General features: G+C 43.4%; 3 protein-coding genes across 3 annotated transcripts; 2 read left to right on the forward strand and 1 right to left on the reverse strand.

The window, feature by feature from the left end:
- Positions 1–1386: 1386 nt before the first annotated feature.
- skic3 (SKI3 subunit of superkiller complex) lies at positions 1387–32186 on the forward strand. Its single transcript, XM_045706640.2, has 41 exons — positions 1387–1497; positions 4034–4128; positions 4260–4403; positions 7763–7854; positions 7956–8031; positions 8122–8262; positions 9656–9754; positions 9875–9983; positions 10223–10363; positions 10441–10542; positions 10776–10900; positions 11048–11134; positions 11266–11369; positions 11655–11781; positions 12122–12301; positions 14217–14341; positions 14433–14683; positions 16601–16703; positions 17076–17258; positions 17439–17589; positions 17796–17874; positions 18096–18157; positions 18791–18847; positions 19054–19122; positions 19282–19356; positions 19559–19700; positions 19866–19959; positions 20135–20212; positions 20311–20435; positions 20515–20638; positions 20746–20970; positions 23985–24057; positions 24342–24395; positions 24556–24667; positions 24811–24939; positions 25108–25232; positions 27866–28030; positions 28144–28296; positions 29618–29748; positions 30195–30324; positions 30889–32186. The coding sequence occupies exons 2-41, from the start codon at positions 4039–4041 to the stop codon at positions 30961–30963; spliced, it is 4707 nt and encodes a 1568-aa protein (XP_045562596.1). The 5' UTR covers positions 1387–1497; positions 4034–4038; the 3' UTR covers positions 30964–32186.
- A 142-nt stretch (positions 32187–32328) lies between these two features.
- On the reverse strand, positions 32329–36052 carry gig2p (grass carp reovirus (GCRV)-induced gene 2p). Its single transcript, XM_014172332.3, has 2 exons — positions 35772–36052; positions 32329–34953 (listed from the first exon to the last, which is right to left on the reverse strand). Exon 2 carries the CDS (start codon positions 34950–34952, stop codon positions 34272–34274), a length of 681 nt encoding a protein of 226 aa, XP_014027807.1. The 5' UTR covers position 34953; positions 35772–36052; the 3' UTR covers positions 32329–34271.
- A 27278-nt stretch (positions 36053–63330) lies between these two features.
- LOC123730414 (uncharacterized) lies at positions 63331–63956 on the forward strand. Its single transcript, XM_045707018.2, has one exon. The coding sequence runs from the start codon at positions 63402–63404 to the stop codon at positions 63927–63929; it is 528 nt and encodes a 175-aa protein (XP_045562974.1). The 5' UTR covers positions 63331–63401; the 3' UTR covers positions 63930–63956.
- Positions 63957–72089: the final 8133 nt, after the last annotated feature.

Consider the following 72089-nt stretch of genomic DNA (forward strand, 5'->3'; position numbering starts at 1 on the left):
GTAACTGATTAGCCAGGATGGGTTTTTTTGCTTCTCCACCCTGACCCCTAAGGGGCTCTGTGCAATCATGTTTTATTCTGTCAAGATGTAAAAGTCTTTATCTCCTACCCTTTGAAAAGAGAAAAACACCTGATACTATACTGAAAAAATATATAAATGCAGCATGTAAAGTGTTGGTCCCATGTTTCATGAGCTGAAATAAAAGATCCCAGAAATGTTCCATACGCATGAAAAGCTTATTTCTCTCAGATTTTGTTCACATCCCTTTTAGTGAGCATTTCTCCTTTGCCAAGATAATCTATCCACTTGACAGGTGTGGCATACAGTATCAAGACGCTGATTAAATAGCATGATCATTACACAGGTGCACCTTGTGCTTGGGACAATAAAAGGCCACACTAAAATGTGCAGTTTTGTCACAACACAATGCCACAGATGTCTCAAGTTTTGAGGGAGTGTGCAATTGGCATGCTGGCTGCAGGAATGTCCACCAGAGCTGTGGCCAGATAATTTCATGTTCATTTCTCTACCATAAGCCGCCTTCAACGTCATTTTTGAGAATTTAGCAGTATGTCCAACCAGCTTCACAACCGCAGACCTGTGTAACCACGCCCGCCCAGGACCTACACATCCGGCTTCTTCACCTGTGGGATCATCTAGAGACCTACCACCCGGACAGCTGATGAAACTTAGAACTATTTATGTAATAAAGCCCTTTTGTGGGGGGAAAAAAATACAATAATTCTGATTGGGTGGGCCTGGCTCCCCAGTGGGTGGGCCTATGCCCTCCCAGTCCCACCATGGTTGCGTCCCTGCCCAGTCATATGAAAAAGATTAGGGCCAAATTATTTGGTTCAAATTGACTGATTTCCATATATGAACTGTAACTCAGTAAAATCGTTTAAATTGTTGCGTTTATATTTTATACTATTACACAACTCTAGTCTCTGAATTACCATAATTTAATCTGAATCACAATAAAATAGGAAGGAATGCGTCAGTTAATGTGGTAAAAGTAGTGAATTGTCAGGAGTTTCATTTACGCCTGTTAGGTTACTCCCAGTCCTAGCCAAACACTTGTTTGAGAAATATTTTGTTAAAAAGCTATTTTGCCCATTTTATTGGAAATATATTACAGTAAGGTACGTCATTGTTACGCAGAAGTTATAAAAACGGCTACATTGGACATTTAAATAGTTTCACAAGTGAAAGTAGACATTGTTGTACTTCCGAGTCAAATTTACCCGGAAAAAATATATATATTTTTTTTATGTCACTTTTTTTTAATATAAAGGCTTTATTTAATTGAGACAATCATGGCATTCGATTTAAAAATTAAAAATAATTAAAAATAAAAATCAACGCTTGAAATTGAATTCACTTCCGGGACAAACTCCTTGGTTAACACCTTTTAGTAAAGACCTGTGGTTGCTCGTTGCTGAATTAGCTATAACATACGTTTTAATTACTGAATACAAACATCTAGATAAGCTACAGGTAAAGTTAACGTTTATGTTTTATTGCTGGTCATCTTTACATGTTGTAACGAGCCAAGCAAGCTAAGGCTACCTAAAAACTAGTGTAAACAACCGTCTAACAGTACTGTTAGCTAACGTTACCAAAGCTATTTTGATTTAGTTAACTACAGTAGCTAGATGTAGTGCAAACTAGTTTTAATAAGGCTATTGCTAGCCAAGTCAGTTTGCTAGCTGGTAATCCAAACAACGAGATCTAAGCCAAAGAATATATAACTAAGGTTTCCCCTTTCATCTGTGTCTAAGCCATCTGGGCTAGCTGTAAGACTGGGCGGAATTCGTTTTCGGCGATTACCTTCGCCCACGACTGGCTCGTGTGAACTATAATACCGACGCTGTGTTCTAACGTTTAGAAACGTCAATAAAGCGCTTTCGTAACATATGGCCGTATCTTTCAGCGATAAATAATTCTTCAAATAAAACACACTTACTGTTGCAGTTTGGTACAGAACCATATCTATGGGTGCCTCCACCTGTGCTGACGAAACTACACTTCCCGAGTTATGCTTACACAGGTGTTTGGAGCACCCTAGAAAGCTAATTAGCATAGGTGGTCTTTTAACAAGCGATGTAACACTAACCCTGTAAAAAGTATAGTCATTTAACTTTATTTCTCGCAGATATGAAAGGTATCCAAAAAACGTATTGCAAACGATGCGTGTTAATGTTCTGCCCCTGAACAAGGTAGTTAACCCACTGTTCCTTGGCCGTCATTGTAAATACGAATTTGTTCTTAACTGACTTGCCTAGTTAAATAAATGTTTTGACTGTCATCGGAGCTTTTAAGTACCCCGATCAGAATATAGTCAATATGCATTAAAGCAGTTAGCGTCTATGAATGGGGTATGTACAGTCCCTTCTGAAAGTACTCAGTCCCCTTGACTTTTTCCACATTGTTACAGCCTTATTATAAAATTGATTAAATTGTTTTTACCTCCATCTACACACCCCATGACAAAGCAAAAACAGGTTTATACATTTATGCAAACAACTGAAATATCACATTTACATAAGTGTTCAAACCCTTTACTCAGTACTTTGAAGCACCTTTGGCAGCAATTACAGCATCAAGTCTTCTTGGGTATGACGCTACAAGCTTGGCACACCTGTATTTGGGGAGTTTCTTCCATTCTTCTCTGCAGATCCTCTCGAGCACTGGCAGGTTGGATGGGAACGTTGCTGCACAGCTATTTTTCAGGCCTCTCCAGAGATGTTCGATCGGGTTCAAGTCCGGGCTCTTGCTGGGCCACACAAGGACATTCGGAGACTTGTCCCAAAGCCACTCCTGCATTATCTTGGCTGTGTGTTTAGGGTTGTTGTCCTGTTGGAAGGTGAACCTTCGACCCAGTCTTAAGGCCCAGAGCAGGTTTTCAGGAACGATCTCTGTACTTTGCTCTGTTCATCTTTGCCTCAATCCTGACTAGTCTCCCATTCCCTACTGCTGAAAAACATCCCCACGGCATGATGCTGCCACCACGTGTCACCATAGGGATGGTGCTAGGTTTCCGCCAGACATGACGCTTGCCATTCAGGCCAAAGTGTTAAATCTTGGTTATCAGACCAGAGAATCTTGTTTCTCATGGTCAGTCTTTAGGTGCCTTTTGGTAAACTCCAAGCGGGCTGTCATGTGCCTTTTACTGAGGAGTGGTTTCAATCTGGCCATTCTACCATAAATGCCTGATTGGTGGAGTGCTGCAGAGATTGTTCTTCTCAAAGTTTCTCCTATCTCCAGAGGAACTCTAGAGCTCGGTCACTGACAATTGTTGCTTGACCAAGGCCCTTCTCGCCGATTGCTCAGTTTGGCCGGGCAGCCAGCTCTAGGAAGAGTCTTGGTGGTTCCAAACTTCTTCCATTTAAGAATGATGGAGGCTACTGTGTTCTTTGGGATATTCAATGCTGCAGAACCGTTTAGGTACCCTTCCCAAGATCTATGCCTCGACACAATCCTGTCTCGGCGATCTACGGCCAATTCCTTCAACCTCATGGTTTGGTTTTTCCTCTGACATGCCCTGTCAACTGTGAGACCTTATATAGATGGGTGTGTTCTTTTCCAACTCAAGTCCAATCAATTGAATTTACCACAGGTGGACTCCAATCAAGATGCAGAAACGTCTCAAGAATGATCAATGGAAACATGATGCACCTGAGCGCAATTTCAAGTCTCATAGCAAAGGGTCTGACTACTTATGTCAATAAGTTATTTCAGTTCTTTATTTTTAACACATTTGCAAAAAACTGTTTTCGCTTTGTCATTATGGGGTATTGTATGTTGATTGCTGAGGATTTGTATTTATTTAATCAATTTTAGAATAAGGCTGTAATGTAACAACATTTGGAAAAGTCAAGGAGTTTGAATACTTTCTGAAAGCACTGTATGTCTGGGCTAACTGGATAATTTTACTCCACTCCTGTTGCTATTCATTTTAGCCCAATTGCTTAATTTTGGTGACAACTTTGACTGGTATCTTAATTGACTTCTCACTGACTTGGATTTATAGAGACAATGTCAAACAAAGAAGTTAAATCAGCTCTAAAAAATGCCAGAGATGCCATAAAGAACAAGGAATTTAAAGAGGTGCTAAAACACTGCAAGGTAAGTCCTTGCCCATTTCTCAATGTTCTTTCTACACACACAAATAGTGTGAGGGGAAACTGGGTGATATGAAGGATTTTCTGTTTTGAAAAAGTTATTCTGTCTCAAATCAAACCAAATTCCCCCACCAGGCTGCCCTGAAGCTAGAGAAGAACAATTACAATGCCTGGGTGTTCATTGGTGTGGCCGCGAGCGAGCTGGAGCAACCAGACCAGGCCCAGACAGCCTACAGGAAGGCTCTGGAGCTGGAGCCAGAGCAGCTGCTGGCCTGGCAGGTACTGGAGATACATCACACCTAGATCAACTGAACTAATATAGGCCCTCGCTAGACATAGGCTTCTATATTGGACAATCAAGTGAAGAGTGTCCCAAAAGTAGAGCTGTGACAATAAACCATAAATTATCGACATTGACCATACACACAATCACTTATAGCCGGCGTTTCACTGGTATCGTTCATTATGATAAGTAACCTATACCAGAGAAATGTGACGTTTGAAGTGAAATACATTTGCTAATATGGGTGATTGTTAATGAAATTAATGGTAGTAGTTTAAAACCTGTTAAATGTGATCTACGTAATCCCCAAAAGTAATTATTTTTCATGAGAGGGTCAGTAACTAGTGAGAGGGTCAGTAACATAAACAGTAACTAGTAATGCTGCATACTCAGGTTGAAATCTCACCTTTCTGGTAAAAATAGTTCCTGAGGTGTAGTCACTTTTGAGATGACAAGCTCAAATACAATAATGTAGCACATTCAGAGATCGATTTATAGCCAATAATTTTAGATTACTGGCTATAAATCGATCTCTGACTGTGCTACAGCCACAGAAAACTATAGCTCCTGCTGCGCTACGATGTCCAGGCATATGAGTGGCACATTACGATGTAAGGATTCCAGGCATATGTGTGGCACATTACGATGTAAGGATTCCAGGCATATGAGTGGCACATTACGATGTAAGGATTCCAGGCATATGAGTGGCACATTACGATGTAAGGATTCCAGGCATATGAGTGGCACATTACGATGTAAGGATTCCAGGCATATGAGTGGCACATTACGATGTAAGGATTCCAGGCATATGAGTGGCACATTACGATGTAAGGATTCCAGGCATATGAGTGGCACATTACGATGTAAGGATTCCAGGCATATGAGTGGCACATTACGATGTAAGGATTCCAGGCATATGAGTGGCACATTACGATGTAAGGATTCCAGGCATATGAGTGGCACATTACGATGTAAGGATTCCAGGCATATGAGTGGCACATTACGATGTAAGGATTCCAGGCATATGAGTGGCACATTACGATGTAAGGATTCCTGGCATATGAGTGGCACATTACGATGTAAGGATTCCTGGGATATGAGTGGCACATTACGATGTAAGGATTCCTGGCATATGAGTGGCACATTACGATGTAAGGATTCCAGGCATATGAGTGGCACATTACGATGTAAGGATTCCAGGCATATGAGTGGCACATTACGATGTAAGGATTCCAGGCATATGAGTGGCACATTACGATGTAAGGATTCCAGGCATATGAGTGGCACATTACGATGTAAGGATTCCAGGCATATGAGTGGCACATTACGATGTAAGGATTCCAGGCATATGAGTGGCACATTACGATGTAAGGATTCCAGGCATATGAGTGGCACATTACGATGTAAGGATTCCAGGCATATGAGTGGCACATTACGATGTAAGGATTCCAGGCATATGAGTGGCACATTACGATGTAAGGATTCCAGGCATATGAGTGGCACATTACGATGTAAGGATTCCAGGCATATGAGTGGCACATTACGATGTAAGGATTCCAGGCATATGAGTGGCACATTACGATGTAAGGATTCCAGGCATATGAGTGGCACATTACGATGTAAGGATTCCAGGCATATGAGTGGCACATTACGATGTAAGGATTCCTGGCATATGAGTGGCACATTACGATGTAAGGATTCCTGGGATATGAGTGGCACATTACGATGTAAGGATTCCTGGCATATGAGTGGCACATTACGATGTAAGGATTCCAGGCATATGAGTGGCACATTACGATGTAAGGATTCCAGGCATATGAGTGGCACATTACGATGTAAGGATTCCAGGCATATGAGTGGCACATTACGATGTAAGGATTCCAGGCATATGAGTGGCACATTACGATGTAAGGATTCCAGGCATATGAGTGGCACATTACGATGTAAGGATTCCAGGCATATGAGTGGCACATTACGATGTAAGGATTCCAGGCATATGAGTGGCACATTACGATGTAAGGATTCCAGGCATATGAGTGGCACATTACGATGTAAGGATTCCAGGCATATGAGTGGCACATTACGATGTAAGGATTCCAGGCATATGAGTGGCACATTACGATGTAAGGATTCCAGGCATATGAGTGGCACATTACGATGTAAGGATTCCAGGCATATGAGTGGCACATTACGATGTAAGGATTCCAGGCATATGAGTGGCACATTACGATGTAAGGATTCCAGGCATATGAGTGGCACATTACGATGTAAGGATTCCAGGCATATGAGTGGCACATTACGATGTAAGGATTCCAGGCATATGAGTGGCACATTACGATGTAAGGATTCCAGGCATATGAGTGGCACATTACGATGTAAGGATTCCAGGCATATGAGTGGCACATTACGATGTAAGGATTCCAGGCATATGAGTGGCACATTACGATGTAAGGATTCCAGGCATATGAGTGGCACATTACGATGTAAGGATTCCAGGCATATGAGTGGCACATTACGATGTAAGGATTCCAGGCATATGAGTGGCACATTACGATGTAAGGATTCCAGGCATATGAGTGGCACATTACGATGTAAGGATTCCAGGCATATGAGTGGCACATTACGATGTAAGGATTCCAGGCATATGAGTGGCACATTACGATGTAAGGATTCCAGGCATATGAGTGGCACATTACGATGTAAGGATTCCAGGCATATGAGTGGCACATTACGATGTAAGGATTCCAGGCATATGAGTGGCACATTACGATGTAAGGATTCCAGGCATATGAGTGGCACATTACGATGTAAGGATTCCAGGCATATGTTAGTGGCTGTGCTGTAGGGTTCAGCTAGGAGTTGATGGAAAGTCGGAAGAGATAATGAAATGTTAAGAGGGACATCCCAGCTTCATGTGGTGTCAGATTTCACATCCTGCTTGACACAGGCAAAAGAGACATACTCCTGTGTCTGTGAGAATCAGGGCTACCGCTCAATACAAGCCATTTCCATCTATGGTGTCCTACAAGCAAAAATGTCGGTCGGAACTGGTACCAGAACCATGCAGGTCCCCTAAACAGGGGACTTTACATCGAAGAGGATTTATTCAAGGATAATAAAAAAGAAACTTTGGTGCACATTAATGTTAAATGTATCATTCTATTTATCATTATCGCATCAATTCAGGCAATCTCTCGTCACAGATTTTTATTCCATATCTCCCAGCTCTACCCAAAAGTCACATTATCTACACATTATCCATCTGTCTTACAGAGTATTTCAGAGCAGTGTTTTGGGGCATATCACTATGTCAACATGCTGACTAGAATGTGATCTGTGATTGTTGCTGTTTTAGGGATTAGCAAACCTGTATGAGAAAAGTGACCAGATGGATTTCAAAGCAGAACTACCCAAAGTCTACCTGAAACTCATTGAGCTTTATGAAAGGTAAGCCATGAAAATCTTCATACCTCTTCTACATCAATAATTTCCCCCCTGTGATTAGCTCTTGGAATATTGTGTTTAACTGTCTTGTTCTGCATACACAGTTCAGACAAAACAAAATGTTATGAGGTGATCAGAAAACTGGCAGACATCTTCCACATGGAGAAGGACTATTTACAGGTCTGTAAAGATAGTAGTTGCCCTTTCAATGAAAGAGTATATATGTTAATTGTTGTGGCACAGGGTGGACATATGCATGTGTGTGTTTAGGTGGCCAGGGTGTGGCGAAGGCTGATTCAGCTGAAGGAAGGAGAAGGTGCTGACAAGGCAGAGCTGCTGCAGCTATGGCAACAGATGACCTGCCTTCTCTCAGACAGCATGGAGGAACACGACAATGAGACTCAGCAGCACGTAAGAGCAAAGATAATATACTCAAATAATCCCCTTAATAAGCATTGTCTGGGACGTTCCACCTCTAAAAGCAAAAGGAAAGATTTCGACACCTACCATCTCAGATTGTTTCTGTAGTTATGGCCTATTTATTGCCTTACCTCCCTTATCCTACCTCATTTGCACACACTGTATATAGACTTTTTCTATTGTATTATTGACTGCATGTTTGTTTATTCCATGTATAACTCTGTGTTGTTGTTTGTGTCGCACTGCTTTGCTTTATCTTGGCCAGGTCAGTTGTAAATGAGAACTTGTTCTCAACTAGCCTATCTGGTTAAATAAAGGTGAAGTGAAATAAAAATAAAATAAAAGTTACAATCAGGTAAGATTGGCATTCCTGAAACAACATTGTTTGGTTGAATTGTAATTTTATCTGGAGAAATTAAGCTAATTGGTTGCACACAAATTGGCCATTTTAAATGTATAGGATTCAGATAATATTCAATAAATATAGTACCCTACTTCTGATTTGCACCAAACTTCTCCATCCAAATCGGTTTTTTAAAAAGCTACCCACAGAACCATCACAGCCCATGCCAATCCCAATCCAACAACTAGTAAACAGTATCAGTTCTCTATGTTTGACAAGTAGTATGAAGCTGCAGCTTGGAGTATTGCTTCTCCATACTATGTAATGTATTGCCTGTGAATTTTTTTCTCCTGTTCAGAGAAATTAGTAATTTAAGTTGCTTGCATTATTTACCTTTAAAGTAGTGTGAAAGTAACAGGGTTTGACCACTAGAAGCTGTTGGTCCTGCTATACGACCACACTCTTTTATATATTTTGCTGGTCTGTTTTCTTTTCAACTTTGAGTAGAAAACCAATATATTTGGCTGATGAACATTTATTGTGTGGTCATCCTCACAATTCAAGCCAGTCCGCCATGAAAGCAATTCAGTTTGTCCTAATAGCAACCTAAAGCTTCAACCCAACTCTCCTTGAACCCAATTCTCCTCTCTCTGAAAGGGCTATCCTTTCCCTATGCAATTCTCATATGAAGACTACAGGCCCAAAACTTTAATGGAGAAATGGGCTAAAATGTTGTGACAATGCTAATAAAATAATGAATTTCTTGGCGGTCAGTTTCTCAATATAATTATCAAGAAACCTCTATCTCTCTCTATATATATTGTGATTAGTGATTTACCATAAGACCCAACACCATTACAATACTCTATATATTGAATGTTTGGGACTTTTACCATTTGAAGAACGTTAGAGACCATTCCAGGGGGACCTACAGGGGGGTGTGGTATGTCGTCTCGGTGTTATTGCTAGTCATTACAAAAGGTTTTTCTCCCCTATGCTTTGTGCTCATTCCCACTGTTGATGTTATATTTATGTTGCCAGTTAATTGCAGCCTTTGAGAAGGCCATGGTTCTCTCCGACAATGTGCCTGGCGAGGACCATCGGAAGCTCTCAGCTGACTACCTCAAATGCCTTTCACAAGTAAGTTCGCCGTTTTTCACTCACTCACTCACACACAGTTATGAGTGCTGGGACTATGGTTTAAGACTAGGGCCAGAATCTTGCGCTGTCAACTGACCAGAAAAACGTTCCTCTCTCTAGCTTTCGCATGAAGAGTGTAAAATGAGAGAGGCCTGTGAGTCCATATTGGCCCTCTATCCCTCACAAACATTCCCTTTGGAGATCCTCGGTGCACATCATCTCAAGTCAGGTAAGAAATCACTGACTTAGCAAACTATAGGTAAAGAACTGGTGCAGTCATTGGCAGTGTATAGTTTCACTCTAGGTGAAATAAAAACAACAAAATATTGACCTTGCAGGACTGGGGAAGGTCAAGTGTACTGTGCAATGATTAGTATGTATTATTTGATTGAGCCTTTTGTTCTATGGACAAAGAAGTGACAGATTGCACCTTTTTAAGTAGTCAGCGTGTGTGTATTTGTCTCTTAGGGGTCTGCAGTGAGGACGCGGGCCGTTGTTTCTCCCGTCTCTTGGAGTTGGACCCAGACAGTGGCTTAGGCCATCTGGGTTTGGGCATCAGAGCTCTAGAGGAGGGAAAATGTGACGACTCCATTAAGTACCTGGCCCAAGGTGAGCAATTTGGGGGCTTTGGTTTGGCTGTTGGTCTGTGGTGTTCTCCACCACCTCACTGTCTGTTGTGCTCTCAGGACTGAAACGAATGCGCTCCAGCTTGGTAGGCTGGTGCAGCCTTGCTCAGGCCCAGCTGAAAATGCACCGATATTCCGACTGCGCAACATCCTGCTCCCAAGGTACATCTAACACATCTGGCCAGTGTTTATAATCCTAACCTAAACCTTTTCTCTGAAAACCCACCGTACTTTCCACATAATCAGGGCTTGGCTACGACCTTACTGTACGCCTATTCATCCTTGTTTGAAGGTTATAGTGACTTGATTAGTTGAAGACCTTATCACCCAAAGTCAAAGATGTGTATTGAGATGTGGCATTCAGTGCGTTGACAGGCCTTGCTGTGTTCTTTCAGGTCTGAAGCTGGGTGGGGCTGGAGAAGAAGCACTGCGACAAAAGCTCCTGAGGCTGAGACTAGAGGCCCTTGTGAGGACTGGGGATGAGCACACTGCAGACCAAGCCCTGGAGAGCCTCTCACAGGTACAGCATTCATACTCCATCTCACCGGCTGCTCCCCAACGGCTCACCACCAATATGCTCCAGTTCTCTACTACTACTACTACTACTACTATCTACTGATATGTATGGGGATTTGTTTGTTTGCTCATCAAAATATTTATTTTATAGCTTTTAGATGCTAACAATGACCCTGTCCTGGTAGCCTTAAAAGGAAGAGCGTATTTGCAAAAAGGCCAAGTTGACCAAGTGCTCCAGGTAACTTCACAATTATTGGTTCCGCTAACATATCTCTTTAGTAACCTCAGGTGAATGGGTATCAAATATATTTTGTGCCTATTTTGTTGATTTCCCGTGTGTCTGCTAATCTCTGGACTTGTACCCAACAGGTGTCCACGGAGCTGCTGAACTCTCACCCTGACCTGGCTGAGGGACTGGCGCTGAGGGGACTGGCACACATTGCACAGGGCCATCACCAACTAGCAGAACAGAGGTGTGTTCAGGGACTGCAGTTGAAAATCTGCCCGCTGGCTAAAACTGGCACTTTTACTATAATGTTGATTAACGTGCACTGTAGCTGTAAAACTAAATGTAATAAAGTAAAAGTGTGTGTGTGCGCACCCATCCCCCATTCAACACACTTCTTCTGTATTGATAACGGTCTCTATTATTACCGTTTTAATCAACAACTCATCACTGCTCCTAAGAGACAGCGTGACTGAAGTAGACCATGTAGTTAGATCAACCTTCGTCTTGTCGTCTCCTGTCCCTGTTGTAGCCTCCTGCAGGCTGCAGCCCAAAACCCAGCCTGTGGAGAGTACTACTTCCTGTTGGGGCGGCTGTACTGGGACATGGGGGAGGAGAGTCGCAGGGACAGGAGCAAGGCCCACACCCATCTACTGAAGGTCAGTGTTGCCCACGGGGCCTCTGTCTGGGGAACACTGTATAGATGGAGATTCATAGTATGGGGAGAATGCATGACTGTCACATCCACAACCAAGCAACTCCCTGCCATTTTGAAATGCACACTCATTGATGAGAGGTTCCTGTGCATTGTTACTCTTATGGCTTCTAAATGTCATAGGATGATCAAGAGGCTTTAACAGTGGGTGGGATGGGCTGTGGGCACATTTCTGGCTTTGGTACAGTTAAACTACAGTGCTTCTCACATCCAGCTGTACGGTATGACATTAGTTTGGTGATTGGCTCACTGCCATTACTGACAGCTGGTGTGTTTTGTGTCAGGCTGCCAAACTGGATCCATACCTGGGCTCTGTGTTCTGCTACCTGGGCCATTACTACCGGGAGGTGGCCAGGGACCAGGGTCGAGCCAGGGGCTGCTACAAGAGAGCCTTTGAGCTGGACAGCAACGACGCAGAGTCCGGGGCTGCCTCTGTGGATCTGAGCATGAAGGAGGGGGACATGGTGAGTTGTCTGTTGATTTGTTCTGGTCCTGGAGGGCTGCAGCCGATAACAGAAGACTTTCCCCCTGTGGAAGGATAAAACCTAAATGTCACTTAGGCCTACCTAACTGTTTGATATACAGTTGAAGTCGGAAGTTTACATACACCTTAGCCAAATACATTTAAACTCAGTTTTTCACAATTCCTGACATTTAATCCAAGTATAAATTCCCTATCTTAGGTCAGTTAGGATCACCACTTTATTTTAAGAATGTGAAATGTCAGAATAATACTAGAGTTATTTATTTCAGCTTTTATTTCTTTCATCACATTCCCAGTGGGTCAGAAGTTTACATACACTCAATTAGTATTTGGTAGCATTGCCTTTAAATTGTTTAATTTGGGTCAAACGTTTTGGGTAGCCTTCCACAAGCTTCCCACAATAAGTTGGGTGAATTTTGGCCCATTCCTCCTGACAGAGCTGGTGTAACTGAGTCAGGTTTGTAGGCCTCCTTGCTCGCACATGCTTTTTCAGTTCTGCCCACACATTTTCTATGGGATTGAGGTCAGGGCTTTGTGATGGCGACACCAATACCTTGACTTTGTTGTCCTTAAGCCATTTTGCCACAACTTTGGAAGTATGCTTTGGGTCATTGTCCATTTCGAAGATCCATTTGCGACCAAGATGTAACTTCCTGATTGACGTATTGAGATGTTGCTTCAATATATCCACATAATGTCCTTTCCTCATGATGCCATCTATTTTGTGAAGTGCACCAGTCCCAACTGCAGCAAAGCGCCCCCACAACATGATGCTGCCACCCCCGTGCTTCACGGTTGGGATGGTGTTCTTTGGCTTGCAAGCCTCCCCCTTTTTCTTCCAAACATAACGATGGTCATTATGGCCAAACAGTTCTATTTTTGTTTCATCAGACCAAAGGACATTTCTCCAAAAAGTACGATAATTTTCCCAATGTGCAGTTGCAAACCGTAGTCTGGCTTCTTTATGGCGGTTTTGGAGCAGTGGCTTCTTCCTTGCTGAGCAGCCTTTCAGGTTATGTCGATATAGGACTCGTTTTACTGTGGATATAGATACTTTTGTACTTGTTTCCTCCAACATCTTCACAAGGTCCTTTGCTGTTGTTCTGGAATTGATTTGCACTTTTCGCACCAAAGTACGTTCATCTCTAGGAGACAGAACGCATCTCCTTCCTGAGCAGTATGACGGCTGCGTGTTCCCATGGTGTTTATACTTGCGTACTATTGTTTGTACAGATGAACGTGGTACCTTCAGGCGTTTGGAATTTGCTCACAAGGATGAACCAGACTTGTGGAGGTCTACAATTTTTTTTCTGAGGTCTTGGCTGATTTCTTTTGATTTCCCATGATGTCAAGCAAAGAGCCACTGAGTTTGAAGGTAGGCCTTGAAATACATCCACAGGTACACCTCCAATTGACTCAAATGATGTCAATTAGCCTATCAGAAGCTTCTAAAGCCATGACATCATTTTCTGGAATTTTCCAAGCTGTTTAAAGGCACAGTCAACTTAGTGTATGTAAACTTCTGACCCACTGGAATTGTGATATAGTGAATTATAAGTTAAATAATATGTCTGTAAACAATTGTTGGAAAATTACTTGTGTCACGCACAAAGTAGATGTCCTACCCGACTTGCCAAAACTCTAGTTTGTTAATTAGAAATTTGTGGAGTGGTTGAAAAACTAGTTTTAATGACTCCAACCTAAGTCTATGTAGACTTCCGACTTCAACTGTAATATCAATATCACTTAGGCCTACCTAACGGTTTGATTCAGTTGATTTTGTGCCTGGATGAAATGTTTCTCTTGCTAGTGTAGACTACGGACATTGGATTGCACTATAATCTATGCTGCTGTGTCAAGCATCTGTCCCTGTTCCCTCGATCTGCCTTCCCCAGGACACTGCCCTGGCTGTGCTCCAGTCAGTGATCCAGAGAGCCACCCCTGGTTCAGCAAAGTGGGCCTGGATGAGACGAGGCCTCTACCACCTGAAGGTGGGCCAGCACCCCCAGGCCTGTGCAGAGTAAGACCCCTGACGCGACCACTCATTTGAACATAGTCTCTGACACCACATACGAACATACATACACACACTCATTGATGTGTTATGTCAGTCTGCAGGCTGCTCTGAGGGCTGACCCCCAGGACTGGGTGTGCTGGGAATGTCTGGGCGAGGCCTACCTGAACCGCCGGAGCTTCACGTCGGCCCTGAAGGCCTTTGCCAAGGCCCAGCTGCTCAACCCCTCCTCCATATACAGCCTCTACCAGACTGCTGCCATCAAACAGACCCTGGGCAAGTTCAAAGAGGCTGCTGCAGAGTACCTGCAGATCATAGCCCGGGAAGACTATGTGCCTGCACTCAAAGGTAGGGGTGTGTCTGAACGTGCACACGTGTGTGTGTGCCCCCTGTCCTTTTTTGGTGTCTATTCCAAGGTGAATAGGTCCCTGGCAAGACCTTATTTGGAGACCATTTTGTTCTCAGTTCTGTTGCAACTGTGACAGTCTGACAGCATACACTAATTACAGTATGTCCAGAAGCTCTGAATGGATCATGGTGGAGGATGACCTTTCCTTGAATCCCAGCCATCACATACAATTGAAGTCGGAAGTTTACATACACTTAGGTTGGAGTCATTAAATCAAATTTTTCACCCACTCCACAAATTTCTTGTTAACAAACTAGAGTTTTGGCAAGTCGGTTAGGACATCTACTTTGCATGACACAAGTCATTTTTCCAACAATTGTTTACAGACAGATTATTTCACTTATAATTCACTGTATCACAATTCCAGTGGGTCAGAAGTTTACATACACTAAGTTGACTGTGCCTTTAAACAGCTTGGAAAATTCCAGAAAATGATATCATGGCTTTAGAAGCTTCTGATAGGCTAATTGACATAATTTGAGTCAATTTGAGGTGTACCTCTGGATGTATTTCAAGGCCTACCTTCAAACTCAGTGCCTCTTTGCTTGACATCATGGGAAAATCAAAAGAAATCAGCCAAGACCTCAGAAAAAAATTGTAGACCTCCACAAGTCTGGTTCATCCTTGGGAGCAAATTCCAAATGCCTGAAGGTACCACGTTCATCTGTACAAACAATAGTACGCAAGTATAAACACCATGGGACCACGCAGCCGTCATACCGCTCAGGAAGGAGACGCGTTCTGTCTCCTAGAGATGAATGTACTTTGGGGCGAAAAGTGCAAATCAATTCCAGAACAACAGCAAAGGACCTTGTGAAGATGCTGGAGGAAACAGGTACAAAAGTATCTATATCCACAGTAAAACGAGTCCTATATCGACATAACCTGAAAGGCCGCTCAGCAAGGACGAAGCCACTGCTCCAAAACCACCATAGAAAAGCCAGACTGTTGTTTGCAACTGCACATGGGGACAAAGATCGTACTTTTTGGAGAAATGTTCTCTGGTCTGATGAAACAAAAATAGAACTGTTTGGCCATAATGACCATCGTTATGTTTGGAAGAAAAAGGGGGAGGCTTGCAAGCCAAAGATCACCATCCCACCCGTGAAGCACAGCGGTGGCAGCATCATGTTGTGGGGGTGCTTTGCTGCAGGAGGGACTGGTGCACTTCACAAAATAGATGGCATCATGAAGGAAGGGAAATTATGTGGATATATTGAAGCAACATCTCAAGACATCAGTCAGGAAGTTACATCTTGGTCGCAAATGAGTCTTCCAAATGGACACTGACCCCAAGCATACTTCCAAAGTTACGGCAAAATGGCTTAAGTACAACAAAGTCAAGGTATTAGAGTGGCCATCACAAAGCCCTGACCTCAATCCTATAGAAAATGTGTGGGCAGAACTGAAAAAGCGTGTGCGAGCAAGGAGGCCTAGCAACCTGACTCAGATACACCAGCTTTGTCAGGAGGAATGGGCCAAAATTCACCCTACTTATTGTGGGAAGCTTGTGGAAGGCTACCCAAAACGTTTGACCCACGTTAAACAATTTAAAGACAATGCTAACAAATTCTAATTGAGTGTATGTAAACTTCTGACCCACTGGAAATGTGATGAAAGAAATAAAAGCTGAAAGAAATCATTCTCTATTATTATTCTGACATTTCACATTCTTAAAATAAAGTGGTGATCCTAACTGACCTAAGACAGGGAATTTTTACTCGGATTAAATGTCAGGAATTGTGAAACTGAGTTTAAATGTATTTGGCTAAGGTGTTTGTAAACTTCCGACTTCAACTGTACCACCAGCCCCAAGCATTGCGATCATTTCCATGTGTGTGCGTGCTGCCCCTCAGGCCTTGGGGAGTGTCTGCTGTCCTTGGCCAGAGGCCTGATGGAGGACTATAGAGATGGAGGAGCCATAGACGTCATCCAGCAGGCCATCCAGTACCTCTTCAGGTTAGACACTTCACTCAGCATTCCCAGAGAGGCAGCTCATTGAATAGGATTACTTGAACTCACCATCGGCGATCAGAGAGAATTGGAATTAATTGGGTCCATAATAAAATTACACTATGGTATCAAAGGGCACTTTGCTCATGAGAATGACTTGGGCTACCAGTATTACATTTGATAAATGCCTTGTTGCTTTCATGTAATGTGAGGACTTTAAACGTACATCGTTTCTCAAGTTGCTCATGAAACAAAAGTCAAGGGCCTCAACACATGATTTGTTTTTCACTATTAAAAATGATTTTGCTGTGAAAATGTATACAAAAACACACTTGACTGTACTTAACAACCCCTTCGCCTGTGTCTGTCCACTCCCAGGGCTGTAGAGCTGCGTCCAGACCTGTCCTGTCTGTGGAAGTTACTGGGAGACGCCTGCACCTCAGTCAGCACTGTGGCCCCCAACAGGGCCCGCGTTGTGGTGCCAGGACCCCTGGCCGGGTTACAACCCCCAGACCAGGGCCACCTTCTCAACCAGGGACACACCCTCCGAGTGGGGGAGAGGTGAGGCGTCAACCCCGGCTAGTCGCTAGTGTTCTGATAGAAGCCACGTGATTTGAATACACAGGACAACGCTATCTCAAGGCTAATGGATACTGGGTAGGAGGAACCCAATCTGGTGTCATGATTTTTAGGTTTGGTCTACACTGTAAGATGAATCAGGAATAATGTCTTTGTGTACAGATGCTATGGGCGTGCTCTGAAGCTGATGCCTGAGAGCTCCAGCCTGTGGTATGACCTGGGTCTCAACTACTACCACCAGGCCTGTCTGCCCCCCTGCCTTCAGGAGATGGAGCACAACACCCTGCTACTGCTGCTGGAGAAGGCCCTGCAGGTACAAAACTCACCTGGCAGGATGGATGGCAGGATGGATGGCAGGATGGATGGCTGGATGGATGGCAGGATGGGGCAGAACACTCAATTGTCTGGGGAGGAAGAGTTGAAAGAGATGTATTTAGCCCAATTCTTGGAGTTAAACACCAACACCTTTCGTAGTTAACATACAATATCAATGTAACACACTCTTTCTCTTCTCCTCAGTGTGTGAAGAAGGCCATCATGTTGAACAGTAGTAACCATAGCTACTGGAACGCCCTGGGAGTGGTCGCCATGAGCAAAGGTAGAAAGATGTAGCCTGGGTACCAGTCTGTTTCTGCTATCATTACACTCCTTGGCACAATTTTTTTTTGACATTTCTGTAATTGGCTGAACCCAAGTTTTTTTTAAACTTTTGTCTGGTTGATGGGAGCCTATGGGATGTTGGTGGAGCTATGGGATGTTGTTGCCATGTCTTTAGGTCTGTTTATAACATAAGAATGGCTGTTTACTCTTCCTTTTCAGGACTTGAGAACTATGCCCTTGCCCAACACAGCTTCATTAAGTCAGTGCAAGTGGAACCCAATGTAAGTACAACACATCACACACTATTGGGTACTCACTTTTCATTGAATCATCTCTTATGTCTTAGTCTGGGTACCAGTCTGTTTAGCTGCTTTCATTCCACTCATTGCCACTCCTTGTCACACTGAACAGACTGGCTTTTCTGCCATCTTCAAATATGAACATTCTATCATTAATGAGCTTGAGTAGAACAGAGGAATTGATCCTGATTCGATAACCCTCAAAACTATCATCCAATCACAACGATTAGGCACATATTGGAACTCATCACTTTTTTCCTCCACAGAACATGTTGGTATAGTTTTTTGTTTCTCCAGACCAGTCTGTGAAAAGCTGCTAGCTCATGTCAAAATTCTCTAAGTAAATACATCCTGCAATTCCGACCACAAAACGTCTCGGCTCTGGTTTTAAGCCTCAAAATACAACAACTTTGTTAGAATTTTTAATTATATCTTCCAGAGTCCATACGTTGTCATGGAATTATTTGTTATGTTTAACAACCAATCAGCAACTCTGCCATAAATCGAGCTGCATATTGAACGTTGAGATTGCTGAAAGGCCAGTCTCTTTAAACATACTGGTCCCCAGTGTAGTTATGTGTGTGTCTATTAAAAATAAATGTCCTCCCAATCTAGAATGTTGTTGCCTGGACAAACCTGGGTGCTTTGTATCTGAAGAAAGACAGTGTTGAGGTATGTGTCCTCTAGACCGTGTAAATTCCTATGTCTTCATTACTGTCAGGTTCATTGTATTAGAAATGTCTAATTTCTGGTAAATTAACTTGATTGTGATTCTATCTACTGATGTTTATTGAAAGCATCAACTTCCATAGTGTGTGTTATTTATTATTCGCTTCATTCCCCTGTTAGTTAACAATCCTGCTCCATTGCTTTCCCAGCTCTCCCATGAAGCCTTTAAGATCGCCCAGTCTTTGGAACCACTGTATGTCAACTGCTGGATTGGACAGGTATCTTGTGACATGCCTACAAGGCACCAGGGACCATAACCATGCAAGCCAGTGTTGCTCAATGTTATACAGACATGTTCTAACCTCCTATCCCTTTCTTTTTCTCCTCTTGTCGATCACTTTGCTCCCCATATCCCGTTTTCTACTTCTTTGTACCAGGCCCTTATTGCAGAGATGGTGGGCAGTTATGATACCATGGACCTGTTCAGACACACCACAGAGCTCAGTACACACGTATGTCAATTCATTCCTCCATTTAGGCTACTGTTGGTGGTCCTCAGCTGAGACCTATTGGAATGATGTTATAGCATCTCATTGTCTGCTATTCTGTTATCCTGTCTTGTTTTATTCTCTCGCTCTTGGGCTCTCTACTCTTTCCTCGCTCTCTCTCCTTTCTCTCTCGACCCCCCCCCCCCCCCCCCACATACACACCTAGACGGAGGGGGTAAAGGGCTATGCTTACTGGGTTTGTGCCACTCTGCTGGATAAGAGTAACAGGGACTCTGAGCTCTATCGCTACAACATCGTCCAGATGAACGCGGTGTCTGCTGCTCAGGTGGCTTTGAGCAAGTACACAGGTGTGTGGTCATCAATCAAGCTTTCTTACAATGGCCTTCTTATGCCATAATTGGCTAAACTTGAGATTGTTGTACCTTGTGCATCTTCTGTCTTTGATTGTGAAAATTTAGAAATTAGCTGTAAGAGCCTAAAGGGAAATGGTTCATTTCTTTCTGTCTTGTCAGAGCGTATCCAGACAGACCCTGATGCCTTCGTCATGCTGGGTTTCCTCAACGAGCACCTGCAGCTAAAGAAGCAGGCAGTGCTGGCTTACCAGAGGTGTGTGTCTGGAAATGGATTGTGTGTGTCTGTGTGTTACAGTGCGCCTCTACTTGCTATTTAAATGAAAGGTTAAATAGAAAATGAATGTCTTAAATAGGAAATGAATCTCTTCTGTTTTTCATGAAGTAATTCACTAATGCCATATGTTTCGACTTCTTCCTCTTCTCCTCAGAGCTGTGGAGTTGCTGCAGGCGATGCCTTCTGTGGAGTTACTGGCCTTCTCCCTGGGAAGCTATGGCCGGGCCCTCTGGTACCACAACACTTTGTCCTCGTACAGACGTTCTGAAATGATTGAAAGATCTCAAAAAACTGGTTTTGTAGTGTAAGTGTGGTGTTTCTACCCCTCAGCAACACAGGCCAATGGGAGGAGGCGGTGCGCGTTTACTCTTCCACATCTCTAGAGGTGCTCCACGACTTGGCAGGCCTGGCGCTGGCCTACTGCAGAGCAGGACTCATCCCAGAGAGCATCAGTGGTGAGTGGCTCATTCAGTGTCGGGGGGGGGTTGTATTTTTATATGTTTGGATGCCTTTCAACATTGCCCTGTCTCCTAGCCTATGAGAAGGCTCTGATGGTGGCCACCACTGAGAAAGAGAAGGCCTACATTCTGACTTCTCTGGCTCTGCTGCAGCACAGACTGGGGAACATGGACTCCGCTAAAACACTGCTCTTCAAATGGTCAGTTCCCCCTGACGCACCACTGCTTCCACACTTCTCCCAAACACACTGAAGACCTAAATGACTAAACCTGTGTGTTTCTGTCTCTTTGTGTGTGGTGTCCGTAGCTCCATGCTGAAGGAACCTGTGCCAGAGTCTCTGCTGTGCCTGTGTGCTCTGGGGCTGGTCCATGGGGACAGCACGCTGGCCAGCGCGGCCCTCACTGAGCTGCTGAAGCAGGGCAGGGCCACTGGGGCTGCTGTGGAGCAACGCTGCCTGCTCACCTGCACCCTGCTGGCCCTGCAGGGCAACTTCAGCGCTGTGCAGCGAGAGGCCTCCAGGGCCGTCCACAGGTACACCTTAACACCACTGCCAAGGGTGTAGGAAAACGTTTTGCAATGAAAACTAGTTTCTTATTGGACCAAATACTAGGTAGGTCCAGGTAGTTACCTCCACGTTTCAGCCCACTTGGCTCCATTTGGTTCCTAGTGTATGCAACCCAAGTCTCAATGTTGACCCCTAATCCCGGCCTGTACTACAGAACTATTCCATCCCCCTTCCCTTGAGTAGCATCAAGGTCCCTTATCTTCTTACGGCTGAAATCCCGTTAACGGGATCGATATGACAACAGCCAGCGACAGTGCAGAGCGCCAAATTCAAAACAGCAGAAATCTCATAATTAAAATTCCTCAAACATACAAGTATTATACACCATTTTTAAAGATACGCTTCTCATTAATCCAACCACAGTGTCCGATTTCGAAAAGGCTTTACAATGAAAGCACACCAAACAATTATGTTAGGTCAGCGCCTAGTCACAAAAAAACATACAGCCATTTTCCAGCCAAATAGAGGAGTCACAAAAAGCAGAAATAGAGAAAATTAATCACTAACCTTTAATGATCTTCATCAGATGGCACTCATAGGACTTCATGTTACACAATACATGTATGTTTTGTTCGATAAAGTTCATATTTATATCCCAAAATCTCAGTTTACATTCGCGCGTTATGTTCAGTAATGTTTTGCCTCCAAAACCACTGGTGACTTTGCAGAGAGCCACATCAATTTACAGAAATACTTAACATAAACTTTGATAAAATATAAAAAAGTGTTATGCACAGAATTAAAGATACACCTCTCCTTAATGCAACCGTTATGTCATATTTCAAAAAAGCTTTACGGCGAAAGCAAACTTTTGTAATAATCTGAGTACAGCGCTCAGACATCAAAACAATCCATACAGATACCTGCCATTTTGGAGTCAACAGAAGTCACAAATACCATTATAAATATTCACTTACCTTTGATGATCTTCATCGGAATGCACTCCCAGGAATCCCAGTTCCACAATAAATGTTTGTTTTGTTCAATAAAGTCCATCCTTTATGTCCAAATACCAAATGCACTGTGCTCGCGCAGTAAATTCAGTAAGTTCAGACGAAAAGTCAACAAAGTTATATTACAGTTCGTAGAAACATGTCAAACGATGTATAGAATCAATCTTTAGGATGTTTTTTATCATAAATCTTCCATAATATTCCAACCGGACAATTCCATTGTCTTCAGAAATGAAAAGGAACACACCTAACTCTCAAAGGAGCGCGCGCGATTGAGCTCATGTCATTTTCTCAGTCATCTGATTCCAATGGCTCTTATTCTCTCCCCATTCACAGTAGAAGCATGAAACAACATTCTAAAGACTGTTGACATCTAGTGGAAGCCTTAGGAAGTGCAAAATGACCCCACAGACACTGTATACTGGATAGGCAATCACTTGAAAAACTACAAACCTCAGATTTCCACACTTCCTGGTTGGATTTTTTTTCTCAGGTTTTTGCCTGCCATATGAGTTCTGTTATACTCAGACATCATTCAAACAGTTTTAGAAACTTCAGAGTGTTTTCTATCCAAATCTACTAATAATATGCATATCTTAGCTTCTGGGACTGAGTAGTAGGCAGTTTACTCTGGGCACCTTCTTCATCCAAGCTACTCAATACTGCCACCCATCCATAAGAAGTTATACAGTAACAGTCAAGTTTGGAGACACCTACTCATTCAAGGGTTTTTCTTTATTTTGACTATTTTCTACATTGAAATAACACACATGGAATCATGTAGTCACCAAAAAAGTGTTAAACAAATCAAATCATATTTTAGATTCTTCAAAGTTGCCACCCTTTGCCTTGATGACAGCTTTGTACTCTTGGCATTCTCTCAACCAACTTCACCTGGAATGCTTTTCCAACAGTCTTGAAAGAGTTCCCACATATGCTGATCGCTTGTTGGCTGCTTTTCCTTAACTCTGCGGTCCAACTCTTCCCAAACAATCTCAATTGGGTTGAGGTCGGGTGATTGTGGAGGCCAGGTCATCTGATGCAGCACTCCATCACTCTCCTTCTTAGTCAAATAGGCTGAAGGCATGTTTTGGGTCATTGTCCTGTTAAAAAACAAATGATAGTCCCACTAAGTGCAAACTAGATGGGATGGCGTATCGCTGCAGAATGCTGTGGTAGCCATGCTGGTTAAGTGTGCCTTGAATTCTAAATAAAACAGACACTGTCACCAGCAAAGCGCCATCACATCACCTCCTTCATGCTTCACGATGGGAACCACACATGCGGAGATCATCCGTTCACCTACTCAGCGTTTGGAACCATAAATCTCAAATTTGGACTCATTAGACAAAAGGACAGATTTCCACCGGTCTAATACCCATTGCTCGTGTTTCTTGGCCCAAGCAAGTCTCTTCTTCTTATTGGTGTCCTTGAGTAGTGGTTTCTTTGCAGAAATTTGAAGGTCTGATTCACACAGTCTCCTCTGAACAGTTGATGTTGAGATGTCTGTTACTTGAACTCTGTAACAGACAGCCCTATTTGGCAAGGATGTATCTTCTGTATACCACCCCTACCTTGTCACAACACAACTGATTGACTCAAATGCATTAAGAAGGAAAGAAATTCCACAAATTAACTTTTAACAAGGCACACCTGTTAATTGAAATGCATTCCAGGTGACTACCTCATGAAGCTGGTTGAGAGAATGCCAAGAGTGTGCAAAGCTGTCATCAAGGCAAAGGGTGGCTACTTTGAAGAATCTCAAATATAAAATGTATTTTGATTTGTTTCACACTTTTATGGTTACTATGTGATTCCATATGTGAAATTTCATAGTTTTGATGTCTTCACTATTGTTCTGCAATGTAGAAAATAGTAAAAATAAAGAAAAACCCTTGAATGAGTAGCTGTCTCCAAACTTTTGACTGGTCCTGTAGTTTAGGATTAAAGGAAGCGCTAGAATCTCTAACATATGAGTAGGTATGTAGATACAGATAGTAACACGTTTTCTTGTCGTGTTGGTGCAGTAACCCTGGCAACCCTTCCCTGTGGGCCCTGCTTTCTAGACTGGTGCCACAGTATTACCCCAGGAAGGCCGAGGTATGTCACCTCAGCCATTATCTATATCTATATATATCTCTCTCTCTCTCTCTCTCTCTCTCTCTCTCTCTCTCTCTCTCTCTCTCTCTCTCTCTCTCTCTCTCTCTCTCTCCTCTCTCTCTCTCTCCTCTCTCTCTCTCCTCTCTCTCTCTCTCTCTCTCTCCTCTCTCTCTCTCTCTCTCTCTCTCTCTCTCTCTCTCTCTCTCTCTCTCTCTCTCTCTCTCTCTCTCTCTCTCTCTCTCTCTCTCAGCTGGTATTTGATCTGCTTGTGTTGTGTGTTCCAGGGAGGTGCAGTGGCAGGCCATGTGGCGTGTCTCTCCAGCATGACCCAAGGAAAGGTACGTGTGCACGCCTCAACACTACCATTCGTCTCTACTTGACACCCCCCAAATGTCACCACTGATCTTCTCGGTACGGTTTAATCCCCTCCCTCTCACTGTGTCTATTCTGTCCCTGTGTGTGGGTGTGCTGCCTGCCACTACCTGTGTGTGGCTGCAGAGGGCACTGCTGTACAGTGGAGTGAACCAGCTGGCTTGTGGCAGGCACTCTGGAGAAGACCACAGCAGGAACGCCCTGAAGACCATGCAGAGGGCTGTGCTGCTCTGCCCCGGTAAGGCCATGATGATCACACACAGCCTTTTCCAACATAAACATCTACACACAAAGCCTCAATCCCTTTAAGACTGTGTATGGACACTGTGTATGGATTCCCTGATGTAACATGCGCCTCTCTTCTCCCCGTCTGTCTGTCAGATGACCCGGCGATGTGGGCGGGGCTAATGGCTGCTTGTCACACAGAGAACACAGCTTGCTCCCTCTCTGGCTCCACGCCTGGCAGACGAGGCTTGGAGCAGGTGCTCATGGCCGTGGTGTCAGAGAAAGGTAGGTCAGCACTGGTCTGAGATGTGTGTGACTATGTGTACATGTGTAGCAAAGACGTGTAGCATTGTTTAAGTTTTAGACCGAAAGAAAGTATTTAAATGTGAGACTTTTTCTCTCACTCCGTGTGTTTACCTTTTCTTTAACCTTTTTCTCTCTGTGTGTGTGCAGTGCGGAATGTGGAGGAGGTGGAACAGCCTCTGGCCCAGGCTCTGGAGGGTTGGGTGCTGCAGCAGGCAGTGACAGGACTGACAAGTGGAGGCCAGCTAGAGCAGGCTGAGGCCCTCTGCTCTCAGGTACACACACCGTCAAAACCCTCATATATATACACACACACACACACACACACACACACACACACACACACACACACACATGTTAAATACTGTTGAAGTAATATGTCTACAGGTTCATCTGCATCACCTAAAGCCCATTCTTGTGGTCTTTAGGTGAGTACAGGCAGATACAGTCAGTATCTGGATAATATGTGTGAAATGCTTGATAATGTATGTGATATCAACAGAGAAGTATATTTTCTGGGTGATTTTTTTTTTAAATTTATTTATTTTTTTTAATTTTTTTTTTATATATATATATATTTTTTTTTATAAAATATTGACTGGCACTCAAGCTACCCACTCAAGAAGAAACTGTAACCAGTGCCTGCAACCTGGTTCAGGTTGTCAGTCAACCTACCAGGGTAGTTACAAAAAAATATAATAGCCATATCTAGGAAAACCACTGTTCCAAAGGCTGGGCCTAATATAGTGTATAAGAGGTCATACAATAAGTTTTGTAGTGATTCATATGTTGATGATGTAAAGAATATTTGCTGGTCTGTGGTGTGTAATGAGGAGCTACCAGACACTGCACTATACACATTTATCAAAACATTATTGTTGTCTATCAACAATGACAAGCCACCGGGGTCTGACAATCTGGATGGAAAATTACTGAGGATAATAGCAGATGAAATTGCCACTCCTATTTGCCACATCTTCAATTTAAGCCTACTAGAGAGCGTGTGCCCTCAGGCCTGGAGGGAAGCTAAAGTCATTCCTCTACCCAAGAATAGTAAAGCCTCCTTTACTGGCTCAAATAGCCGACCAATCAGCCTGTTACCAACCCTTAGTAAACTTCTGGAAAAAATTGTGTTTGACCAGATACAATGCTATTTCACAGTAAACAAACTGACAAGACTTTCAGCATGCCTATAGGGAAGGACATTCAACATGCACAGCACTTACACAAATGACTGATGATTGGCTGATAGAAATTGATGATCAAATGATTGTCTTGTTAGGCTGTCTTGTTAGACTTCAGTGCACGTTTTGACATTATCGATCATAGTCTGCTGCTGGAAAACCGCATGTATTATGGCTTTACACGCCCTGCTATATTGTGGATAAAGAGTTACTTCTCTAACAGAACACAGAGGGTGTTCTTTAATGGAATCCTCTCAGACATAATCCAGGTAAAATCAGGAATTCCCCAGGGTAGCGTTGAGTAAAGCCAAAGTGTGTATGTATGCGGATGACTCAACACTATACATGTCAGCTACTACAGCGACTGAAGTGACTGCAACACTTAACAAAGAGCTGTAGTTAGTTTCAGAGTGGGTGGCAAGGAATAAGCTAATCCTAAATATTTTCTAAACTAAAAGCATTGTGTTTGGGGAAAATCATTCTCCAAACCTTCAACCTCAACTATGCCTCATAATGAATAATGTGGAAATTGAGCAAGTTGAGGTGACTAAACTGCTTGGAGTAACCCTGGATTGTAAACGGTTATGGTCAAAATATATTGATACAACAGTAGCTAAGATGGGGAGAAGTCTGTCCATAATAAAGTGTTACTCTGCCTTCTTAACAACACTATCAACAAGGCAGGTCCTACAGGCCCTGGTTTTGTCACACCCGGACTACTGTTCAGTCATGTGGTCAGGTGCCACAAATAAGGACTTAGGAAAATTCCAATTGGCTCAGAACAGGGCAGCACGTCTCGCCCTTGGATGTGTACACAGAGAGCTAATATTAATAATATTTATGTCAATCTCTCCTGGCTCAAAGTGGAGGAGAGATTTTAGTGACTTCATCACTACTTGTATTTATGAGAGGTATTAACATGTTGAATGCACCGAGTGGTCTGTCTGAACTACTGGCACACAGTTCGGACACCCATGCATACCCCACAAGACATGCCACCAGAGGTCTCTTCACAGTCCCCAAGTCCAGAACAGACTATGGGAGGTGCACAGTACTACATAGAGCAATGACTACATGGAACTCTATTCCACATCAAGTAACTGATACAAGCAGTAAAATTAGATTTAAAAAACAGATTAAAAAACACCTTATGGAACAGCAGGACTGTGAAGCAACACAAACATAGGCACACACACACGATAACATACGCACTATACACACACATACACATGGAGTTAGTACTGTAGATATGTAGTAGTAGGGGCCTGTGTGTTGTGAAATCTGCACAGTGTTGTGAAATCTGTGAATGTATTGTAATGTTTTTAAAATGTTATAAACTGCCTTAATTTTTCTGGACCCCAGGAAGAGTAGCTGCTGCATTGGCAGGAACTAATGGGGATCCCATAATAAACCCCAGGAAGAGTAGCTGTTGCCTTGGCAGGAACTAATGGGGATCCATAAGAAATACAAATACACCCTGTACATGCAACAGTCATACGTCCCCTATACGCTCAGCACTTCCAAACCACATCCGTCATACATCTCTCTGAGCTCTTGAGTCTAATTTGAAAGTGAAGGAGTTTTCATGTTTGATCTCCTGAAGGTGTTCCTCCTCTCCTGCAATTCTCCCTCTCCATCTGGCCCAAGTCGTTTGGAAATGCTTTTCATGGTCGACAATTCTGAAGTGTCATCCTCTAACCCTGTCTCTCCTCCCTCTCTCCCAGGTCCTGAGTGTGTCTCCTGAGCACCCCGCTGTAGTCCTGCTGTTGAGGCAGGTGCAGTGTGAACACCTCCTCCTGTCCAGTGTCGGTACTGCCCTGCCAGCTTCCGTCCTGGAGCAGCTCAGCAGTGCCGTCCTAGCCAATCACACCTCAGTGGCCGCCTGGCACGTGAGTCACACACACTGCTGACTGGGGGGGTTTAAGATATTGGCCTGGATGTCTGTAAAGTATTGTATGTTCGCAGCCTTCTTCCCTCACTTGTCTCCCCCCTCCTCTCTCAGTGGCTGGCGGAGGTGTATCGTACCCAGGGTCTGCTGGTACAGGCAGTAATGGCCTACAGACAAAGCCTGCAGCTGGCCTCCCAGCTTGACCTCCACAGTGGGAAAATGGCATGTCTTCTGCGCCTAGCCCTGCTGGCCCTCAGCCTCTGCATGGTGAGTCTCCCTCTGGGACTAGCCCTACTGGGCATGGTGAGTCTCCCTCTGGGACTAGCTCTACTGGGCATGGTGAGTCTCCCTCTGGGACTAGCCCTACTGGGCATGGTGAGTCTCCCTCTGGGACTAGCCCTACTGGGCATGGTGAGTCTCCCTCTGGGACTAGCCCTACTGGGCATGGTGAGTCTCCCTCTGGGACTAGCCCTACTGGGCATGGTGAGTCTCCCTCTGGGACTAGCCCTACTGGGCATGGTGAGTCTCCCTCTGGGACTAGCCCTACTGGGCATGGTGAGTCTCCCTCTGGGACTAGCTCTACTGGGCATGGTGAGTCTCCCTCTGGGACTAGCCCTACTGGGCATGGTGGGGATGATTGATTCAACATGGTGGTGTCTTACTGTAATATTTAATATTGAACTTATTATAGGATTTTGTTGATGGCGTTTCTGGAATACCATGGGATGTTAAATGTCATGGAGCAGTACAGTTATTTACACATCCATGACAAGTCAAGAATGCAGAGTTTGTTTTGTATTCCAGTAAATTACACAAGTGATCCTTGACATGTGAACCCTTAGTCCTAAAAAAGTCTGAAATGTGGTTAAACCAAGGTAGCCGGTGTATTGAGTCAGTTGCTAACACACTCGCACAGGGGCCCATCCTCCAAATACAGAGACCAACAGAACACAGACGGCAGGTTAGTGAGGAATGACACACACACAATGATGGGACCACTGATCAAAGCCAAGTAGAAATGCAAACAGCACCAAGGGTATTCATTGTCCCTTTCAACAGCCCCAGTGTATGTCCAGCTCTAAAATGGGAGGTTTGGGTTATGTATCAGGCCTGTGAGCATAGCCGTGAGAAGTAGGGGGTGCTGAGGGTGCTGCAGCACCCCCTGAAAATAAAAATTAAAAAAGGAATCAAATGTCCCACTAAAGTAGTTCAATGGGCCTTTACTAGACCTGTATTAGTGGACCAATATAGCAGTCTGTAGCGTAGGGAAGAAAAAAATAAACCAAACATCTTCCCGCGGCTATGGCTGTGAGACTTTTTAAGAGGCATAGTGAACCTTGGTGAGAGAGGGGTATGAACGTTTCTCTTCCTGTGGGGTGGTAATTATCTGTCTCAGTACCTGCTGAGCCCAAATTAGATTGCAGACAAAGCCTTCCAGATTAGACAATTCCTTGATTAAACAGTGGAACATTGCATTGTCTTTTTCGTTAATGTAGTTACAGGTATAAAGCTTCAAGGGACATTCACCTTCTGCTCACCTATATGGGAGGTATGAAATGTGTTTTATTTTTTTTCTTGTGTGTTTCAGGCGAAAGTCCCTGGTGATGAATGGAAGGAGCTGGTTCTGGAGGCGACCACTGAGGCTCTGAAGCTGGGCCCCTCCCCTGTAGCCCTCCTTGTCCAGGCCCTGCTACACTTTGCCACCAAGATGGGCGCCAGGTGGGAACCCCTGCTACACTCATCAGAGTGGCTGGCGATGTCCCAATTATCTCCTTCCTCCCAAAGTGTGGACTTATTCACTTCTTTACCAGTAACTTCCTTTCAAGTTAGGAATCAGGAATATGGTGAAAACTCCCACTAGCCAATGTCTCCACCAAGCCAATGCTTTTGGATTTATGGGAAGTAGTGAATGAGTGTACACTTCAGGATAAAGGAGATATTATTGGGATGCACCCATAATCTCAATTTCATATTCTTGCCCCTCAAACCATGACAGCAAATCTTCAATGAATGTGTTCAACAGTACAGTTGATATTACCAGACTGCTTATTCTTGTGTGATACAACTTCATAACACATTCACAATAGTAAAAGCCTGTGCATATCCGGTGCAAACAATTCTCCTGTCGTCTGAGTCGGATTGCTCTGATTGTTGTTGTGGTCCAGGGAGACGAGGCGTCTGTTGGAGAGGCTGGTGTACTTCCCCTCCCAGGGTTGCCCAGAGACGGTGGCGTGTGTGGCTCGCTGGTACCTCCTACGCCACCTGCATGCCAAAGACGACCTGGAGCTGATGGACGTGAGTACAGAATGAACCAATTACAGCCAAAAGATTTCCAAGAAGTATACAAGTATTCATGTGTGATTGGTTTAAAAAGACTAACGTAACAGTATTTGTGGTTAAAATGAGATGCCATATTTAATACAGGAGAAGGTAGTATATTTACTGTGTATTGATTGCTTGGTCTGTCAAAGCAGGGAGCACAGTTGAGGTCAGGTGTACTGTTTCAATAAGGAGCAGGCCAGCCAGGTGGGATGCACTGAGGTAGCAGCAGTTAGCTAGGGACTGCCAATCAGGTAACAGAAGATCATTAGCCTAATGTCTCAGAGGATGAGGAGGGTCAGGTGGTCAAAACACTAGCCTCTGAAGATTGTATCTTCAAACTTTTTGAACAGCGTGGCAGTGGTCATATCATGCATAGGGTGTGTTGTCTATGTACGATCGTATGCATGAGATGACCACTCTATGTCCTGCTACGCTGTTCAAAGGGTATGCTGCATGTAGGTAGAAGGTAGTGGTACGCAGTGAATACATCCCTTAAAACGTGTTCCTATTCAGCAGTTTTACTTTGTGTGTCTTTAGACCCTGGTGGATGACGCCAAAGCCAGTGGAGATGGCAGACTGCTGGAGTTCCACACACGGCTCACCTCTTGCTGACTGCCCACTACAGACTGCCTGACTACCAGGGGACAGCACAGCTCCATCCACAGCCAGCCACTCACTCCGCAAACAATGCATGACCTGAAGTCAAAAATGTATCTCCTTCACTGCCTGACTCTTGTGCTGTCTCTGTCTTTCACAATCATGTCAAACGTTTACTGTACTTATGGTATTTGTATGCAATAGATTAGTTTAGGCAATCAGTTCTTACTATGGGATATTGAGATTTGGGAATAACACCAACAGGAGGCACTGAGGGTCAAAACACTACCCTCTGAAAATGGTATCTTGAAACTTTTTGAGCAACGCGGCAGGATGTGGAGTGGTCATATCATGCATAGGTTATGTTGTCGCCTATGGATGATCGTATGCATGAGATGACCACTCCTGTATATCCTGCCATGATGTTCAAAGGGTATTCTTTATGTAGGTAGAAGGGAGGCAAGGTAGTGGTAAGCAGTGAACACATTCCTGTCACAATGTTTTACTTCCAGGGTTTAACAGTTTAACTTCAAATCCTTAGAGGTGCATTCTGTAGCTTTAAGTTAATTTCTACAGTGGCAACTCACAGTACTACAAACACATTCAGTCAACAAACAAATGGATACATTTGATTGCACCCAAACCTACACCTTCAGATTCAGCACTTTTGACCAGAAAAAAATAACTCAATTCCAAAACATATGTATGGTCTCCCTACAGCTTCTGGTGAATGCTCACTAGTTAACCCATATTTAACTGATCAGTTACTAAATGCCTTGACTAACACTTGTGATATTGACAGACAAACAAGATAGTGTTTCAATTCTGTAGTTGGCTAGTTAAGAATGTAAGCTTTGTCATCTTGTTATTGCACTATGCTGTTTATCATGTAGGAAAGTGCCTTCTTCAGAGCATGAGCTATATTAACATATCTGCTTTTGGGTGTCGCCTTAAGACAAAAGATGTATCACTTAATAACATTTTTAATTTGCGCTCAAAGCCAACCCACTGGTGCGGAAGGCCACCCTTGATGTATATGCTCTAAGCCTGCCCATGAGTCAGGACTGAAGAGTAAAGATGGTTGAAATCACATCACACGCCACTGGGTGTCAAACTCCTTAGATTCCAGTGTAGTTTGCACCGTGCATACTGAGGAAATTGTGTTTAAAACAAGGCGCTTTCTCTGAAAATAAGCAATAAATATAATTGAAGGAAATTATGCTGCCGTCCTAAACCTGCTTTTAGAATTGTCGCTTCTTTATTTCATGTGAATGCTGTCACACATTGCAACACAGCCAAATTATATAATGTAACCACTGCCATAGCGTTTGTGGTTTTCTTACGTATAGCTATGAGGAAAAAGCATTTTTACTTTGGAGGTCATGTATTCCATATGAAATGGATCAAATCAAACTTTATTTGCCACATGCGCCGACTACAACAAGTGTAGACTTACTTACAAGCCCTTAACCAACAGGGCAGTTCAAGAAGAAGACAATATTACATAGTGAAAATATGCATAGTGATACTGCAGGAATAGAAAGGCCGATATACAGTACCAGTCAAGTTTGGTCACACCTACTCATTCAAAGGTTTTTCTTTATTTTGACTATTTTCTACATTGTAGAATAATAGTGAAGACATCAAAACTATGAAATAACATATGGAATCATGTAGTAACCAAAAAATTGTTAAACAAATCAAAATATATTGTACATTCTTCAAAGTAGCCACCCTTTGCCTTGATGACAGCTTTGTGCAGTCTTGGTATTCTCTCAACCAGCTTCACCTGGAATGCTTTTCCAACAGTCTTGAAGGAGTTCCCACATATGCTGAGCACTTGTTGGCTGCTTTTCCTTCACTCTGTGGTCCAACTCATCCCAATTGGGTTGAGGTCGGGTGATTGTGGAGACCAGGTCATCTGATGCCATCATTCTCCTTGGTCAAATAGCCCTTACACAGCCTGGAGGTGTGTTTGGGGTTCATTGTCCTGTTGAAAATCAAATTATAGTCCCACTAAGCGCAAATTATATGGGATGGTGTATCGCTGCAGAATGCTGTGGTAGCCACGCTGGTTACGTGTGCCTTGAATTCGAAATAAATCACTGAGTGTCACCAGCAAAGCACCTCCATGCTTCACAGTGGGAACCACACATGCAGAGATCATCCGTTCACCTACTCTGCGTCTCACAAAGACATGGCGGTTGGAACTAAAAATCTCAAATTTGGACTCATCAGACCAAAGGACAAATTTCCACCGGTCTCATGTCCATTGATCATGTTTCTTTGCCCAAGCAAGTCTCATCTTATTATTGGTGTCCTTAAGTAGTGGTTTCTTTGCAGCAACTCAACCACGAAGGCCTGATTCACACAGTCTCCTCTGAACAGTTGATGCTGAGATGTCTGTTACTTGAACTCTGTGAAGCATTTATTTGGGCTGCAATTTCTGAGGCTGGTAACTCTAATGAACTTATCCTCTGTGGCAGAGGTATCTCTGGATCTTCCTTTCATGTGGCGGTCCTCATGAGAGCCAGTTTCATCATAGTGCTTGATGGTTTTTGTGACTGCACTTGAAGAAAATGTTTATGTTCTTGACATTTCCCGGATTGACTGACCTTCAAGTTTTAAAGTAATGATGGAATGTAGTTTCTCTTTGCATATTTGAGCTGTTCTTGCCATAATATGACCTCATAGGGGCTATCTTCTGTATACAGGGGTGGTACACAACTGATTGGCTCAAATGCATTAAGAAGGAAAGAAACTCCACAAATTAACTTTTAACAAGGCACACCTGTTAATTGAAATGCATTCCAGGTGACTACCTCATCAAGCTGGTTGAGAGAATGCCAAGAATGTGCAAAGCTGTCATCAAGGCAAATGGTAGCTACTTTGAAGAATTTCATGAAACTATATTTTGATTTAACACTCTTCACTATTATTCTGCAATGTAGAAAATAGTAAAAATAAAGAAAAACCCTTGAATGAGTAGGTGTGTCCAAACTTTTGACTGGTACAGTACAAGAACATGCTATGTGTCTTCATTGATCCCCTCTGGCACATCATTGTGCACCAAAATAGCACACCATAATCATCCACATGCAACATAAGCCTACATGTGGAGATAAAAGGTTTGTTCAGGAGATACATTCTGGCCACATGATGTACATCATATATTTTACAGGATAAAAAATATTAGGTCCCTGAGATACGTGTATGCAATAACACACCACCGAAGACTATTAGACCATGACACATCACTGCCCTATGAAAAATTGCTGATCAATGCTACCCCTTGTCTTCTAACCCCCCCCCCCCCACCCCCGTCAGGCACTGGCAGAGCAGGTGTGTTTGGTCATGAGGGTGCAGATGTTCTGTCCGCAGCCCCAGCACGGGTGCAGCGTATGTGTGTGATCTGGTGTGGTTTTCCTCCTGCACAGGGTACACACACCCCCAGCCACCGCAACCTTCATGTCTCCACCCCTTCCAGTCCCAGCCCGCTTCTGTGATACCAGCTGCGTTAGCTCAGCCAGGATGGTGGGGTTGGGCGCCTTGGCGATGCTAGTGACCACAACACGCTGGGGGTCAAACACACAGTCCTCCTCCAGGCCGCTGGGCACGGAGTGCATGCCACAGTTGGGGGGAACCCACGCGGTGTCGTACCCTGCTGCGTTCCAGCTCTTCTGCATAGGGTGGTTGTCTTTGTCGATGCGTTTCACGCGGCCAGTATTAACACGCAGCTGCAGCACCACACGGTCGGAGGGGGGGGCTTTTAGCGGGTAGCGCTGTGCTTTCTGCTGGTTGCGGCTCACGTACACACCGGGGCCCAGCATGCCATCAGGGGACTGGCGGAAGCCATTGGTGATGATGAGCCGAGCAGTCTGGACATTGGTGCCATGGTACATAGTGTAAGCATCCCCCTTTTGAGGCTCCTGCTCCGCCCCCAGTTCTGACACCAGGGATCCGTCATCGTACACCACGTCCCAGCCAAAGAACGTCACCGACATCCTAGAATGAAATTAAATGGATAGTCAAAACAAAATATTCTTCATGGTGTATATGGGAGCCAAATAGAACTTGAATGGAACGGTGTAAAATGATTTGAGTTGGCTGCTAAGTGTAGGCCTACTTCCTGGCATTGGTGTAAAGTGCTTTAAAGTGGCAATATGTAACTTTTTGGGCAACCGACCAAATTCACATACAAATGTGAGTCATAGATCTATAATGTTACTTGAAAACAAGTCTAAAGTGGTCACTCTGTTATTTCTATGCCTTCCGTTCTTAAGTTTCGTTTTTGGGTCTTTGTCTTTCGGTTTGTACACCAGCTTCAAACAGCTGAAACAGCAATATGTTTGGTTATGGAAAATATATTTCACAGCGGTTTGGATGGTACAATTATTATCTACACTATACTAGCTTATTTTGTCGCATAAACTGAAATTAGGAAAAATAGAGTTTTAGCAACCAGGAAATGGCGGAGCGAAATCTGCATAGTGCAATTTTAAGGTATCTTTACTATTACTCAATTATGACAATTGGGTATTTTTTTCAACACTGCATTCTGATCTCATCATCCCTGTCTATCCCTACAGTGGACCCTAACAGATATAGCCTACTGTAGCCTACATTTAAATTACGCTAGAAATTACGCATTTAATTTATGTCTTATACATTATACACAGCTGCTAAACATGAAACTGTATGGACCACAGACAATGGCATAACCATAACAGACAGAAACAAAATAAATATTAGTTTAGTTTCAGCCAAGTCCTATCAAAAAGGTTTCCAAATTAGTATTACATGTATATTAGTGTTTTTCTTACCTGTACAGCAATGCGTCGACGAAGTGAATCGTTCGATCTGAGCAATTCTACTTTCGCTTTCTGTATAACAAAATTGAAAGTAGCCTAGGCTAATTAATTGGCACTACGTTCTAAAAACAGCGAAAACGGGAACGTGCCGCATTAATAGAGCTAGACGCCGTACAGACCAAATAATTGGGCCTATATCTTAGAATTCCTAATGCATACGATTCCCATAGAGAATTCCTCTAGAATTAATTATTGCAACAGTTCCAAGTTCAACTCGGCAACTAACAACTTGGAGGACACTTTTGGGCTGCGTATCAACAGTGGAACTATTTTCCACTCCTCCTCACCTTAATATATGGTTATATCAAATTTAAATAGTGAATACAATTTTGTTGTTACCATAATATTGTGCTGTAATATGAAAGGCCTAAAGTAGCCTAGTTTTGTGGGGTGGTATGTGTATATTCATGAAATAAGGTGCTGGAGTATAATATAGCAAATCCATGGGGTAGCCCTGACCGGGACTCAAACCCAGTCCTGCGACTGTCAAGCCAACACCTTAACCATTTATGCCAAGAGGTCCAAGCCTCTTGATAAGGTTGTTACATGTTGGGTTAAAGTTGCTACATTACCATTACCCCCTTCCTTTGGGAGAGTGTGTCCCCATGCTTCTCTATACCAAGTCCCTCACATGTACACAGCTCTCCGACTGCCTCACCCGCCATTTCTGACACCAATGTAGCGAATTCAAGGGGTAGCCCCAACCGTGACTTTAACCACCCTGGTCCAGTGACTAACAAGGCAGCAACTTAACTGTTATGCCAAAAGGTCCAAACCTCTTGACGAAGTCACTAAAGATATTCTGTATAGGGAGAGTCAGTCCCTGCAACATGATATACAGCCTTCATAGACTTCTCTATAGGCTCTGCTGGCTGCTGCTGTGTAGAACATTAAGAACCTCGTCAATTATACCATGTCCTCCCCCTACTTCCCCCTTCTCTCCTCCAAAGACAGCATGAAGGATTGAAGGGTCTGAAGAGCTAGCTTCACAGCTGTATAAAGCTGAGACTGGGGTGTGATTCATGGCTGGGTTTATTGCTTGTTTTATTTACTGATCTGTCCCTTCGCTTTTTGTCAAAGGCTTCAGAATCCCTGCAGAGGGAAGGCCATACCAGTTAGCACATTTGGTTCCTTAGAAGTTGTGGGAATGTACATTTTTTGTTTCCCATTGGTTCTAGGAAAGAAGCCATAAGGTACCTGACTGTTAAAACGGAAAGTTTTTTAGACATTCTGAGAATAGAAGTGAAAATTTCACCTGTTCTGGGAACAATACTTTTTAGGTTGCAGGTAGGTTCGCAAATGTTTTTCTATGGTTCCCATAAAGTAATTATTTTGGTTTTATTAACGTTCTGAGAATGGCAATTATAGGTTATTTGAAGGTAATTAAATAACATTCTGAGAACATGTTTCAATCATTCTGCTAGCTTAGGTTAACTGTTTTGAACTCCAAGCACAGATAGAACACTGATAGAATTGAATTTGCTTAGGTATTAATCATGCAAACACATGTCTTTTTTATTGTGGCATGGCATTAGTGAGATTCAAACCAGTGATCTTCTGCACTCTATCCATGGAATTAGTCCACTGTCCACCAGGATGGCCTTGTTTTTTTTACTCATAAAAAGCTGTTCATTTAAGTCTATTGAAACAGACCCCATTTCAAAGGAAACAAGCACTCATTAAGATCAGGTGTGGCCAAGTAGTGGGTGTGGCCAACACACCTGAACACAGTTAACAAGATAGAGGACAGAGGGAGTTTTGTTGAGCTGAGAACATTATGTATATGTTTTTAAATAACCTTCTTAGAACGTTAATAAAGTTTTCTTGTGTTTTTTATGGAAAGTTTACTTAATGTGCTGAGAACATGACAAATAAAACCATGAGGAAACCTGCAGAAAAACGTTATTCTGAAGTACTGGAATTCCCACAGAAAAATGTTATTTCTTAACGTTCTCTGAACAATTTGAGAACATTGCTTTAAATAGAACCATGAGGACACCTGTAGAAAACGTTATGGGAAGGTTGTATGCAAAATAACCATGAGACAATCACGCTCTCACCAAGCTCTAAGAAACATATATGCTTTTCAGAATGTTATGTGCTAGCTGGGTAGAGCTAGTGCCAGCTCCTTGGAGCAATGAGCTAGAAATCGACATCAGGAAATTGGCATAAGGACCAAACCCAGGCAGAGGTTAATCTTTTTTATGGGATTTATAGTAAAGAAATGTATTTTACTGTAATGTACATTCATCCAAAATAATTCCATCATCCGAACAGTGCGCTGTGCACCCGCCAACTTTCCTTCAATTCGCAAAAAAAAGCATCTGAGCGAGCGAAACAGCGCCCCTCTGTCTTACTATATGTAGCCCATCTATCTGATGCTGTCCGGCCAAAAAAGAGTATGGCATGCCATAATAAAACCACCCGCGGGCCGCCAGTAGGGGATCCCTGCCCGAGAGTCTATAGACCCAGGGCTGGGTTTCTACTAAGCTAAGATATAGAATTGTTTTAAAATGGTCATACAAGGACCATTTAGCTATTTGATTTTGAATTTAAGACCCCCGTAGGTAAAAAATATATATATAATTATTTTATGAAATATTGAATTTGTCCTTACTGCTATTACAATATTTAAAAAAAGAATTCACAACCAGTATACCATTGAAATGTATTTTCCAGACCAGTATTGGGCTACCTTCAGACGAGTCCCATTGACAATTGTGTAGGGGTCATATTAGTGTGTATTCCAAACCGTTCGGACAATACATACACTACCATTCAAAAGTTTGGGGTTACTTAGAAATCTCCTTGTTTTTGAAAGAAAAGCACATTTTTTGTCCATTAACATAGCAAAACACCAGTCTCAACGTCAACAGTGAAGAGGCGACTCCGGGATGCTGGACTTCTAGGCAGAGTTGCAAAGAAAAAGCCATATCTCAGACTGGCCAATAAAAAGAAAAGATTAAGATGGGCAAAAGGCGACTCCGGGATGCTGGACTTCTAGGCAGAGTTGCAAAGAAAAAGCCATATCTCAGACTGGCCAATAAAAAGAAAAGATTAAGATGGGCAAAAGAACACAGACACTGGACAGAGGAACTCTGCCTAGAAGGCCAGCATCCCGGAGTCGCCTCTTCATTGTTGACATTGAGGCTGGTGTTTTGCGGGTACTATTTAATGAAGCTGCCAGTTGAGGACTTGTGAGGCATCTGTTTCTCAAACTAGACACTCTAACATACTTGTCCTCTTGCTCAGTTGTGCACTGGGGCCTCCCACTTCTCTTTCTATTCTGTTTAGAGCCAGTTTGCTCTGTTTTGTGAAGGGAGTAGTACACAGCGTTGTACGAAATCTTCAGTTTCTTGGCAATTTCTCACTTGGAATAGCCTTCATTTCTAAAAACAAGAATAAACTGAAGAGTTTCAGAAGAAAGTTCTTTGTTTCTGGACATTTTGAGCCTGTAATCGAACCCACAAATGCTGATGCTCCAGATACTCAACTAGTCTAAAGAAGGCCAGTTGTATTGCTTCCTTAATCAGCACAAAAGTTTTCAGCTGTGCTAACATAATTGAAAAAGGGTTTTCTAATGATCAATTATCCTTTTAAAATGATCAACTTGGATTAGCTAACACAACGTGCCATTGGAAAACAGGAGTGATGGTTCCGTTGATGGGCCTCTGTACGCCTATGTAGATATTCCATAAAAAATCTGCCGTTTCCAGCTACAATAGTCGTTTCCAACATTAAGAATGTCTACACTGTATTTCTGATCAATTTGATGTTATTTTAATGGACAAAAAAATTGTTTTTCTTTCAAAAACAAGGACATTTCTATCTGACCCCAAACTTTTGAATGGTAGTGTATGTTTTTGTGAGAAGAAAAAGTTTAGAGATGTCTCCTGGTCTGACAAACACCGCAGTAGCTCAGCCACCTTCCACCACAGATGCGGAAGGCCGACATCGGCGGATGCGGTGGATTGAGACGCAGCACATGCAACAAAAAACACCAGATATTTTTTGCTTAAACAGATGGATTTTGATGGTTATTTTTTTATTGGTCAAATATTTGGAGAAGCCTGGGTTCCCTTGTCATCCATGAAAACACACCACTGGATGTTAGGCCTGGGGCAGTTGCCTTTTCTGCCTAATGGTAAGCCTGCCACAGAGCCTACCATCTGCCTCCAACAACTCCGTGCTTGAAGGCTCTATGGAAGGGCCTGTTACAGCTTCATTTGTTAATTAAGGTTCTGGGTGTCAAGGATTTTCAGCATTTCATGAGTGTGTTTTTCTAGCAGGCCCTGCACTTGGATTGGAGGAGGCACTCCAAGTGGGCTCTCTTGGGTAATTATGCCAGTGACCATCTCAGTAACAGCCTTTCACACACACTGTTTTGATTGGTCTGCATGCCAACACTTCATTCAGCTGCACTCAGATACTGCCTCCTCAACAGAAATCCTTTGCCAGACTTTGTCCACTGGAGAGGAGAGAGACAGCCATCTGTCCACTGCATTCACACTAACCCAAAAGTTGGTTGCAGAGCAAAGTCCCCCAAAAAACGGGATCAGTGAAGCTGTCACCTTGGATATGCAGAGTTAGCTTCCCACAAAGGCTTTCTGTGAGTAGTGGCACAATATTCTCAATGACTCAATATAGCTGCCTCAACGGTGCGATGTTATGTCTTAACCCATAGCTTCTCAAATATAGAATGCCTCATTACTCTCATTGAGTGTTTCCTCTAGACAAAGAGGCAATGAAGAAGCCTCTAGGGTGTGTGTGTTTGTATATATCTGTGTCTGTCTGTGTGTGTGAGTGAGTGAGTGGTTTGAAGGGGCTGGTCTGTGCAACAGGACGTGCTCAAGCTACCAATGATCCTCACCCTGGAAGTATTTTTCTAAGTCTCTGCCTCATTCATGACCTGTTCCCAGAGCCATGCCATGGCGGAATAGACACAGATGGATTACCTGCTTGGGCCTGATCAAATATTTTTATTTGACTGACAGCGAAATGCTTACTTACGGGCCCTTCCCCAAAAAAATAATACAATAGAAGGTTATTTTTTTAACACGAGGAATAACGATAACTTGGCTATGTACAATAAATACACAGAGAGTAACGATAACTTGGCTATATACACAGTGTACCAGTACCGAGTCAATGTGCAGCAGTATGAGATAAATAAAGGAAAGATATGTACATATGGGTAGGGGTAGAGTGACAAGATCTTCGTGTTTCCATTGTAAAAAACAAGAGGGCTTAAACATAAAATAATGATCTTGCCTAATCACTTATAATGGCTTACATTTACCATTTCCCAAGGAGAGAGCTACTGTATATCTTATATTGCTTGGACCAAGCCTCCTTGATGTAGGGGCTTTGGCCTAGAGCCTTGGAGTTATCAACAGGTCAATGTTTCAGGTGGAATGCAGTATGTATTACTGTTATATTCTGTTGTGTAGAAAACAGCATTATACTTTTTGTAATTCTGCATCTGTGAACTATAGCTGTACCATTCATTCATCATTCATTCATGGTTTAGGTTACAGTCTCAAGTAGGGCATCTATCAGAATAGCTCAGTCCCTCTCACTGAGTTTCAGCTGCTGCTGAGACAGACAGAAACCACAGAGGCATTAAATTAAATAACCTTCAGACAAAGCTCATACACCACACTGTAGTACCCCTCACACTCAGTGGAGCCAGAGGATGTTACCTTCATCTGCCCATAAACATTATGATTCAGTTGTTTCTCTAAAGGATTGTAATGGTTAGTGTCCGTGTTGTGTGTGTTAAGAGGAGTTACTGTAAGAGCACTAGACAAGGCCTGCTGGGCCTCCAGGAGCTGTGATGTGGCTGTGCAGGTCAGCTGTTTCTCTGGCCCTGGGCCTTCTCCATACACACACAAACACACACAAACACAAGGACGAAAACATATTCAGCAACACTTGTGAGCCAAATTAGAGTCCAGACAGACAACTGCGACTTCAAACCCGGCCCCTGCGTGACCTGTACATGTTGTTTGTGCTGTGTGCTCTGTATAGTGACCTGCATGTGTGCATGATTAGAATGGCATAATGTGTCGATTCGCCTGTGACCTCAAGCATTTTTTGAGTCAGTGTTGTTGTGGTTTTGTGCTCTTGCCTTTGCTGTTGGCGACCCACTTTCCTCCAGTTTTCAATCATTTTTACGGCCGCTCTGGACCACTCCTCTAGAGTTAATGTGCCGCAATCCCAGTGATTTACCGCCCGGCTCTACTGCCCAGAGAGTAGGGCATGCAGGGACTAGTCTGGAAAACCTGAACCTAGACAAAACAGTGACTAGGGTCTGGTTCCAATGATGGACTCTTTTGGCACAGAGCAACTACGTCACTGACTACATCACTACTTAATGTTCCAAAAAAGCTTATTACAAAAAGCTTATTTCTCTCAGTTTTTGTGCACAAATGTATTTACATCGCTGTTTGTGAGCATTTTATATTTTGTCACGATAATCCATTCCCCTGACAGGTGTGTTATCAAGAAGCTGATTAAACAGCATGATCATTACATAGGTGCACCTTATGCTGGGGACAATAAAAGTCCACTCTAAAATGTGCAGTTTTGTCACACGACACAATGCCACAGATGTCTCACGTTTTGATGGAGCGTGCAATTGGCATGCTGACTGCAGGAATGTCCACCAGAGCTGTTGCCAGATAATTTAATGTTAATTCCTCTACCATAAGCTGCCTCCAATATCGTTTTAGAGCATTTCTGTCTGTAATAAAGCCCTTTTGTGGGGAAAAACTCCTTCTGACTGGCTGGGCCTGGCTCCCAAGTGGTGGACTAGGCTAAAATCCCTTTTCACTGTTTGTCCAGCACAAGTCAGTTTTTACTGCAGTCCTCATCCCTATAATATACTGTATGTATTCAGCGAGCGAAAACGTTGATTCCTTCAGTAAAGGAAGATAAAATGAAAGGGAGATACCTTCATGCATCTTCTTGTGACGTGCTTGGTCAGGTTGAGTGTGACCTACAAGCAGTCCAGTTGTTCAGAGTCTCTCACCTTGGTGTCCATCTCTCCCAATCTCTCTCCCAGGCCTGACTTGACCTCTGACACCTCCTGTTGGAGCCTGATGATCTGCTGCGCCCTGGCGCTCACATCACCAGACAGCTTGGCAATGCTGACAACACACCTGAGAGTGCTGGAATGAGACAGGAAAGACAGCTGTCTTTACCATTACAATACAGCGCACTCCCACCTGGGGCCCATTTATAAACGTTGCATATGCACAAAATAGGCCCCAAAATATCCGTGCTCCAGTTTTCAAGCAAAAGTTGGAATTTATAAAAACTGAACTTGACACGAGAATGTGCAGGAATATATACTGCTCAAAAAAATAAAGGGAACACTAAAATAACACATCCTAGATCTAAATGAATGAAATAATCTTATTAAATACTTTTTTCTTTACATAGTTGAATGTGCTGACAACAAAATCACACAAAAATAATCAATGGAAATCCAATTTATCAACCCATGGAGGTCTGGATTTGGAGTCACACTCAAAATTAAAGTGGAAAACCACACTACAGGCTGATCCAACTTTGATGTAATGTCCTTAAAACAAGTCAAAATGAGGCTCAGTAGTGTGTGTGGCCTCCGCGTGCCTGTATGACCTCCCTACAATGCCTGGGCATGCTCCTGATGAGGAGGCGGATGGTCTCCTGAGGGATCTCCTCCCAGACCAGGACTAAAGCATCCGCCAACTCCTGGACAGTCTGTGGTGCAACGTGGCGTTGGTGGATGGAGCGAGACATGATGTCCCAGATGTGCTCAATTGGATTCAGGTCTGGGCAACGGGCGGGCCAGTCCATAGCATCAATGCCTTCCTCTTGCAGGAACTGCTGACACACTCCAGCCACATGAGGTCTAGCATTGTCTTGCATTAGGAGGAACCCAGGGCCAACCGCACCAGCATATGGTCTCACAAGGGGTCTGAGGATCTCATCTCGGTACCGAATGGCAGTCAGGCTACCTCTGGCGAGCACATGGAGGGCTGTGCGGACCCCCAAAGAAATGCCACCCCAAACCATGACTGACCCACCGCCAAACCGGTCATGCTGGAGGATGTTGCAGGCAGCAGAACGTTCTCCACGGCGTCTCCAGACTCTGTCACGTCTGTCACATGTGCTCAGTGTGAACCTGCTTTCATCTGTGAAGAGCACAGGGCGCCAGTGGCGAATTTGCCAATCTTGGTGTTCTCTGGCAAATGCCAAACGTCCTGCACGGTGTTGGGCTGTAAGCACAACCCTCACCTGTGGATGTCGGGCCCTCATACCACCCTCATGGAGTCTGTTTCTGACCGTTTGAGCAGACACATGCACATTTGTGGCCTGCTGGAGGTCATTTTGCAGGGCTCTGGCAGTGCTCCTCCTGCTCCTCCTTGCACAAAGGCGGAGGTTGCGGTCCTGCTGCTGGGTTGTTGCCCTCCTACGGCCTCCTCCACGTCTCCTGATGTACTGGCCTGTCTCCTGGTAGGGCCTCCATGTTCTGGACACTACGCTGACAGACACAGCAAACCTTCTTGCCACAGCTTGCATTGATGTGCCATCCTGGATTTGCTGCACTACCTGAGCCACTTGTGTGGGTTGTAGACTCCGTCTCATGCTACCACTAGAGTGAAAGCACCGGCAGCATTCAAAAGTGACCAAAACATCAGCCAGGAAGCATAGGAACTGAGAAGTGGTCTGTGGTCCACCTGCAGAACCACTCTTTTATTGGGGGTGTCTTGCTAATTGCCTATCATTTCCACCTGTTGTCTATTCCATTTGCACAACAGCATGTGAAATGTATTGTCAATCAGTGTTGCTTCCTAAGTGGACCGTTTGATTTCACAGAAGTGTGATTGACTTGGAGTTACATTGTGTTGTTTAAGTGTTCCCTTTATTTTTTGAGCAGTGTATGATGACACTGTTATTCATAACAAAAAAACAGGTAGCTAAATATAATAACAAGATGCAATCATTTGCTGTTAGTGTGAAGAGCGAAAATCGATTTACTTTATCTTTGCATTCTAAAATAATTAGTAATATGCATATATTTCCTATTATGTATTTAATGTCCATGATCGTTGCAGAATAAATTCCTCACCTTTTCTGACTGTGATGGTTTCATTTTAGCTAAATAGCCTATAGGCCTACAACAAGTTAAGATAGGCTACCATTCATCCCATCTGTCATTTAATTGGACCCACTTCACAGTAGTAAATGGATAAGCTAGTTCAAGTATTCAGCTATATTTGGTCTGATCCGAAGGCAGTTCACCGTTTCCATTGACGTTTGTAGGCTATTACATCTGAATACTGTAATGTCAAATTTCTCGAGTAGACAATATTTCATTTATAAACATAATACATACTGTTTATCCATTCCTAACCATTGCAGAATAAATTCCTCACCTTTTCTGGCCATGAATTGTTCAACTTCCTGAAGTAGCCATACAACAAATTACCATGCGCATCTGTCATTGTGCCTATTAGACATTATCATTTCAAGTTTTGGCATCCGAAAGGGAGCACAGTTTATAACATACAGTAGAATTTAACAGGTGAACAGACAGGTCATATTTTGCATTGAAGTGTGTAGGCTACCACTGTAAGCAGTGGTGTAAAGTTCTTAATTCAAAATACTTTAAAGTACTACGTAAGTCGTATTTTGGGGTATCCGCACTTGACTTTACAATTTATATTTTTGCCAACTTTTACTTTTACTTCACTACATTCCTAAAGAAAATCATGTACTTTTTACTCCATACATTTTCCCTAACACCCAAAAGTACTCGTTACATTAAGGATGCTTAGCAGGACAGGAAAATGGTTAAATTCATATACTTATCAAGAGAACATTCCTGGTCAACCCTACTGCCTCTGATCTGGCGGACTCACTAAACATGCTCTCAGGTGATATTTATTTACAACAACGTTTCGACCCTTAGGTCTTCATCAGGGATCCATATCCCAGGTGTAGGTGGAAGGTCCTATATATATAGGGGCAGTACTCAGTGACATCACTTCCTGAAACAGGAGGTAAAAAATGTATAACATAGTTTCACAATATTAACATTCAATTAATCAAAATATATGATCATACACAGGGAATGTGATCAATATTTACAGTAATATACATACACATATTCAATTAGGATTAAAAAAACACCATTTAGACATATTGAAACTATAAGGCCAAGAGGAGACAGTGTTGAGCCTGTGGAAAGATTCCCTTTGAAGAAGTTTCCTCTCAATGTCCCCTCCCCTGCAGGACATCTTGACCATTTCTATTCCAATATATCTCAGAGAACTAATAGGATGTCCAGCTTGCCTACAACTCCAGCACCTGCGGAAAGTACCTGGATGTGTGTATGTTCTTCATCTTTTGGACTCACTAAACACAAGCTTCATTTGCAAATTATGTCTGGCTGAAAAACAAGAAAATGGTGGAGTCTGGTTTGCTTAATATAAAGAATTTTAACTGATTTATACTTTTACTTTTGATACTTAAGTATATTTTAACAATTACATTTACTTTGATACTTAAGTACATTTACTCAAGTAATATTTTTACTCAAGTAATATTTTACTGGGTGACTTTTACTTGAGTAATTTTCAATCAAGATATCTTTACTTTTACTCAAGTATGACGATTGGGTACTTTTTCCACCACTGACTGTAAGTAGGCCTACTTTAGAGTAGACAATGTTTCAGAATTCGCAGGCAATGCAGCATAGCCTATTTAGGTTTGGGAAAAAGTAAATGCAAAACATTACTGAATTCAAACGATCTGTTTACAGGTCCACAACAATGTGCAATTGTTTTTGTCTTTCAGACACATTTAGATACAGCTAATGTCACTGCAAAAGAAAACGTTCTGCCATCCCCTCCATAGACATTTGATCCAATTCGCCATGCATTGCTCTTTCCTTTAGAAAACTGCCTCAGCCTAATTCCAATACTTCCAGAGTAAACAGAAATTAAGGGCATTTTTGTTACCATAAAAAGTGAATGTTGGGCGTTTTTCAGGCGGAGTTATAATGCTCGTTCACGCACGCACAGTTTCACGACAGGTCTGATTTATAATGACAAACATGCATATGTATGGTGTGGTCCAAGTTTATAAATCTCAATATATTTGTGCGTGAGCAGTCTTTTCAGAAATGGCCCACGCAGATACCGTATTTACGGCCTCGATCACGCCTTGATCCCACCGACAGAGTCATTGTGCAAAACAGTACGCTGCATCATCTGGATATGTGTGCAACCAAACTTCAACATTCACCATCTGCTACCATTTCTGTCAAGCCGTCTACGCACACAGTTTGACGCACATGTTCGATAAAACCAATGTATGCACCACACAGAACGCACTGCAACTGCCTCTGCAACGCAATGCAGCAAGGCAGCACATCCAGATGATGCTGCATACCATTTAGCTCTATGACCCTGTAGGTGTGTCCGGGCGTTAGTGTTAAATTTACACAACGGTTATAAATGAGGCACCTGGTCTGACTATATCTGGCAACCATGCAGAACATTTCATGGAGTCAACAATTAGCCCATGTCAGCTAACATTTTTTAGATTGCTAAATGAGTCTAGCCAGCTGTCTAAACATGTAGTAATCATGGTCGAATTGATTTTGTTAGTCACTCTCACTCAGATATCATGTTAAAAATTGCAAACATTTCTCTCCACCCTATGGCAAAATGTGTAGAATTGCATGAAATTAGTTATACAATTTCAACATTTTCTCTCCACCCCATGGATAATATGTAGAATTGCATGAATCTTGCTTATAACGGAAACATTTTTTCTACGCCCCATGGCAAAATGTGTAGAATTGCAGGAAAATAGCTAACACTACAAATATTTCTGTCCACTTTAAAGAAAGAGAAGAATTCCGCTTAAGGCCCCCAAAAGGCTAGGGACACTCATAATGAGTTCATATTTTTTGTGGCCCTCACCCCCATCAAAGTTGCCCATCCCTGGTTTAGACAGATTAGAATGTTATACAAGCAAGGCAATTATAGTTGCCTAAATAAATACACAGTTCATATGAATAACCCAAATGTGTATTCACCATGCATGAGATAATAATCAGCAATGCGGGGGAAAACACTCCACTAGGGATATGCAAATTCATTGAATTGTTCACATAAATCTTTATGACCACAAGGCACCTTTTGAACATTGATGTAAAGCTCTACCTTGAATGAACTCAGATCCCTGTAGTGTCTGCTGTATAGCTCTATGGTTATTTGATTGATATTGTCAAGCACTTTTAACAACACAAACCGTGCTTGAGCTAAATGTATTGTGTCATCACCTAGCTTTCCCACTGTGCTGGTTATGAAGCACTTTGTGGAGAGCAGTGATGAGAGGTTTAAGGATACTTTTTACATTTTAAGATTTTTCTAGGAAATGTGTGTCATAATGGCTATATTGCAATAAACAGTCATTATTAATCTATTTGAAATACATATATTTCTCAGATTTTCTTCCAACACGTGGTGTCACTTCTCTGCAGTGGTCATCCCTCAACCGACATCAGTGCAAGCAGATTTGTTGTACTATCTGACATTTGCATTAACAATCACTCGTTGAACCATTCAAATGTGTCAAGCTGCACTCACTCCATATCACACGGCTGCGCCCTTGCAGATAAACTCAGGGAATATTGAGTATGACAGTATGCCAGTTTGATTAACTTTATCACCTCTTATCACCTCTCTTGTTACATGTAGAGGAGTCAATTCCTGGTTCTGGCCTATTGCTTCTCTCGCTCTCTCTTACACACATACCAATTAGGTGATCATTTATAGTTTTAATTTCAGATACCGTCATGCCAAATATTTTGTCAAAATAAAATTGAACTAATTTTGCAATGTCCCCTGTGTTCATGAGGGCATTATTCTGTTTTGATCTGTTGGAGCTATCTATTTCATACACACAACTCAGTTATTACGCCAGTTCTTCTTCTGAGCAGCACGATTGGCAACCGTTCCATAACTCATTGATGTTTATCGAATGTCATAAACACGTCTGCTTACTTATGAGGAATAAGCCATAAGCTCTGAATGAGATTCAGTGAGGCTTTGCTCAGTGCAGTATAATCAAATCAGCCTGATCCGGTGGAGCGAGAGAGAGAGAGAGAGAGAGAGAGAGAGAGAGAGAGAGAGAGAGATAAATAGATAGATAGATAGACTCACGTAGAGAGACACTTAACACTCTTTTGTCTCTGACCTCACTCTCCTATACTCCCCACTCTCATGTTGCTGGACTACCACTTCAGATGATTGATCAAGGTCTGGACCACAGCCCATTGACAAATAATGATTCAACAATGATTTAGTCCAGAGCTTTTCAATGTCGGTCCTGGAGGGCCGAAACACTCCTGGTTTTGATCCTCTCCCTCTCCTTCTAATAAAGGACTAATTCAGACCTGGGATGCCAAGTGAGTGCAATTAACTTCCCTGTAGAAAAATGATGTCAAATCACGTTATATCTACCGTAGATTTGATTGGACTGATATAAACATCATACTTTCAAAATCTTACGGCATTTTATCTGTGGCCAATGACCTTGAGCATTCAAGCGTTGCAAAGCAATCACTAGCCTGCTGTTCAGTGGCGTGGGTGTGTTGTCTAAGGGTCTCTTTTCCTAGCTTAAAAGGATAAACATTCACATGCCATGGGCCAGAAATGTTGAATACATTGGCCGTGCTGCCAATCCAGCATGACTTCTGCCGTGTTCAAAACAACTAGAAACTTGGAACTGGGAAATCTCCGACTTCAGTGAGTTCAAGACAACTGGGAACTCCGACTGGGAAATTTGTTTTGAACGGTCATCCAACTTGGAATTCCAAGTCTGGAACTCGGGCCTCTCCGACCTGAAGATCACTGACATCATGATTCAACCTTGTTTTTTTTCAGAGTTCTCAGCTGTCTTGAAAGCACCTTAAATCTAGAGAATGCGAGACTTTGATGACAAAGTTTGATGACAAAATGTGCCCACAATATGGACCGCTGCGCCACGTTCCTGTTAAAGTGAGCACAGCACAACAAGGTGAGTTCAAAAATGTCTTGATGTAATAAAATATGCCAGGGAGATATGTATACTGTAGCTAAGAAAGTAATACTAAATGTATGTTGTGTAGCAAGCTGTTAGTAGCCCATGTGCCTCACCCTAATAAGTTGGTCCCCTCATAACTTTGTGGTGCACATGTAGCCTATAGCCTGTTTTAGAGAAATGTCATCATTGAATATTGTAAGAGCTTTCATTGTCTGCTTATATGCCCCCTTTATTTATCCTACGGTTCTGACTTGGTGTACAGAGAGAATATTGTAAGAATGGCCCATTTTCTGAATTTTGGCACCGTACATTTGAAAAGTGCTGAACAAAAAGTTACATCTGTCCTAGCTTGCTCATTAATGTCTTAATAAAAATGGCCTCTTATCCGTTCGTCGTTCCCTTATGCCATAGTTTTTACATCTCAATTGTCAGTAGAAACCACATTTGTTTAAGCAAGTCAGCCATATCAGCTATGTTTGTTCAAAAGGCAGTAAATGAGGCTGAATTAACTATTTCGCTGCCAGACAAGGCTCTGCTGATAGCCAGGTGTAGCAGTGGTAAGGATTCACTCCATGGTGCTGAAAAGAAAGCACTGCTGTTGGGACAGCGTTATGTAGGCTCTAACATTTTGTGGACACCGTTTGTCACCGTTATAGTGCAATTAATGTATTGTTTAGTGTTGTGTTGTGCAGTGGCTTTGCTGGCATGCATCTAAAAATGTTTTGGGGAGATTTACATGCTAAAATCACCACTGTATGGCTGTATGATGAGACTATTGATGATTTGAAAAAAGTAACCTGAAAGGCATGAGCTCTGCTTTGTTTTTTTGGTGTAGGCTGTACACACTCCAATAGTCTCTCATTCACAATTTGACAAGCACTTGATAATGCCTCGAATTTCATGGTGGCATCCCCTTTGTGGCCATAATGCACCCTAAAAAAATCCATGACTTTTGTGGCCTAGAGTGCTGCGTTGTGCCCTTCTCCCTGAGTGTGCTGCGCAATCCAAAAAGCCTCTCACTCACATGGCTCTCCGTCACGTGATTGGGTCTTTCTCACAGGCTACAAGTGAAGACAGACACATCCGGGATGCAACTGCGCACGTCCTTATCCAATTCCGAGGTTCATATTGAAGATATTGGAAGAACTGTCCACATTTACTTTTTGTCAGCCAGCCAGCAAGATGAGTAGGCCTAACGAACAGCAAAAGCACTAGCCTATGTCAATCTACTATCCCCCTTAGTACAAAGTCGGCCCAATCTATTCTGTGTGAGAAATAAATATTCCAAACATAGTTTGGGACAGTTGTGGGATGTGATAGATCCCAAATTACTACAACCACTAGCATCAAAAAACATTTTTTATGCAATGTGGCTGATGCAACAGATCAGAACATTTAGCTTAAAATGTTGATAAACGATGGTTTATACTCCTGTTGGTAGGCTATACTCCTGTTGTAAATATAAGCAATGTGCTTAATATTAGGAGAGTTGAGAAATAAATATAGTAGGCCTAACCTATAGAAAGCTGATGGGATACTCTTATTTTTATTAGCGGCCATCACTCTGTTTTCTCCCGCAATTGCATAGCCTACAGAAATGTTGCGCAACATGAGCTCATGGGCTCTCATGAAGTGTTAAATTAGATTTTAGAATACATTTGCATTGATGTCAGAGTGATTAGAGGGACAATAGAGTGCTGAGTACCAGGAACGTAGCAAGTTTGGTAGGCTACTAATGAGCATCAGAGCTTGGAGAAGACTAATTACCATGACTTAACGGTCATGTGGAATTTGACTGCCTTCATGACTTGTGACCGCCGGTGTGGCAGTAATACGGTCACCGCAACAGCCCTATCTATGACCAGTTTTGTTTTGTGATTTATCTGTATCCGATGAAGCTAAGCTGTAAGGTTGCTTGCTTGCTGCAACCAATGAGATTACCCTGTAGCAATGCATGGAGATATGCATGTCAACATATCTGACTTTGTTGACATTGCACCTAGGCAGAGAAAATCAAGCAAAATTCAATCCGACCTACAGGAGGATTAGAAACACCTCTATTAGATCTGAAACAATGTCTATCTCTGTATATCCACCTGGAGTATTCACTGCTACGCAGACGATACACAACTTTACATTTCTGTCTCACCAGAGGATTTTAGCTCCATGGATAAATTATAAGACTATATTATTGATTTAAATACTTGGATGGCTCACAACTTCCTCTAGCTAAATCAAAAGACTGAGGTACTTATTATTGGAGCCAAAGCACAGAGAGAGAATCTGGCCACACATTTGAATTCACGGGCAATAAAGATAAAACACCAGGTAAAAAACCTTGGTGTTATTTTAGATTCTGAACTAAATTTCAAATCACACATTAGGAATGTGACCAAAAAAGCTTTTTACCACCGGAGGAACATTGCGAAGGTGCAGCCATTTCTCTCTCAGGCTGATACAGAGAGACTCATCCATGATTTTATTATAAGCAGGCTTGATTACTGTAATACTCTCCTGTCTGGTCTACTCAAGAAAGCCATTGGTCAAATGCAAAACATACCAAATGCTGCAGCATGGGTACTGACCAAGACCAGACAGAGAGCACACATTACACTGGTTTTAAGGTCTCTGCACTGGCTGCCTGTGAGTTTTAAAATTAATTTAAAGATTATTCTATTGTTTTTTAAATCAATCCACGATTGTGCACCCCGAATACATAGTTACTATGCCCCCAGCCTCTGGAATAACCTGCCAGTCAAGCTGAGGGGGCTGAAACTGTGGACATATATGAAATAGATCTTAAAACACATCTTCTTAGCTTTGCTTTTCCTTGGGGTGCTTTTACATTGTTCAGTTTGTGTCATTCTTTTAAAAAAATGTTATGTTTGTGGTGTAGTAAATATTTCAGCTTTTATTTTCAGTTTTATTTATTTATTTTCCTGTAAAGCACATTGCGTTGCATTCCATGTCTGAAGCTTGATTTATTTATATTTTTTATGGGAATCTGCATAATGTGCTTGTTACTATATGCTCTGGCCTTTCACAAACTACATTTCCCATCGATTAGCTGCCTCTTCCGGCTGTGCCTGTGAGATGTTTTCATGGATTAGAGATTAATTTGATCAAGGTGAAAGTGAGTAGTGAGAAAGGCCTGTGTCGATTACTAGGCCTTTTGCTCACTGACACACTATGGTGCAAACTAATTGTGTCTCCACAGCACTGATTTAATTACGGTTGCTACAGAAAGGAAATGTGAGGGACTTTTTGAAGGTCAGTTTTGAAACACTTAGGTATAACTCACTTGTCATAAGGCTGGTACGGCTGTAACATCAACCCATGTGACACGGTTCCTTTAAATAACAGGCTTCTGTTATGAAAAGAAGATGTGACATTTTGTTAAACACGCAGAACAGCTTCCACCTTTAAAGCACAGTTATGTTTTGACTATTCAATTCCCTGTTAAAGTAAGTGGAAATGGGGTCACGGGAGGCTTCTCTTCAATTTAAGCACAGGATACTAGTCATGCTATTCCCATAAACCTTATTTTAACCCCTTACTTATCATCCTACTTATTAACCTGTCTGAGATGTCCATTCTCCTCCGTTGCATACCCTTTTATTAAGTGGTATTCATCAAGTAAACTTACAAGAGAAAATGCAGGATACTTACACATCGATGGCTGGTCCACAATATGTTGTGATGAATGTGTTTGTGCTGGTCACTTGTGTACTTCAGTAAAGCTGAATGGGGTGTGCCAATGTAGACTTGGCAACGTGATGATGAGGGATTGATGCTGTCGTGTTAGTAGCTGAGCTCAGCAAGCAAACCAACTTAACTTTATCTAATACTTAGTGGTTAAAGTATAGTAATTTAACATTTGAGTAATGGAATTTACAATATTTGTGTAGTGGTTGACAAAATTATAATAATAATAATGATAATAATTTGCACTTTTCAATTTGGGTTTTTATCGAGACTATAAAATGTATTGGGTTGAACTGGAGTGCTAATTTCACAGCAATTAAATCTGGATATATATTCAAAACGGTTTGTTTGATTAGGTACTATGTCTGCTACTATTCAACTCTTGCCATCTCCTTCAATGAAAACTGCTGCTGTAGCAGAGCCTACTTAGCATCTGTAACAAGCCAATGACATATTTGCAAACTTGTGCTAAAGTGTCACTTCCAAGACTAAATGCTAATATCTACTCAGAGGATATGTCAGTGCTAAACTGACATTTGGAATTGTTTGAAGATGGTCATACTATGAATTATTTAGATATTTGATTTTGAATTTCAGGACCTATTGAGGTATAACAAATATTTTTAAACTCAACTAAAAAATAAACATCCTCTCACTGTCAACTGTGTTTATTTTCAGTAAACTTAACATGTGTAAATATTTGTATGAACATAACAAGATTCAACAACTGAGACATAAACTGAACAAGTTCCACAGACATGTGATTAACAGAAATTGAATAATGTGTCCCTGAACAAAGGGGGGTGGGGGGTAAAAATCAAAAGTAACAATCAGTATCTGGTGTGGCCACCAGCTGCATTAAGTCCTGCAGTGCATCTCCTCCTCATGGACTGCACCAGATTTGCCAGTTCTTGCTGTGAGATGTTACCCCACTCTTCCACCAAGGCACCTGCAAATTCCCGGACATTTCTGGGAGGAATGGCCCTAGCCCTCACCCTCCGATCCAACAGGTCCCAGACGTGCTCAATGGGATTGAAATCCGGGCTCTTCGCTGGCCATGGAAGAACACTGACATTCCAGTCTTGTAGGAAACACATACGGAACGAGCAGTATGGCTGGTGACATTGTCATGCTGGAGGATCATGTCAGGATGAGCCTGCAAGAAGGGTACCACATGAGGGAGGAGGATGTCTTCCCTGTAACGCACAGCTTTGAGATTGCCTGCAATGACAACAAGCTCAGTCCGATGATGCTGTGACACACCGCCCCAGACCATGACGGACCCTCCACATCGAAATCGATCCCGCTCCAGAGTACAGGCCTCGGTGTAACGCTCATTCCTTCGACAATAAACGCAAATCCGACCATCACCCGTGGTGAGACAAAACGGTGACTCGTCAGTGAAGAGCACTTTTTGCCAGTCCTACGTTGTTGCCGGTGATGTCTGGTGAGGACCTGCCTTACAACAGGCCTACAAGTCCTCAGTCCAGCCTCTCTCAGCCTATTGCGGACAGTCTGAGCACTGATGGAGGGATTGTGCGTTCCTGGTGTAACTCGGGCAGTTGTTGTTGACATCCTGTACCTGTCCCGCAGGTGTGATGTTCGGATGTACCGATCCTGTGCAGGTGTTGTTACACATGGACTGCCACTGCGAGGACGATCAGCTGTCCGTCCTGTCTCCCTGTAGCGCTGTCTTAGGTGTCTCACAGTATGGACATTGCAATTTTTTGCCCTGGCCACATCTGCAGTCCTCATGCCTCCTTTCAGCATGCCTAAGGCATGTTCACACAGATGAGCAGGTATCCTGGGCATCTTTCTTTCTGTGTTTTTCAGAGTCAGTAGAAAGGCCTCTTCAGTGTCCTAAGTTTTCATAACTGTGACCTTAATTGCCTACCATCTGTAAGCTGTTAGTGTCTTAACGACCGTTCCACAGGTGCATGTTCATTAATCGTTTATAGTTCATTGAACAAGCATGGGAAACAGTGTTTAAACCCTTTACAATGAAGATCTGTGAAGTTATTTGGATTTTTACGGATTATATTTGAAAGACAGGGTCCTGAAAAAGGGATGTTTCTTTTTTTGCTGAGTTTATATAGAAATTATTTGCTAAAATATAGATGTTGGCCTTTACTACTAAAGCCCATAGAAATACATTGAATAACACATTAATAAATGGCAAAAAAAGACAGTAAAAAAATGTATCATAAGAAACAATCTTGCCCTTCTTTGGACACTGTGTTAACAAACCTCCAAACGAGCTTCAACGCCATACAACACTCCTTCCTTGGCCTCCAACTGCTCTTAAATGCTAGTAAAACGAAATGCATGCTCTTCAACCGATCGCTGCCCGCACCCACCCGCCCGACTAGCATCATCACTCTGGGCGGTTCTGACTTCGAATATGTGGACAACTATAAATACCTAGGTGTCTGGCTAGACTGTAAACTCTCCTTCCAGACTCACATTAACCATCTCCAATTCAAAGTTAAATCTAGAATTCGCTTCCTATTTCGCAAACAAAGCCTCCTTCACTCATGCTGCCAAACATACCCTCATAAAATAACTATCCTACCGATCCTTGACTTCGGCGATGTCATTTACAAAATAACCTCCAACACTCTACTCAGCAAATTGGATGTAGTCTATCACAGTGCCATCGGTTTGTCACCAAAGCCCCTTATACTACCCACCACTGCGACCTGTATGCTCTCGTTGGCTGGTCCTCGCTACATATTCATCGCCAAACCTACTGGCTCCAGGTCATCTCTAAGTCTTTGCTAGGTAAAGCTCCGCCTTATCTCAGCTCACTGGTCACCATAGCAACACCCACCCGTAGCACGTGCTCCAGCAGGTATATTTCACTGGTCATCCCCAAAGCCCACACCTCCTTTGGCTGCCTTTCCTTCCAGTTCTCTGCTGCCAATGACTGGAACGAATTGCAAAAATCACTGAAGTTGGAGACATATCTCCCTCACTAACTTTAAGCGTCACCTGTCAGAGCAGCATACCGTCACTGCAGCTGTACACAGCCAATCTGTAAATAGCCCATCCAACCAACTACTTACCTCATCCCCATATTTGTTTTTGTTTTTCTGCTCTTTTGCACACCAGTATATCTACTTGCACATCCTCATCTGCACATATATCACTCCAGTGTAAATTGCTAAATTGTAATTACTTCACCACTATTGGCCTATTTATTTTCTTACCTCCTTACTTCATTTGCACACCGTATACAGATTTTTCTATTATGTTATTGACTGTACGTTTGGTCAGGTTTGGCCAGGTCGCAGCTATAAATTAGAACTTGTTCTCAACTGGCCTACCTGGTTAAATAAAGGTGAAAAAAAAAGTTTTGAAGTGTATGTCCTAAATCTAGGAGATATAAAAATAACTCAGGAAATACATCCATTTTTTTTTACACATATTTAACCCCTTTTTCGGGGTAGGCACAAAACTACCTTCATACTTCTAAGGTACCTGTTACCTCCGTGACACTTGTGGGGGTAATAGACAAAACAGAGAACACCAACGTGTTCGTGAGAGTCTCCCCTTTCCATTGATCATAATAGTTTGTAGGTCAGACTAGCCCCCCGACACATAAACTACTGCAGCATAAATACTGGAGGCTGAGAAAGGAGGGGTCAGGAGAAACTGTGGCCCCCGGACAGGGCCAAACAGGTAGGATATAACCCTCGCCCTCCATTTGGCAGATATGACCATAATTCTATCCTCCCGATTCATGCTTCCAAGCAAACACTAAAGCAGGAAGCACCAGTGACTCGGTCAATAAAAAAGTGGTCAGATGAAGCAGATGCTAAGCTACAGGACTGTTTTGCTTGCACAGACAGGAATATGTTCCGGGATTCTTCCGATGGCATTGAGGAGTACACCACATCAGTCACTGGCTTCATCAATAAGTGCATTGATGACGTTGTCCCCAAAGTGACTGTACGTACATAGCCCAAACAGAAGCCATGGATTACAGGCAACATCCACACTGAGCTAAATGGTAGAGCTGCCGTTTTCAAGGAGCGGGACTCTAACCCGGAAGCTTATAAGAAATCCCGCTATGCTCTCCTACAGGACTCAGACTGAATCGTACTACACCGGCTCTGATGGTCGTCGGATGTGGCAGGTCTTGTGTAACTATTACAGACTACAAAGGGAGGCACAGCCACGAGCTGCCCAGTGACACGAGCCTAACAGACGAGCTAAATCACTTCTATGCTTGCTTCGAGGCAAGTAACACTGAAACATGCATGAGAGCATCAGCTGTTCCGGACGACTGTGTGATAATGCTCTCCGTAGCCGACGTGAGTAAGACCTTTAAACAGGTTAAAATTCACAAGGTTGCAGGACCAGATAGATTAGCAGGACGTGTGCATGCACTGACCAACTGGCAAGTTACTTCACTAACATTTTCAACCTCTCCCTGACTGAGTCTGTAATACCAACAAGCAGACCACCATAGTCCCTGTGCCCAAGAACACTAATGTAGAAAAGCCCATGGAGCTGGTGGAATAATCCTTTAATTCATTGCCACTTACTCAGCTGGGCCAGGGGCGCTTTAATTAGGTCAGGTGGAAATGTCCGACAGACCTCCACTCCATAAAAGGAGGAAATCACCAATGCCTGATCGCGCTGCTTTCTCTTCCTTCACTCTGTCTAATCCAGAAGTTCTGTGCATCCATGAATCCATGTAAGTCCACCGACAATGTTACCTTTCATCTGAACTTTCATCTGAACTATCTGTTGAGATCGGGAGAGTGGGCTATCAGTTGTTGTTTGAAGTTATTATCACGGAGCATGGCTTGGAGCGCACGCTTCAAACATTTTGTGTAATGTGAATGGTCAATGATCCCGGCCCTACGGATCATAATAGGCCAATTATGCAATTGGTATGGTTAATATGTAATGAAATTACGTGTACGCATGAAGACACTTGAAGGGGTGAAATAAGAAAGTCATTGTTTGTTGAACTGATCGGCTCTGATCCAACTAATGGCGACTATAGATTGAATAACCAACCGATCACTGTTTGTATTATTCTTTCATGATTTATGATAAATAGTTACGAGCCTAAATTGCTCACCGATGGTTCCTATTGACTTATTAATGAACTGGATTGTTGAATTCCCTAAATGATGCTAATAATGAAGGATTGTTATGATTAGATCTTTGTGATGATGGATTTGATTGGATACACGTTATTCTGTTTCCTTTGTTATGCAGCACAGACTTCTCAGTAAATATACCACTTTATGGTTAAAAGAATTCCTGCCTCAGTCTCATCCATTCCTCTGTCACCTGACCCGTGACCACCTGTTCACCCTCACTGTCAGTCATCCTACCTGTCCAGCTACCCACACAGATTCCTCTAATCTTTCAACTAAGGTAACCTGCCTAAATGACTACAGACCCTTTGCACTCACGTCTGTAGCTATGAAGTGTCTTGAAAGGCAGGTCATGGCTCACATCAACACCATTATCCCAAAAACCCTAGACCCACTTCAATTTGCATACCGCCCCAACAGATCCACAGATGATGCAATCTCTATTGCACTCCACACTGCCCATTCTCACCTGTACAAAAGGAACACCTATGTGAGAATGCTATTCATTGACTACAACTCAGTGTTCAACACCATAGTGCCCTCAAAGCTCATTACTAAGCAAAGGACCCTGGGACTAAACACCTCCCTCTGTAACTGGATCCTGGACTTTCTGACGGGCCGCCACCAGATGGTAAGGGTAGGTAACAACACATCCGCCACACTGATCCTCAACACGGGGGCCCCTCAGGGGTGAGTGTTCAGCCCCCTCCTGTACTCCCTGTTCCCTCATGACTGCATGGCCAGGCACGACTCCAACACCATCATTTAGTTTGCAGATGACACAACAGTGGTAGGCCTGATCACTGACATCGATGAGACAGCCTATAGGGAGGAGGTCAGAGACCTGGCCGTGTGGTTCCAGGACAACAACCTCTCCTTCAATGTGATCAAGACAAAGGAAATGATTGTGGACTACAGGAAAAGGAGGACTGAGCACGCCCCCATTCTCATCGACAGGGCTGTAGTGGAGCAGGTTGAGAACTTCAAGTTCCTTGGTGTCCACATCTCCAACAAAGAATCATGGTCCAAACACACCAAGGCAGTCATGAAGAGGGCACGACAAAGCCTATTCCCCCTCAGGAGACTGAAAAGATTTGGCATGGGTCCTCAGATCCTCAAAAAGTACTTCAGCTGCACCATCGAGAGCATCCTGACTGGTTGCATCACTGCCTGGTATGACAACTGCTCGGCCTCCGACCGCAAGGCACTACAGAGGGTAGTGCGTACGGCCCAGTACATCACTGTAGCCAAGCTTCCTGCCATCCAGGACTTCTATACCAAGCAGTGTCAGAGGAAGGCCCTAAAAATTGTCAAACACTCCAGCCACCCTAGTCATGGACTGTCCCCTCTGCTATCTCACGGCAAGCAGTACCTGAGAGCCAGCAGCTTCTACCCCCAAGCCATAAGACTCCTGAACAGCTAATCAAATAGCTACCCAGACTATTTGCATTGCCCCCCCTTTTATGCTGCTGCTACTCTCTGTTTATTATTTATGCATAGTCACGTTAACTCTACCTACATGTACATATTACCTCAATTACCTCAACTAACCGGTGCCACCGCACATTGACTCTATACTGGTACCCCCTGCCTCGCTATTGTTATTTTACTACTGCTCTCTAATTATTTGTTTCTTGTACTTACATTTTTGTACTTATCTATTTTTTACTTAACCCTTATTTTTCTTAAAACTGCATTGTTGGTTAAGGGCTTGTAGGTAAGCATTTCACTGTACAACACCTGTTGTATTCGGCACGTGACAAATACAATTTTATTTGATAATTTTTTCCCCTTGGACATTTTACCACGTTGTGTGATGCTCTTTACCTTTGCTTCCTCAACAAAATAAAAACAATAACAACGGCCATGGGGCGGACAGTGGCACTGTTTCCCCTACTGCAGACTCCATCTTTAAAGATGGTGGTTAATTTTCCAACGGGACAGAAGACAAGGGGATTTCTCATTTGGGCATCTTCTTTCCTCCGTCCGCTCTCCTCCGTGACCCGGAAACCGATAAGTGGTTGAGTGGTCGAGGAGTGTGTCAATTTGTTAGTAGGCAAATGGACGACGGTCCTTCCCTCCTCGATAGTCTCCTTTTGGTGAGGAAGCACAAGTGTATCTTATCTGAGTCCTTCATGGAAGAGTTTTGAAATCTGCCACACCACTTTTGAATGAGCTGTTTTCTCGAAGGAGAAAAGCATGGCAACATTTTAAAACGATATGCTACTTATCCTTTTATCTATAAAATGTCTTGCACGACTTTATACATTTGTTTTTATCACTTTATAAATGTATTTTGGGATTCCACCCCTAGTGTCATTTGCCTGATAACACGGAATGGAAAAGGAGCTTCTCATTTCATACAAGCACATTTTCATCCATGTTCACTCTCCTCGCCGCCGCTCCTCGATTAACTTTGACGGAGCAGAGGACGCAAAAGTTGAGCAAATCAAATCGAGAAAAGGCCAGTCTGTCTCCAAGTCCCTGCACCATCCATAGTCTGAGAAACAACCTTTACATGTGAGTTGAAGTTGTAGCAGAGTTTGGATTAAGTATTTAGGTTATTTTTCAAGTGTGTCAATTGTGATAGGGGTTGAAGGCGATGTGCTTCAGGTCCACTAAATGAACAAGCAATTCATCAGATCATCGACCTGTCTCACCTCATATCCCCAATGTCCTCAGGTGATACTGAATTCCCTCGCCAATAAATCTACTTCCTGGTCCTTGGCCTGTCCGTCATTTATTGGCAGTGAAATTGCACCAGATACAATATTCATCCTCGCAATCACCATTTTAATGCCATCATCTAGGTGTAAAAGCAATGTGTGTGTGTGTGTGTGTGTGTTAAAAGAGAGTGTAAGAAAGATAAGAGGGAAAAAGAATAACACAGACAGACAGGCAGACAGACAGACAGAGAGAGAGCGGCCCTGTCTGACTTGGTTTGTGTACATAGGCAAGAACAGTGATATCCAGGTCATACAGACACCAATGTTGAGACGATACAAGGCCTAGGGACAAGTGTTAATGAGGAATCTTACAGGAATTCAAATCAAATCAAATTGTATTAGTCACATGCGCCGAATACAACAGGTGTAGACCTTACTGTGAAATGCTTACTTACAAGCCCTTAACCAACAATGCAGTTCAAGAAATAGAGTTAAGAAAATATTTACTAAATAATGTAAAAAATACAATAAAAAGTAACACAATAAAATAACAATACTGAGGCTATATTTAGGGGGTACCGTTACCGAGTCAATGTGTGGGGGTACAGGTTAGTCAAAGTGATTTGTACATGTAGGTAGGGGTAAAGTGACTATGCATCGATAATAAACAGCGAGTAGCAGCAGCGTATAGCTTGGGGGTAGAAGCTGTTAAGAAGCCTTTTGGCCCTAGACTTGATGCTCCGGTACCGCTTGCCGTGCGGTAGCAGAGAGAACAGTCTATGCCTGGAGTGGCTGGAGTCTTTAGCAATTTTTAGGGCCTTCAGAAGACAAAAAGCAGATGCACCTCTGTCAAACATCTGCTTGCAGCAGCGGATATTTATGGTAAACCTGAAGTAAAAAATGCTTAAGTAACATTAACAAAACCATTAGAAATGGATGGAAACATAAAGAGACTCATAGTATATTTCCACTGGGTATGCCTATCGCACAACCATCATTACTTACATGTTGTTAAATGAGTTGCAATATAAGTTGTAATATAAGGTATAATATAAGTTGCTTAAAGCCTACTAACAATTGAACTTAAAAGCATATTGAATCACATTCCACACAATATTGAGGTTTACTGTAAGGTGCCTGGCATTGTGGTTGGAGTTTCATCAAAGCTAAAGTTAGGGCGATCTTCCAATGAGAGCCAGCAGCTGTTCAATGTGATGATTCTGGAGCTCACCCAAAATGGTCATCCGAGTGCCTTTCTCTCAGACAGCAGAGAGGAAAGGATTAGGTAACACATCAAAAGGCTTAATTTATTAGGCTGATATTCATTACCCAAACCTCTTGCAAAATGCTAAACATAATCTGTAGCATATCAGAAATCCCAGACCTAGGGCAACATCACTAATATGTTGCTAGGACATTGTTAATGTGGAAGGCAACCTGTTTGCCTAGGGAGACGAATCAATGGCATCAATTATGCAATGCAATCAGGTCATGTAGATCATTTACACCCACTGACATGGGTTGACCAGGTGGAGGCGCATCGCAGCTTTTAATGTGTTCAGTCTTCATTACATGAAATGCTCTATCTCTATTGGAAATTGATATTGAAAATACAAAAAAAAGTGTAAATAGTAACAACCAAAGCATAACAAGTTATTAAAAGCCATAGTATGTTTATTTGTTGTCACTTGTCTCCAATGTGGTTGTTCTGTCCAAGCAGCCTGTGTGGAACTTCACAATTATTGCACGCGCAACGGCCATCATTTTACCGTTTGACAGCTACACACCACGTTTGTCACGAAATTCACACTTCAGGTGCACATATTCAGGGAAGACGCGCTCCCGAAGAACAATACACACACACACACACCCTTTCTCAATGCGGCTCCTTGCTCCTTGGCGCTGGAAATTGATCAGTAGAAGTACTGCTGTAGCCTATCATTAGCCAACGGTGACATTCACTAAACTGCGCGCCCAGACTGGCAGGTTGCTGTACTAGCACTATGGAGGACAACCCCAAGGATGATAGCGCAGCGAAGGGACAGGAATCGATTTCCTACCAACGAAGGATGTGGAAGAATTTCCAAGACAAAACCAAACCGTTTTTGAGCCCCAAATCGGGCTCTGGGCGTCGCAGTCCCGACAGTAAAAAGGAGACCGGGTTATGGATGTTTAAAAGGAAAAAGAAAGAGCTAGACCGTTTCTTTTCGTCCTCACAGCCCAATCTCTGCTGCTCTACCCCGGCGTCTTTCCCGGCTGACCAGTCCCTCGGCGGTACAGCGCCTGGGAGCAGCAGCACCGGGCAACCTCTGCATCAGCTACTGGGGGCTGATAGAGCGTCCGCGAGCAAGCCAGATCTAACGGGACATGACAGCCCGAAGCTCATCGTCTCCCATTTAATCCTGTCCCATCAGAAGAGCTCCTCTCTTGGCTCTGCATGCTTCGAGAAGCTGGTAGTAGAATCTTCGGTCGTTGGAGAGGAGGAACAGTTGTGCAAAAACGCCAGTGTTTCTGTGAGTAGGCTAACATGAATATAAACAGCGTGCCACACATCTCCAAAAGCGACCTTCAGGAAATTTGTGAATAAATATGAATTTACATTTTAATAAAATGGAAAAGGCAGGTAAAGTGTCAGTTTATGGATAATCACCTTTGTTATTGTGCAATTTGAACTCAGCTTAAACACAATATACATGCTCCTAAAAAAGGTGGTTATTGTAGGCTAACAGCAGTGGAGCCTCCTCAGAGGAGGAAGGGGATCACCATCCTACTCAGTGAATTTCATAACTTTTTTAATGTTTCATAATTTGTATAATTTGTAGATAAAACTATACAAAATATATTCACATGTCACCAAATAACTGATTAAAAAACACTGTTTTGCAATGAAGGTCTACAGTAGCCTCAACAGCACTCTCTGGGGTAGCACCACGGTGTAGCCGGAGCTGTCCTCCTCTGGGTACACTGACTTCAATTCAAAATCTACAAGGTTCATGGTTCTCACCCCGTTCCATAGACTTGCACAGTAAATATGATGACTTCCGGAGGACGTCCTCCAACCTATCAGAGCTTTTGCAGCATGAACTGACATGTTGTCCACCCAATCAAAGAATCTGAGAATTAATCTAAAGCATAAGCTAAAGCTAGCTAGTTAGCTAGCTAGTATTGCAGTGCATGAAATGTGGTGAGTAGTTGACTCAAAAAGAGAAAGTCAATAGTTGAACAGTTTTTAACAAATTCATTTCCTCAAAAAGTAAGAAAAAGCAGCAGAGTGAGAAAGAGATCTAGCTATATTTCATTGTATTTTATTCACTTTCACTTACTTAGCTAGCTAATGCAGCTAACTAATTTAGCCTACCCAAACACCTGGCTCAAACAGAGAGGAATGCTATTTATGTTAGCTAGCTGGCTAGCCAATACTGGAACTCTTCCAAGTCAAGTAAGGTTGTATTAATTTATTGCCACTGGGGCCTGCTGGTGTAACTGCTAAACTGCTTGCTGTAAACTGTATTGCATGATTGTAGCATGTTTACTAACACATTAGTTCTAGTAGATGTTGACTATGACGTTAGCTAATATGGTGATATTGACAACAATGTAGGCTGTGGTGAAAGGCAGACAGCTGTCTGTGACCAGGCAGAAAAACATTTCCAAGACACACCTTCATACCATAATCGCTGTGGCTTGGAAAGGTTTTTCTGCCTGGTCACAGACGGCTGTTGTGTTGTGCACTGAAGTCCACAAGCAAAAAGAAAAGGTGAGAGGAGGAGAGCGCGTAGATGCAAGTGGGAATTATACAACAAGCAAAGTGATCATGCTGTGCTATGCTATGAAAGTGAACTGTGTGTGCCGGTGGTGATCAGCAGTGTATTCATTCTGCCGATTCTGTTGAAAAACGTTTCTTAAACAGAAGCAAACAGAATGAAACTGGGATAAATCCACCTGAATTTGTCCAATAGAAACACTTGTTTGCAACTGTTGGACTAATAATTACACCCTTGATCAGCTAGATGCCGGCAAGAGTGTGCAAGATGGCATTGAATGTGCCACAGCCTTTCACCATGATCATTCCAATTTGTCTCTTGACCTGTGCACCTGTTTATAAACTTTCATTCGTAGACTAGGTTGTAGCAACATCATGATGGGTATATGAACATTTTGAGTATCATGTAGTAGCTTAAACCTATCGCTGTTACATTGAGCTGGGTGAATGGAATATGAATGACAGTCATCCAATATGCTGTAATAGAATTAAGGCTAATCTTAAACGGCACTGACCGCCACTGGCTAATTTCACACTATACAGTTGCATCCCATGGTGAAACATCTGAAGCGGTTCACTTTCAATGGAAGGAAAGCTAGAGATGCCAATAGTGTGCAACTGCAGCCCGCAATCTGAGGCATTCCTGCATCTGCAGGACCACCCCCCTGACGGGCACCCCATTGGTTCCTGCATAAACGCCCTTGCTAGCTAGCGGGAGTGACACCGGTAGACTGGCAGGAGCAGGAAAACGGTGACCGACAGGCAGGACCGAAGGACACTGTCTACCGGTCGTCCCCCGCCTTCCACTAGCACAGCAGGCTGGAGGCTGGGGTGACACCATGTGCTAGATAGCTGGCTAGTTAAGTTAACGACACCGTGTGCTAGCTTGCTAGTTTGCTAGCTAGCACACGGTGTCTCCCCCACTTTCTGCCTGCTGTGTAAGGGAGTAAACTGTGCCCGACAGACAGAGGCGAAGGACACTGTCTACCGGTCGTCCCCGCCTCCCGCTAGCACAGCAGACAGGAGGCTAGGGCAACACCATGTACTGGCTAGCTTGATAGTAAGTGACACTGTGTGTTAGCCAGGTTGATAGTTAGTGACACCCTGTGCTAGCTAGCTTGATAGGTAGTTAGCACTCGGTGTCGCCCCCGCCTCCCGCCTGTTGTGTACCGGAGTCCCCTTTAGGACTAGCTGGCTAATCTAGCACACAGTGTCCTACGCTCCCGCCTGCCGAACACTTGCTCTCGCTGTCTTTAACAGAACTGCGGGAAAACAGTTCCTGACAGGAATGCCCACATGCAGGAACGCCCCGAATTGTGGGCCTCAATTTCACCCTTTTCAGAGTTGCGGATTGGGCAGGGGACCTTTGAACAATGTTTTATTTGAACAGGGCTGGACTAAAGTTGGGGAAAGCTGAACGAGTGACCAATCAAAGCTCACCATAGCTTCCAATCTCTTCTGGATTGTCTGACAATGGCTGTTGATACTTATCACTACCTAGCTTGCTTGCTAGGTTGTTAGCACCCACATCAGGGTGAGGCTAGCTGGCTAGGTGACTGCCGGCTGTATGGCCGAGATCCTTTGAACACATTAATTTGGATAGCCATGCTAGCTTCGCCCTCATGTCGGTGCTAGCAAGCAGGGTAGGTAGTGCTAGGTATCAACAGCCAATCCAGTAGGGGCATGAAACTATAGTGAGCTTCGATTGGTCAATTGCAACGCGATATTGTGGAGTATGCGACAAAAGTTCAGCTTTCCCCAACTTAAGTTCCACTCTGTTCAAGCTCCCAATGGTCCCCGCCCTCTTTGCTTCCCTTCAATGAAAATGAATGGGGCTCCATTGTTTCATCGCCCGCAATTCGTTCAAAGGATCTCTACCGTAAACGGCCGGTAAGGACAGGTAGACTAAATGCAAGTTTCAGTGACGTGATGCACAACCAGTCAGGTAACTTGCTTTGATGTCAGCGCCATCATGGTAGGCCTATTGTCGACTCTCAATTTTGTGACTGTGAATGTTAGGCTACTTGTGGCAGAACATGAATTGCCTTTAATTCCACAAAATCTAATGGGGCAACAAAGCTTATCTTGGGAGGGTCCTATGCCTACATTTTATAGGAACTTTTTGAACCCTGCAGTAGACAAGGTCCATTCAGCCAAGAGTAGACTCCCACCTCTCCCCAGTGTTTCTGGCTTTAGCCTCTACAGAACAGTAGACTTGTTGTATACAACTCAGTCTGACATCCAGGTGCTTGTGTAAGCGGTTTGGCACACATACTAACTGAAGTGCACTTTTCCCCTGTGCCAAGGACCTCTTATCCATTTAATCTTTGAGACACACTGCATTCAGGTGACAGGGTGAAGGGTACTTCAAGAAAAATGATCTGGATTTACATTTTAGTCATTTAGTAGACACTCTTATCCAGTGCGACTTACAGCCCTTCTACACTATAGCCATCAGATGGCATTGCCATCAGCCATTGAGGAAATGCTTCCTTTGAAGCTTTGGAGTTGCAAAGGAAATGGAGGGGGGTTTTGCCTGGGAACTGTGCCCAGGTTAATTATTTTTTACATTTGTTTTAATTAACCTTTATTTAAATAGGCAGGTCAGTTAAGAACAAATTCTTATTTACATTTACATTTAAGTCATTTAGCAGACGCTCTTATCCAGAGCGACTTACAAAATGGTGCATTCACCTTATGATATCCAGTGGAACAACCACTTTACAATAGTGCATCTAAATATTTTAAGGGGGGGGGGGGGGGGGGTTAGAAGGATTACTTTATCCTATCCTAGGTATTCCTTAAAGAGGTGGGGTTTCAGGTGTCTCCGGAAGGTGGTGATTGACTCCGCTGTCCTGGCGTCGTGAGGGAGCTTGTTCCACCATTGGGGTGCCAGAGCAGCGAACAGTTTTGACTGGGCTGAGCGGGAACTGTGCTTCCTCAGAGGTAGGGGGGCCAGCAGGCCAGTGGTGGATGAACGCAGTGCCCTTGTTTGGGTGTAGGGCCTGATCAGAGCCTGAAGGTATGGAGGTGCCGTTCCCTTCACAGCTCCGTAGGCAATCACCATGGTCTTGTAGCGGATGCGAGCTTCAACTGGAAGCCAGTGGAGAGAGCGGAGGAGCGGGGTGACGTGAGAGAACTTGGGAAGGTTGAACACCAGACGGGCTGCGGCGTTCTGGATGAGTTGTAGGGGTTTAATGGCACAGGCAGGGAGCCCAGCCAACAGCGAGTTGCAGTAATCCAGACGGGAGATGACAAGTGCCTGGATTAGGACCTGCGCCGCTTCCTGTGTGAGGCAGGGTCGTACTCTGCGAATGTTGTAGAGCATGAACCTACAGGATCGGGTCACCGCCTTGATGTTAGTGGAGAACGACAGGGTGTTGTCCAGGATCACGCCAAGGTTCTTAGCACTCTGGGAGGAGGACACAAGGGAGTTGTCAACCGTGATGGCGAGATCATGGAACGGGCAGTCCTTCCCCGGGAGGAAGAGCAGCTCCGTCTTGCCGAGGTTCAGCTTGAGCTGGTGATCCGTCATCCACACTGATATGTCTGACAGACATGCAGAGATGCGATTCGCCGCCTGGTTATCAGAAGGGGGAAAGGAGAAGATTAATTGTGTGTCGTCTGCATAGCAATGATAGGAGAGACCATGTGAGGATATGACAGAGCCAAGTGACTTGGTGTATAGCGAGAATAGGAGAGGGCCTAGAACAGAGCCCTGGGGGACACCAGTGGTGAGAGCGCATGGTGCGGAGACAGATTCTCGCCACGCCACCTGGTAGGAGCGACCTGTCAGGTAGGACGCAATCCAAGCGTGGGCCGCGCCGGAGATGCCCAACTCGGAGAGGGTGGAGAGGAGGATCTGATGGTTCACAGTATCAAAGGCAGCAGATAGGTCTAGAAGTATGAGAGCAGAGGAGAGAGAGTTAGCTTTAGCAGTGCGGAGAGCCTCCGTGACACAGAGAAGAGCAGTCTCAGTTGAATGCCCAGTCTTGAAACCTGACTGATTAGGATCAAGAAGGTCATTCTGAGAGAGATAGCAGGAGAGCTGGCCAAGGACGGCACGTTCAAGAGTTTTGGAGAGAAAAGAAAGAAGGGATACTGGTCTGTAGTTGTTGACATCGGAGGGATCGAGTGTAGGTTTTTTCAGAAGGGGTGCAACTCTCGCTCTCTTGAAGACGGAAGGGACGTAGCCAGCGGTCAAGGATGAGTTGATGAGCGAGGTGAGGAAGGGGAGAAGGTCTCCGGAAATGGTCTGGAGAAGAGAGGAGGGGATAGGGTCAAGTGGGCAGGTTGTTGGGCGGCCGGCCGTCACAAGACGCGAGATTTCATCTGGAGAGAGAGGGGAGAAAGAGGTCAAAGCACAGGGTAGGGCAGTGTGAGCAGGACCAGCGGTGTCGTTTGACTTAGCAAACGAGGATCGGATATCTTCAACCTTCTTTTCAAAATGGTTGACGAAGTCATCCGCAGAGAGGGAGGAGGGGGGGGGAGGGGGAGGAGGATTCAGGAGGGAGGAGAAGGTAGCAAAGAGCTTCCTAGGGTTAGAGGCAGATGCTTGGAATTTAGAGTGGTAGAAAGTGGCTTTAGCAGCAGAGACAGAAGAGGAGAATGTAGAGAGGAGTGAGTGAAAGGATGCCAGGTCGGCAGGGAGGCGAGTTTTCCTCCATTTCCGCTCGGCTGCCCGGAGCCCTGTTCTGTGAGCTCGTAGTGAGTCGTCGAGCCACGGAGCAGGAGGGGAGGACCGAGCCGGCCTGGAGGATAGGGGACAGAGAAAATCAAAGGATGCAGAAAGGGAGGAGAGGAGGGTTGAGGAGGCAGAATCAGGAGATAGGTTGGAGAAGGTTTGAGCAGAGGGAAGAGATGATAGGATGGAAGAGGAGAGAGTAGCGGGAGAGAGAGCGAAGGTTGGGAAGGCGCAATACCATCCGAGTAGGGGCAGAGTGAGAAGTGTTGGATGAGAGCAAGAGGGAAAAGGATACAAGGTAGTGGTCGGAGATTTGGAGGGGAGTTGCAATGAGATTAGTGGAAGAACAGCATCTAGTAAAGATGAGGTCAAGCGTATTGCCTGCCTTGTGAGTAGGGGGGGAAGGTGAGAGGGTGAGGTTAAAAGAGGAGAGGAGTGGAAAGAAGGAGGCAGAGAGGAATGAGTCAAAGGTAGACGTGGGGAGGTTAAAGTCACCCAGAACTGTGACTCAGAATCATTTACAATGATGACTTACCCCGGCCAAACCCAGACGATGCTGGGCCCATTGTGCACCGCCCTATGGGACTCCCAATCACAGCCGAATGTGATGCAGCCTGGATTCGAACCAGGGACTACAGTGACACCTCTTGTACTGAGATGCAGTGCCTTAATGAGACCACACTGTTGACAAAAAAGGCCTCCAAGAAAATAAATTATACCATACAGCTGAAAAATAGATTGATAATTGCTTTCCATAAATGTACATATATTTCATATGAATATAATCCATGGTTTTCTTATAATCATAGAAACTACTGTCATTAACCACCCATGGACTATTTCATAATAATAGACTGTTCCACCCTGACAGAGTTGTATTGCAATGCTTCACGCGATATGATTGTAAACATGACTTTCATTGAAATTAAGCTGCTACAATGAGGCGCTTTCAGAGCAGGGGCAGAGAAAAGAAAATGTAGAAAGGATTTCATTTAAACAGGAAAATTACATAAGTTAACGCATTTCTTTAGTAGAAATACAGGTGATGCTGATAATACTGCCATCGTCGTCGAGGCAGAGGACATATGTGTAGGCCATGTATGCTTAGATGGCGCTGCAGTGGAAGGCAGCCGTCTTAGGGGCTCATGACAAATTCAGCTATTTATTTTATTTTTTTTTACATTGATCGTAACTTTTTTGATACATAACGCGTCACATAACGCGATTTAAACCCCCCTGGCAAAAAAAAGTAGGTATCATATTCAAGAGTACCAATACAACATTTCACGATACGTGCATATTTAGTGATATAGACGGCCTCACTTCTACATGTGACCAAATGTACAGTTAAAGCTCTTAAAATATTAACTCGCGACGACAGGCTCTTACCAGCTCCTCACTCGTCAGAGTCATCACATCGAAAATCTCTCTCCGTTTAGGTCATGAAGGCAAGCATTTATTTATTTTGTTGCCATGACACCCATACCTACGAAAGCCAACTAGGATCAAAATGAAGAAATTAGGTTTCCTGCTGGTAGACGGAGATCCATTGGCGAAATGAGAAAATGCAAATGATTTCCATTTGATTTTATTGATTCCGTCTTGTTTAAATGCCATTCATAGTGCACTAGATACATTTTACCTTTAAAGATGACCAGTAGATGGCAGTATTTACCTGATATGAGAAGCTGACACCCCCAGCAGGTCAGTGCAATTCGCCATTTTATCCAGGAACACGTTTCAATAATAAAACAGAAAGAAAACTAGAGACCGCTGCAAGTGGCCGAGTTAGATAACCATTCGCGTTTGTGTCCAATGTGTCAAATATGTTATGTGAGAAAATACAAACAACAGAGAAAATTGCCAGTTGGCACAGTGTTATAGGACACCTTCACCTAAACAATCAGGTAGGTATGCAGTGGGCAGTGAAGATTTCACTTAAATAGCGTCCGAGAATAGCCGACGTTGAGCAAATGTCTATGTCACCATTTCCTATGACCGAAAACAGCTTTTGGACATCAGTGATCACTACTCTCGATTTGGTTGAAATGTCAGCAGCTCTGGACTTTCTGCGCACTCCGGACCAGGCCCTAATCCCAGGGACTTGAAATAGGAACCAGCGGCAAAAGAGAAGAATGCGAGGCGGCATCCTGACGAGCCCACGTCGGCAAGAAAATAGACTGCCGTTGCCCTATGTTCTTTTTGTTTTCTGTATTTTACCCCCTTTTTCTCCCAATTTCAATT

The sequence above is a fragment of the Salmo salar genome, chromosome 24 (genome assembly GCF_965601325.2).
Source record: "Salmo salar chromosome 24, fSalSal1, whole genome shotgun sequence".
NCBI lineage: Eukaryota > Metazoa > Chordata > Actinopteri > Salmoniformes > Salmonidae > Salmo > Salmo salar.

Coding starts and splice junctions, on each gene's coding strand:
- LOC123730414 (XM_045707018.2), top strand. CDS start 63,402: ATGGAGGACAACCCCAAGGATGATAGCGCAGCGAAGGGACAGGAATCG.
- skic3 (XM_045706640.2), top strand. CDS start 4,039: ATGTCAAACAAAGAAGTTAAATCAGCTCTAAAAAATGCCAGAGATGCC. Junction 18,158..18,790: donor CAGTGCAAGTGGAACCCAAT/GTAAGTACAACA, acceptor CTCCCAATCTAG/AATGTTGTTGCCTGGACAAA. Junction 20,971..23,984: donor GCCTCCAGGGCCGTCCACAG/GTACACCTTAAC, acceptor GTGTTGGTGCAG/TAACCCTGGCAACCCTTCCC.
- gig2p (XM_014172332.3), bottom strand. CDS start 34,952: ATGTCGGTGACGTTCTTTGGCTGGGACGTGGTGTACGATGACGGATCC.